The sequence below is a fragment of the Phyllobates terribilis genome, unplaced genomic scaffold (assembly GCF_046119375.1).
Source record: "Phyllobates terribilis strain yellow unplaced genomic scaffold, ASM4611937v1 Scaffold_10__3_contigs__length_209671492, whole genome shotgun sequence".
Taxonomy (NCBI): Eukaryota; Metazoa; Chordata; class Amphibia; order Anura; family Dendrobatidae; genus Phyllobates; species Phyllobates terribilis.
This window is the reverse complement of record NW_027362770.1, coordinates 186,367,896-186,439,984: the sequence shown is the minus strand read 5'-3', so window position 1 is coordinate 186,439,984 and position 72,089 is coordinate 186,367,896. Positions and strand designations below refer to the sequence as shown.

At 48.7% G+C, this 72,089-nt stretch overlaps 1 protein-coding gene across 1 annotated transcript; it reads left to right on the top strand.

The window, feature by feature from the left end:
• The first annotated feature begins 33,455 nt into the window (after nt 1–33,455).
• Nucleotides 33,456–46,918, top strand: LOC141164788 (E3 ubiquitin/ISG15 ligase TRIM25-like). Its single transcript, XM_073650352.1, has 3 exons — nt 33,456–33,508; nt 36,430–36,504; nt 45,101–46,918. Exon 3 carries the CDS (start codon nt 45,107–45,109, stop codon nt 46,763–46,765), a length of 1,659 nt encoding a protein of 552 aa, XP_073506453.1. The 5' UTR covers nt 33,456–33,508; nt 36,430–36,504; nt 45,101–45,106; the 3' UTR covers nt 46,766–46,918.
• The last annotated feature ends 25,171 nt before the right edge of the window (nt 46,919–72,089 follow it).

Below are 72,089 nucleotides of genomic sequence, written 5' to 3'. Positions count from 1 at the left end.
ATCGGCAAAAGGAGACGAAGTGTTCATTCCACGCATTGATTTATGTCCTTCAGACACCGGTCTTCCATTTAGGCTTCGACGTCGACATTTTCCAGTAAAACCAGCATTTGCCATGACAATAAACAAGTCACAAGGTCAAACTCTACACGGTGTTGGCATATATTTACCGGAGCCCGTTTTTGGTCATGGACAACTCTATGTTGCATTTTCAAGAGTTACATTGAGATCCAATGTCAAGGTGCAAGTTTTGGATACCCATTTACAAGGAAAGTTGCTTACAGATAGGCCAAAAGTATTCACCAAAAATGTCGTGTACAAAAATATTTGAGGTTGATATTGTTAACAAATATATTCTAGGGTCGTACTTCTTTTGTCCGATGATTTATTTTAAAATATTGTTAGATATTCATGGAATAGTTTATATATTTTGATCATCTGTTTAATAATTTTGTTCAGTTGTATAACCAATAATAGTTAATAATAAAGTATTATTTTGTGTATTCATTATATTATTCTTAAATCTTCATAGCGACATCAGCAGCATATGCTACTAAAGTGAATGCAGATTTGTGCCTCTCCACGCACTTAGTCCCGGCGTGGAAAGCAGCGAATCTACAGACAGCAGCTAATCACAGCAGTATCTGAGAGCGCGTGCTGTGCCTCACATCCTGCGAGGAGCTGCTGAAAACAGGACAGACAGCGCTGGAGCAGAGAAAGGAAACAAGGGGAGGATTAGGGTTTAGTTTTTGAACTGTGCTGTAGAGATGGGGGAATGAGAAGGTCATACCAAACCAGGATAAGGGGCCATACAAGCTAAGATGAGGAAGGCGTACAATCCAAAATAAGTCAGCCATACAAACCCGGATTAGAGGAATGACGGAGCCATACAAATCACATTGACAGACCGCGCTGTGGATGCGGGATGTGACACGATGGGGGATAACCCCGCCCACAGCCCGTCATTCACTGTGGTGCGCGGAACAGCAGACCCCCTGGTTGCAGCCACAAATAGTCGTGATGTAAATGGAAGCAAGATCCGGCTGCAGGCGGGAAAATTACGTGCTGGCTGTGCGTCGTCATCGATGTTGTCACAAGCAGGATTGACAACATGACGTAATAACAAAATTCATTAGGGGCACCGAGGGGATACATTGTGAAGTTAATTAATAGTAGTGCACAACCCATTTAAACACTGCTTCGCTGCTTAGTCGCGCCCGGTCAGCCGCATACATATTCTAGAATACCCGATGCATTCGAATCTGGCCACCATCTAGTCTATATATATAATCGTCTTATCCCGTCTGTCTACAAAGAAAATGACGGCACTTCCACTACAAGAAATAGGTGTGAACAGGTTCCTACTAAGAGGAGCTACCTCCATGTACAATAAACAAACAAAGTAGCACACTGTAACGCCGAGTATGTAAATATGATGTATGAAATTTGAATAGCATTACTGCTGTAGAAAATTGAAATATTTCAATTTTCTACAGCAGTAATGCTATTCATATTTCATATTTACATATTCAGCGTTACAGTGTGCTACTTTGTTTGTTTATCCCGTCTGTCTATCTGTCTTTCTGTCTGTCCTGGAAATCCCGCGTCACTCATTGGTCCGGCAGCGGCCAATCAGCGCCACGGGATTTCTGAAAAAAGATGGCGGCCGTTAGCGGCTCATCTGCGGGACGGAGCTCAGCGGCGATGCAGCCGGGAGATGAGGCGGCGCAAGGCGCTCATCTCCCGGCCGGTAGTAGCAGAAGGACCTCGACCGCCGGAGCCATCTGCGGGACGGAGATGCAGCCGGGAGTTGACAGGCGCGAGGCGCTCATCTCCCGGCCGGTAGCAGCGGAAGTAGCCGCACAGGCAGCGGCGATGACATCCATGCGGCTAGGGTGTCAAGGGAGGACCGGGGAGCGGCGCTGCGGGTCGGGATACTTCTGCTGCGAGCAGTCGCTCATCTCCCGGCTTCTCGCAGCGGAAGTAGCCGCACAGGCAGCGGCGCTCCCCGGTCCTCATCAATACGATTCCGCTCCCCGGTCCTCACCAATACGATTCGCTGATTGGTCGCGGTCTCCGGCCGCGACCAATCAGCGAGATTGGCGCCAAATTTAAACAACGCTCTGCTGATTGGCGCCAAATTTAAACAACGCTCTGCTGACTGGTCACGCCCGCCAGCTGACCGCGACCAATGAGCAATTTTGGCGCCAAATTTAAACACAGCTCTGCTGATTAGTCGCGGCCGCCAGCCGCGACCAATCAGCAAGATTGGCGCCAAATTTAAATACCGCTCTGCGACATTGGCACCAAATTTAAACAACACTCTGCTGATTGGTCGCGGCAGGCGGCCGTGACCAATCAGCGAGATTGGCGCCAAATGTAAACAACGCTCTGCTGATTGGTCACAGCCGCCGGCCGACCGCGACCAATCAGCGATTTTGGCACCAAATTTAAACACCGCTCTGCTGATTGCCGGCCGCAACCAATCAGCGATTTTGGCGCCAAATTTAAACACCCCTCTGCTGATTGGTTGCGTTTGGTCACGGCCTGCAATCAGCATTATTGGCGCAAAATTTAAACACCGCTTTGCTGATTGGTCGCGACTAATCAGCGATTTTGGCGCCAAATTTAAATACGCTCTCCAGTCCTCACTAACACGGTTGGCTGATTGGTCGCGGACCAAATTTAAACACCGCTTTGCTGATTGGTCGCGGTAGGCCACATACATATTCTAGAATACCCGAAGCGTTAGAATCGGGCCACCATCTAGTCTATATATACACTGTGTTCCAAATTATTATGCAAATAATATTTTCTCAGATTTTCCCAAATTACCTATATGAATTGCAGTCATTGTAATTTTCCAGTCAAATAACTATTAGAGTACAATTGAAAGGTTTTTGTACAAACTGCCTATCATAACAGTATATTTTTAAAAAAATAAAAAACTTAAACTGCACTCAAAATGCATGTTCCAAATTATTATGCACAGCAGAGTTTTCAACCTTTACATTTTAATAAAGAACAAAAAAATGGTCATTTTTGAAATTATAAGCATTAGCAGGTTATTAGAAACTGAAATCAAACAGTTTTCAACTCAAAACTTTATTCTAGGTGATGTTACATTTTCACATAGGACCCCTTGTTCGAAAGGAGCTTCTGAACTCTCTCGTCCATTGAATTTGTCAGGTTTTGGATGGTTTCTGCTTTAATTGTTTTGCATGAGGACAGAATAACCTCCCAGAGCTGTTGTTTAGGTGTGAACTGCCTCCCGTCATCATAGACACTCCTTTTGATGATGCTCCAGAGGTTCTCAATGGGGTTGAGGTCACGGGAGCATGGGTGCCACACCATAGGTTTGTCCCCTTTTATGCCCATAGCAGCCAGAGATGCAGATGTGTTATGTGCAGCATGACATGGGGCATTATCATGCATGAAATGATCTCGATGGTCCAGATGGATGGAGTGGAGGATGGCTGGTTGATGGACACCCCATGCAAATATGGCTATGGTGCTAACGAGGAGGTGGAGTAATGTTTTGGGCTGGAATCATGGGGAGAGAGATTGTCGGCCCTTTTAGGATCCCTGAAGGGGTAAAGATGAACTCTATAATGTATGTTGAGTTTCTCAAACAGCACTTCCTTCCATGGTTCAAGAAGAAGAACCGTGCATTCCGCAGCAAGATCATTTTCCTGCATGATAATGCCCCGTCTCATGCTGCACATAACACATCTGCATCTCTGGCTGCTATGGGCATAAAAGGGGACAAACTTATGGTGTGGGACCCATGCTCCCCTGACCTCAACCCCATTGAGAACCTCTGGAGCATCATCAAAAGGAGTGTATATAATGGCGGGAGGCAGTTCACATCTAAGCAACAGCTCTGGGAGGGTATTCTGTCCTCATGCAAAACCGGTAGCGGCTCATCTGCGGGACGGAGAAGCAGCCGGGAGATGACCGGCGCGAGGCGCTCACCTCCCGGCCGCTAGCAGCAGAAGGACCCCGACCGCCGGCGCCGCTGACCTCCATACGGCTAGGGTGTCAAGGGAGGACCGGGGAGCGGCGCTGCGGGTCGGGATACTTCTGCTGCGAGCAGCCCGCTCATCTCCCGGCTTCTCGCAGCGGAAGTAGCCGCACAGGCAGCGGCGCTGACATCCATGCGGCGAGGGTGTCAAGGGAGGACCGGGGAGCGACGCTGCGGGTCGAGATACTTCTGCTGCGAGCAGCCGCTCCCCTCCCGGCTTCTCGCAGCGGAAGTAGCCGCACAGGCAGCGACGCTCCCCGGTCCTCACCAATACGATTACGCTCCCCGGTCCTCACCAATACGATTCGATGATTGGTCGCGGCCGCGACCAATCAGTGATCTTGGCGCAAAAGTTAAACACCGCTGTGCTGATTGGTCACGGACGCTGCCCGCGACCAATCACCGATTTGGGCGCCACATTTAAATAGCGGCCGCGACCAATCACCGATCTTGCACACACATTTAAACACTGCTGTGCTGATTGGTCGTGGACGCTGCCCGCCAACAATCAGCGATCATGGCGCCACATTTAAACATTGCTGTGCTGATTGGTCGCGGACTCTGCCCGCGACCAATCAGCGATTTTGGACACAAATGTCCGGTCCTTAGTAACACCATGCGGCTACTGTCGGGAGATTCCGCTCCCCGGTCCTCACCAATACGATTCGATGATTGATCCAATCAGTGATCTTAGCACAAAAGTTAAACACAGCTGTGCTGATTGGTTGCGGATGCTGCCCGCGACCAATCACCGATTTGGGCGCCACATTTAAATAGCGGACGCGACCAATCACCGATCTTGGCGCCACATTTAAACACTGCTGTGCTGATTGGTCGCGGACGCTGCCCGCCACCAATCAGCGAGATTGGCGCCAAATTTAAACCCCGCTCTGCTAATTGGTCGCTGCCGCCAGCCGCGACCAATCAGCGAGATTGGCGCCAAATTTAAACAAGCTCTGCTGATTGGTCGCGGCCACCGGACGGGAACAATCAGCGAGATTGGCGCCAAGTTTAAACACCGCTCTGCTGATTGGACCAATCAGCAAGATTGGCGCCAAATTTAAACACCGCTCTGCTGATTGGTCGCGGCCGCTGGCCGCAACTAATCAGCATTATTGGCGCCAAATTTAAACACCGCTCTGCTGATTGGTCGCGACCGCCAGCTGCGACCAATCAGCGACCTTGGCGCCAAATTTAAACACCGTTTTGCTGATTGGTCGCGGTCGCAACTAATCAGCAATTTTAGCACCAAATTTAAACAAGCTCGCCGGTAATCACTAACACAGTTCGCTGATTGGTCGCGGCCGCCACCCGCGACCAATCACTGATATTGCCGCCAAATTTAAACACCGTTTTGCTGCTTGGTCGCGGTTGCCGGCCGCGACCAATCAGCGATTTTGGAGGCAAATTTAAACAACGTTCTGCTGATTGCACCCGGTCGGCCACATACATATTCTAGAATATCCGATGCATTAGAATCGGGCCACCATCTAGTTACCTCATAAAGTGACAGTGGTCAGAATTTTAAAAATTGGCCTGGTCATTAACGTGCAAATCACCCTCGGGGGTAAAGGGGTTAAAGGACCCCACTGCTGACGCAGAGAAAAAAAAAGAAGCTAGACTGCAGTTTGACAAAATGTACGTAAGCCAAAATCCTTTTGTGAAAGTATCTTGAGGACAGATGTGACCAAGATAGAGCTTTTTGGTAAAACACATTGTGGTGAGGCCAGGGACTGGAAATTCATATTCCCAGTATTCCCAGTTATGAAGGTCTCAGCAGGAATGCTAGTCTGTCTGACTTCACAGGACCCCAGGGGAAATGGTGTATTCCCCACAGTCAGGATATGACTTAATTACCATTACGTTACTATGCCGGCTCCAAAAGGCAATTACCAAAAGGATGCAATTGCCCAGGATGGCGTTCACAGGGACATGACAAATGTTTATAAAGAGTAATATTGATTGTCATAGCAGCTGACCAATGTAAGGAATACGCCGTGAGAGAAAGGTATAGTGTGTAACGGGTCTGGGAGGCGGAACCTCTGAGCTACTATACAAGGGGGCGGTCCTTGTAAGGGACCGGGTGGCGACCAGGGAAGACGGGCAGGAAGTCACAGCAGGTGACCGGGACAGTCTCTGAGTGAACGGGCTGGAGGTCAGGGCAAGTGACCGGGGCAGTCTCTGGATGAACGGGCAGATGGTCACGGCAAGTGACCGGGGCAGCCTCTGGATGAACGGGCAGATGGTCACGGCAAGTGACCGGGGCAGTCTCTGAATGAACGGGCAGATGGTCACGGCAAGTGACCGGGGCAGTCTCTGGATGAACGGGCAGATGGTCACGGCAAGTGACCGGGGCAGTCTCTGGGTAAAGGGTTGGTACGACCTGTGGCGGCTGATGATAGACGTGAGCTCCCAGGTGAGCAGGCGAGAGTCTCTGGATGAACGGGTGGTCACAGCATGTGACGGCGGAGCCTCCAGGAAGACCAACAGACAGGCGGCAGATGAGCGCTCCCAGGTGAGCGGGCAGAAGTCTCTGGACAGGCGGGTGGTCACAGCACGTGACGGCAAAGCCTCCAGGTAGGCTAGCAGACAGGCAGCAGATGAGCGCTCCCAGGTGAGCGGGCAGGAGTCACTGGACAGGCAGGTGGTCACAGCACGTGACGGCGGAGCCTCCAGGTAGGCTAGCAGGCAGGTAGCAGATGTGTGCTCCCAGGTGAGCAGGCAAGCTGGTCCATAGACAGACTGACAGGAGTTGGAAGGCAGACCGTCGGACCTCAGGCAAGCAGGCAGGTGGCTGAAGTGCGCTCCCAGGTGAGCGGACAGGCTGGTCCTTAGACAGACTGACAGGAGTAGTAAGGCAGACCGTCGGACCTCAGACTAGCAGGCAGGTAGCAGATAATCAGGCAGGAATAAGACAGCAAGCTGGCAGGAATCTGGCAGGTATCTGGCAGGTAACTGGCAACGGGACCTGAGGGCTGAAGCAGAGTAGTGAACAGTGCAACAACATTGCTCGGGCACCTCCATTTTGGAGGAGGTGCCTTATATATGGTGAAGTCCTCCGGCCATTGGCCGGGGACTCCTTAGGACGGCGCGCGCGGCCCCTTTAAGAGGGAGGGAGAGCGCGCGCGCGTGCCCTAAGCACAGTGGCCGGGAAGGAGCGCGCGCTGCCAGCAGAGCGGGAGGAGGACGCCGGGCACGGAGCAGAGAGGTGAGGGGAACAGCGTCCCTGCCTAGCAGAGGGCGGGACGCCGGCGCTACAGTACCCCCCCCTTTAGGCCCCCCCTTTTTTAGGCCAGACAGAAATTTAGCTAGGATAAGAGGGGCATGGATGTTCTCCCGGGGCTCCCACGTTCTCTCCTCAGGACCAAACCCCTTCCAATCTACTAGAAAAAAGGTCTTTCCTCTTACCCTTTTGGTGGCAAGAATGTTCTCTACCTCAAACTCGTCCTCAGCAGAAACCGGAGCAGGAGGCGTACCTGTAGACTTGGAAAAAGAGTTAAGTACCACAGGTTTGAGGAGAGATACATGGAAGGAGTTAGGGATCCGTAAGTTGGCCGGGAGTTTCAATTTATAGGCCACCGGGTTGATCTGACTGATGACCTCCAGAGGACCGATGAACCGAGGCCCTAACTTGTAAGAAGGTATCTTGAGTCGGACATATTTAGATAAGAGCCAGACTTTATCTCCAGGACGAAATTGTGGAGGATCCAGGCGTTTTTTGTCAGCGTGTCTTTTCATCCGTTCGGACGACTGAAGGAGTGCGGATCGGGTACTCTCCCAAATGGAGGAAAATTTGCTAACGAGAGATTCCGCAGCCGGGTTGTCCACAGAGGTGGAGACAGGAAAAGGAATCCGAGGATGCTGACCGAAGACTACAAAAAACGGGGATTTGGAGGAGGATTCGCTCCCGTGATTGTTATAAGAGAACTCGGCCCATGGTAGGAGATCCACCCAGTCTGAATGATGGGCATTAACGAAGTGCCGGAGGTAACTGGTCAGGTTCTGATTGATCCGCTCCACTTGACCATTGGACTGTGGGTGGTAAGCGGAAGAGAAGTCCAGGTTGACGTCTAGCAGTTTACAAGTGGCTCTCCAGAAACGTGAGGTGAACTGTACCCCACGATCCGACACGATGTGGAGGGGCAGGCCATGAAGACGGAAGATGTGGCGGATAAAGTCTTTAGCCAGCTCGGGTGCAGACGGGAGGGCTGGCAGGGGAATAAAGTGAGCCATCTTGGAAAAGCGATCAGCGACCACCCAAATGACCGTACAACCGGCGGAGATGGGGAGATCAGTTATGAAGTCCATAGCAATATGCTGCCAGGGGGCAGCAGGCACAGGAAGCGGAAGGAGGCTACCGGCTGGCAGGTGTCTCGGGACATTGTTGCGGGCGCAGGACACACAGGCAGAAACAAAGTCTATTACGTCCTTGTGCAGGGTAGGCCACCAGTAGTGCCGGGCAATAAGCTGGAGGGTCTTTTTCTGACCGGCGTGGCCAGCTAGTTTAGACGAATGGCCCCAGTGTAGGATCTTCTTCCGATCAGGTACTGAAACAAACGTCTTACCGGGAGGGAGACGATTTAGACTCACGGGAGCCACCTGCATTACTCTGGCGGGATCGATGATATGTTTAGGTTCTTCCTCGAGATCGGACACCAGAAAGGATCGGGACAAGGCGTCTGCTTTGACGTTTTTGTCAGCCGGGCGAAAATGAAGAACAAAATCAAAGCGAGCAAAAAACAAGGACCACCGGGCTTGGCGCGGGTTAAGTCTCTGGGCATGCTGGAGGTAAGCCAAGTTCTTGTGGTCAGTGTAAATTATTACCGGGTGAAGAGCCCCCTCGAGTAGGTAACGCCACTCCTCCAATGCCAGCTTGATGGCCAATAACTCTCGGTCTCCTATGGAATAGTTGCGCTCAGAAGAGGAGAAGAGTTTGGAGAAGAAGCCACAAGTTACCATTCTCCCGGAAGATGATTTTTGAGTAAGTACCGCTCCGGCTCCAGAGGAGGAGGCGTCAACTTCCAGGAAGAACTGCTTGTTGCCGTCCGGGCGATGCAGCACCGGGGCGGAAGAGAAGGCCTGTTTTAGGGAAAGAAAGGCCTCCTCTGCTTCGGGCGGCCACTCTTTGGGATTAGTACCCTTACGGGTGAGTGCGGAAATTGGGGCAGTCCGGGAAGAGAAGTGTGGTATGAAGAGGCGGTAGTAGTTAGCGAAGCCCAGGAATCGCTGAATGGCCTTCAACCCCTCCGGTCGAGGCCATTTCTCGATGGCAGACAGTTTCTCTGGATCCATTCGTAGGCCGGTCTGAGAAATAATGTAGCCCAAAAATGGAAGCGAGGTCTGCTCAAAGAGGCACTTCTCGTATTTAGCGAAGAGGTGATTCTGCCTGAGCCTGAGCAGGACCTGACGAACGTCCCTCTGGTGAGTCTGGAGATCCGGAGAAAAGACCAAGATGTCGTCCAGGTACACCACTACGCAGGAGTAGAGAAGGTCCCGGAAGATGTCATTGACCAACTCTTGAAAGACGGCAGGAGCGTTACAGAGACCAAAGGGCATTACCAGATATTCATAGTGGCCGTCCCGGGTGTTGAATGCCGTCTTCCATTCATCCCCCTGACGGATACGAACCAGGTTGTACGCCCCACGGAGGTCCAGTTTGGTGAAGATTCTAGCCCCCCTCAGACGATCAAATAACTCCGGAATGAGCGGAAGGGGGTACTTATTCTTCACCGTGATCTGGTTAAGGCCTCTATAGTCTATACAGGGACGGAGAGAGCCGTCCTTCTTTTTGACGAAAAAGAAGCCTGCTCCCGCCGGGGAGGTAGATTTCCGGATGAATCCCCTGGCCAGATTCTCCTCAATATATTCGGACATCGACCGGGTCTCAGCAGCGGATAATGGATAAATACGCCCACGGGGAGGAGTAGTACCAGGTAACAGGTCGATAGGGCAGTCGTATTGTCTATGAGGGGGTAGTGTCTCTGCTTCCTTTTTATTAAAGACATCAGCATAAGACCAATAAGGAATCGGAAGTCCAGGTAGATTAGCTGGGGTAGGAGAAGGACGGACGGGATGGACGGGAACCAGACAGGTCTTATGGCAGTCCTGTCCCCAGCGAAGGACTTCTCCGGTCTGCCAGTCAAGCACGGGTGCATGTCTCTGGAGCCAAGGTAGGCCTAGCAAGAGGGCGTGGGAGAGTCCAGGCAGAACATGAAAGGAGATACTCTCAGAATGCAGCATTCCCACCTGCAGAGTAATGGATTCGGTGATGAGTTGGATGGGGCGTGGTAAGAGACCCCCATCCACGGCAGCAACAGACAAGGGTACAGCCAGAGGTTTGGTGGGGATGCGGTATTTCTCTACCAGGGACTGTGAAATAAGATTCCCGGCTGCTCCAGAGTCAAGTTGGGCTAGTTCGAAATAACGGTTCTCCCCGCAGACGATTGAGACTGACAACAGCAGAGATGGAGAGGATTTATTCTTGTCTAGGTCGACCTCCCTGAGCGAACCTAGACACAGGCGTTTCCCGACCTCTCCGGGCAGGTACGGATCCGGTGCTCCTTACTGCCACAGTAGAAGCAGCTCCCCTCGGCATGGCGTAAGTCCTGACGGGTTTTGACCATCTTGGTCTGGTCGACCTGCATAGGCTCAGGAGAGTGTACCTGGGTAGAGACGGAGGGAGTGACGGGTTTCTGAAAAGTAGGAGCTAGACATGGTAACCTCCTCTCACGGGTGACCTCTTTGGCACGCTCCTGGAACCGTAGGTCAATCCGGGTGGCAAGAGTTATTAGGTCATCAAGAGTGGTAGGGATGTCCCGACCGGCAAGTTCATCTTTAATACGACCGGACAGACCCTCCCAGAAGACGGATACCAGAGCGTCGTTATCCCAGGCCAGCTCCGAGGCAAGGGTACGGAACCGTATGGCATATTGGCCCACGGTGAGACTTCCCTGACGGAGGCGTAGCAGTGATGATGCGGATGAGGTCTTCCGTCCGGGTTCGTCGAAGACTTTCCGGAAAGCCGTGAGAAAAGCAGGCAAGTTGGACACCAGGGGGTCTCCTCTCTCCCATAGAGGATTTAGCCAGGCCAGGGCCTCCCCGGTGAGATGGGACATGATGAATGCAATTTTGGCTCGGTCGGAGTTAAACTGGTGGGACAATAGTTTAAAGTGCAGGGTGCACTGATTTATGAAGCCCCGAGCCTGGGCGGAGTCGCCTCCGAAGCGAGGAGGTGCAGAAAGCCGGGGTCCGGGGTAGGATACCACGGTATTAGTGGGCAGCGGAGCTGCCAGATTGCGAGACATGGCACTGGCGGAGGTTGCTGGTGGAGCAGTCAGAGTGTCCAGGCGAGTATTGACATTCCGCAGGTGACCCAGGATGGACTCCTGTTGGGACCTTTGACGGGACAGTTCATGACACAGGTCCGAGAGCGAGGGAGCTTGGGTGCCACCGGGTTCCAGGGCCCGAGCAAACTGTAACGGGTCTGGGAGGCGGAACCTCTGAGCTACTATACAAGGGGGCGGTCCTTGTAAGGGAGCGGGTGGCGACCAGGGAAGACGGGCAGGAAGTCACAGCAGGTGACCGGGACAGTCTCTGACTGAACGGGCTGGAGGTCACGGCAAGTGACCGGGGCAGTCTCTGAATGAACGGGCAGATGGTCACGGCAAGTGACCGGGGCAGTCTCTGGATGAACGGGCAGATGGTCACGGCAAGTGACCGGGGCAGTCTCTGGGTAAAGGGTTGGTACGACCTGTGGCGGCTGATGATAGACGTGAGCTCCCAGGTGAGCAGGCGAGAGTCTCTGGATGAACGGGTGGTCACAGCATGTGACGGCGGAGCCTCCAGGAAGACCAACAGACAGGCGGCAGATGAGCGCTCCCAGGTGAGCGGGCAGAAGTCTCTGGACAGGCGGGTGGTCACAGCACGTGACGGCAGAGCCTCCAGGTAGGCTAGCAGACAGGCAGCAGATGAGCGCTCCCAGGTGAGCGGGCAGGAGTCACTGGACAGGCAGGTGGTCACAGCACGTGACGGCGGAGCCTCCAGGTAGGCTAGCAGGCAGGTAGCAGATGTGTGCTCCCAGGTGAGCAGGCAAGCTGGTCCATAGACAGACTGACAGGAGTTGGAAGGCAGACCGTCGGACCTCAGGCAAGCAGGCAGGTGGCTGAAGTGCGCTCCCAGGTGAGCGGACAGGCTGGTCCTTAGACAGACTGACAGGAGTAGTAAGGCAGACCGTCGGACCTCAGACTAGCAGGCAGGTAGCAGATAATCAGGCAGGAATAAGACAGCAAGCTGGCAGGAATCTGGCAGGTATCTGGCAGGTAACTGGCAACGGGACCTGAGGGCTGAAGCAGAGTAGTGAACAGTGCAACAACATTGCTCGGGCACCTCCATTTTGGAGGAGGTGCCTTATATATGGTGAAGTCCTCCGGCCATTGGCCGGGGACTCCTTAGGACGGCGCGCGCGGCCCCTTTAAGAGGGAGGGAGAGCGCGCGCGCGCGCCCTAAGCACAGTGGCCGGGAAGGAGCGCGCGCTGCCAGCAGAGCGGGAGGAGGACGCCGGGCACGGAGCAGAGAGGTGAGGGGAACAGCGTCCCTGCCTAGCAGAGGGCAGGGACGCCGGCGCTACATAGTGCTAGGTGTTGAGGGACAACCTCATATATTGCATCATTGATGGGATAGTTATTACATAGACCATAATGATAGCAGCCTGCAATATGATGTGTACTATGTACAAGGTGAGATGTTCTGCTTGTGCTATAGGACACTGTATTGGAAGCTGGCCTGCAGGATGGTCAGCAGGGGGTTGGAGGGCCATGTGTTCCCCCCTTCTTCCTGCTGCTTCCAGGTAATCAGCATTAACACAATGGGTACCTGGGCCTGCAGTCTCACCTCAGAGAGGACAAAGTATTTACATCAGCATTTGTTTCCCTTCAATACATCAACCCCTGGGAGCCTCCGTTCACACCAGGGTGACAAGCCAGGAGAGAATTGAATACAGGTCAGCTAGGATATATACCTTAGTAGTGCAAACGCCTATTACTGACAAGAGTATGGGGGAGCTAATTGAATCATGGCAATGAGGAATAGCTAATTGAATTACCTCTGAAGTCAGGGGAAGCTCCTGTGTTAGATCAATTACCATGTGCACCTTACAATGAGAATATTGCTGGGAAATGGATTAAAAAATGTCTGATAGAAGGGAAGAGGAGATAACAGGTAAATCGCCTATTTTCTGCCCTGCCCAAGTTACGTATAAATGTGTCCCTCTGTGAGAGAGGATGGGTCTTCTGTTGAGGGTCACCTGTCGCTACAGATGGGCAGAAAGACACAAGGAACCGCACTGGACCCATGACAGCACCCTTCCTGCCGTGTCCAGAGACCTTTCATGAAAGTGTGGTATATTCACTTTTATTCCTTTTAATTTTACTGTATCGTATTACTGCTTCCTTACTGTATTTGTCTGACTACTGTATATATATATATCTTGTAACCGCTTGTATATATTGTACCTAGCATTGCTCTTTTGAGCAAATAAATATATAAAATTTATAAGCCCGCTTCACATTATCCTAAACCCGGAACTCACGGAAGTTGTGAGGAAGGATCAGGGGCACGTGGCTCCGATCGGTTTGTGACACACATTGTCAGAAAAATATTAAGAATTTCTCCCTCCCGCTCTTCTTCTCCCTCCTTCCCTATAATATTTGTCAGGAGAGAAGAGCTGACAATCTATCATCTGACTGTATACAAATTAACACACACATGAGAAATGCCTTGTAAGCAAATGCTAGCCCAAAAGGTGCTACCAAACCCAATTAACACAGACTTGTGATAAATTTACATCTAGCTGAGAAGGTTGTATTCCCAGGACGTCAAGGGAATTTAACAGAGGTCTGCAGGCGGGCCGGAGTTGAGACAAAATATGGAATAACTAAAGTTTCATACGTCTGGGGCCCATGTTTTTAGTGACAGGGTCAGCGAAGGAACAATATGCTTATTTTCCCATAGCTGTAAGCCCCTCCGGGGAGCTGTGGCGCGACAGTGCCAAAATCACAGACCGCAGCTATAGCGTGTGTGGTCTCTGGAGAAAGGTAAATTCATAATAGAAAATCTGGTATCAATTTCGGGCTTTTGCGATCAACCAGCAGAAGCCAGCAGAAGCTAGCTATTTTAATAAAAATGTGATGGCTGGAGTCCAGCCCACTTGATGTCATCCCAGGCGGTGTGTGGGCAGGTCCCCCCCCTTCAGCATAAAAGACCCCACTTAGGATAAGTATTTATTGGCGGTAGTATATATTTATTATAAAGCAACGGATCCCGTTCGGTCAAATCTGGAGTGCCTCCCCTCCACCTATATTGAATCGTCTCTGCGATCGTATAGTAAGTTTCTTCTTTAATCCTTATTATTTTGTGTAACTGCATATGTATTGTATTGTCTTTCGGAAAATCTTGTATATTTTTTCCTAATCACTGTCTCCCTTTTGGATTAAATATAAAATTTAATAATCCTGTTTATTTTGCTCTGTAATCGTTCCCTCCCCCGAAGCCATATACGCTACCAGAACGCAGTCGTCCAACCAGGCCTGTATTATATTTAAAACTGGCCGGTGGTGGCAGCGAAAAATAATAATTGGGCTATCGTGAAGCTGGCAGTAACCGTACTGGGGCGTATACACATATTCCAGGCGTTGAAATCCGGAGGTGAGATGCCATATGCTTTCTGCTCGCTTGCTGATAGCTACGTAGTGAGCAATCAGGATCGTGTGCTCGCGAATCCCTGCTCAATCCTGTGAATTCTTGACAGAGTGACGGCAGTGGTGGGATATTGTGTGATCTCTCCGGTATCACCCCTGACATACATCATTCTGTTTACCGAAAATAGGATGAAGCCTAAAAAGAAAAGAACACAGTACTTACAGTCAAATATGGTGGAGGGTCAAAGATGTTTTGGGGTTGTTTTGCTGCCTCTGGCACTGGGTGCCTTGACTGTGCAAGGCATCATGAAATCTGAAGATTACCAAAGGATTTTGGCTCACAATGTAGTGCCCAGTGTCAGAAAGCTGGATTTGTGTTCTAGGTCATGGGTCTTCCAGCTGGGCAAGGACCCTAAACATACTTTAAGAAGCACCCAGAAGTGGATGGAGACAAAGCACTCGAGAGTTCTGAAGTGGCCAGCAATGAGTCTGGAGCTAAATACCGTTTAACACCTGGTGAGAGATCTTAACCCCTTAAGCCCCGGAGCATTTTTCGTTTTTGCATTTTCGTTTTTGCTCCCCTTGTTCCCAGAGCCATAGCGTTTTTATTTTTTGGTCAATATGGCCATGTGAGGGCTTATTTTTTGCGGGACGAGTTGTACTTTTCAACGCCATTACTAGTTTTATCATATCCTGTACGGGAAAACGGGAAAAAAATTCCAAGTGCGGTAAAATTGCAAAAAAAGTGCAATACCACAGTTGTTTTTTATTTATTTTTTTTACCATGTTCACTGAATGCTAAAACTGACCTGCTCTTCTTATTCTACAGGTCATTACGAGTTCATAAACACCAAACATGTATAGGTTCTTTTATATTTAAGTGGTGAAAAAAAATTCCAAAATTTGGTAAAAAAAAAAATAAAAAAATAGCGCCATTTTCTAAGACCCGTAGCGTCTCCATTTTTCGGGATCTGGGGCTGGTTGAGGGCTTATTTTTTGCGTGCCGGGCTGACGTTTTTATTGATACCATTTTGGGGTAGATCCGATGTTTTGATCGCCCGTTATTGCATTTTATTGCAATTTTGCAGCGACCAAAAAACGTAATTCTGGCGTTTAGAATTTTTTTCTCGTTACGCCGTTTACCGATCGGAATAATTCTTTTTTTATATTGATAGATCGGGCGATTCTGAACGCGGCGATACCAAATATGTGTATGTGGGGTTTTTTTTTATATATTTTATTTTGAATGGGGCGAAAGGGGGGTGATTTAAACTTTTATATTTTTTTATTTTTTTTTATATTTTTAAAAACTTTTTTTTTTTACTTTTTGCATGCTTCTATAGTCTCCATAGGAGACTAGAAGCAGCAACTATCCGATCGCCTCTGCTACATACAGGGGACGAGCAGGTCCCCTGCATGCAGCAGAAATGGTCCTGTGCTATGAGCGCCGACCACTAGGTGGCGCTCATAGCGACAGGATCATGACAACCACAGGCGTCTGCTGCAGACCCTGGGTTGTCATGCACGCCCATCGGTGACCCGCGATCACGTGACGGGGTCGCCGGTGGGCGGGGCTTATGACGCGCTACCCGGAAGCGCGCGTTAAATGCTGCTGTCGGAGATTGACAGCAGCATTTAACTGGTTAACAGCCGCGGGTGGATCGCGATTCCACCCGCGGCTGTTGCGGGCACATGTCAGCTGTAAGAATCAGCTGACATGTGCTCGGTTCAGTGAGGGCTCAGCGCCGGAGCCCTCACTGAACCGGCGGTACGCAAATATGCGTACTAATACGTCCCCGGTAAGTAAGGGGTTAAAATTGCTGTTCAGAGAAGGCGCCTTCACATATGAGAGACTTGGGGTTTGCAAAAGAATAGTGGTCACAAATTCCAGTTGAGAGTTGTAAAAAGCTTGTTGATGGCTATAGGAAGCGATTGATTGCAATTATTTATTCCAAAGGGTGCAACCAAATATTAAGTTGAGGGTGCCAACAATTTTGTCCAGCCCATTTTTGGGGTTTTGTATGAAATTATGTCCAATTTGCTTTTTTTCCTCAGTTTTTTTGTGTTGTTCCAATACACACAAAGGAAATAAACGTGTATAACAAAACATGTAGCTGCATTCATTTTCTCAGAGAAATACTTCATTCTCTGGAACAATTTCAAGGGTGCCAACACTTTTGGGCATGACTGTATGTTGATGTGGGTATACATGTGTGTGTTATATATACTCCGGAGTTCTGTCCGCTACCTGTTCTTGGGTCTACTAGGACCTGCTAGTCTGCTACATGTCTAGCGGTTTCCAGGATGCCTCCTAGCCCCTATGGCTTCCATGATATTCAAACTTTCTAGTTACTTTGGAGTTCTGTATGCTACCTGTTCCCGGTCTTCCATAGACCTCTGCTGCATGTCCAGCGGTTTCCATGACGTCTCCTAACCGCCTGTGCAGGGGCGTATATAGAAATTATGGGGCCCCATAGCAGAAGCTCTAATTGGGGCCCCCCACCCCACAAAAAATAAATATTTGTCTGTGTCACAGAAGAGCAAATTTCACAACTTTCCAGCCTTTATATAGTAAATTTCCTCATGCTGAAGTTCTAGATTCCTATTTTATTGCTCCCATAAAGTATGATGCCAATAAAAGTGCCCCCCAAAACGCAGTATGATACCCCCATGGTGCATTCCTCTACATTATCCTCCACATGCACAGTATAATGACCCTATTGTATCCCACTTCAACTCCCAAGGCAAAGTATGGTGACCCTAACACAGTATGATCACCCAACTGTGACTGCCACACAGACCTCCATACAGTATAAAGGCCCGCACACAAACCTTCACACCGTATAATTGCTTTCATACAGTATAATGGCCCCCCACATAGCCCTCAAAATATTATAATGGCCCCACATAGCCTTCCATATGGTATAATATGCCACCCATAATCCTCCATATAGTACAATGCGCCACCCATAATCCTCCATATAGTATAATGAACTTCCCATGGACCTCCATAGAATATAATGCACTCCCCATAGTCCTCCATACAGTATATTACACACCCCATAGGGTAAAATGCAGCTCCCATATAGTATAATGCACCCCACAGTCCTGCAGTATTATTGGCACCACGTACTCACTGATTTTAAAATACCGTATATTTTAAATAAGCTGACCCGAGTATAAGCCGAGGTATCTAATTTTACCACAAAAAAATGGGAAAACTTATTGACTCGAGTATAAGCCTAGGGTGGGAAATGCAGCAGCTACTGGTAAATTTCCCCATCCTGGTATGTATGGCTCCCTCATCACTAATCCTAGTATGTATTGCTCCCTCATCACCAATCCTGGTATGCATGGCCCCCTCATCCCCGATCCTAGTATGCATGGCACCCTCATCCCCCAATCCTGGTATGCATGGCCTCCTCATCCCCCAATACTGTTATGTGTGGCCCCCTCATCCCCCAATCCTGGTATGCATGGCCCAATCACTTTACATATAAAAAATAAACACTTATACTCACCTGCTTTCCTCACCTCTACTCCAGTGCTGCGTCCTGTCTGCCAGCAGCTAATGTCAGAGTCTGAGCAGCGTGCGCTCTCAGACGCCAATGTGAGCTGCCGGCATATTCACTCCTCTCCACGCCGGGACTATGGGCGTGGAGAAGAATGAATACACTTTCTCTTTAGTAGCGGGCAATGTCAGCAGGAGCAGCAGCTCAGCGCTCCTCCGTGCCCGCTACTAAACAGAATGAATATTCTCTCTTCTCCACGCCCATGGGAGTGGAGAAGAGGGAATATTAATTTCTCTTTAGTAGCGGGCACACGTGGTAGCTGCAGCAGCGGCTACTGCGTGTTGCCGCTCCTCTGCCACCGCAACCCCCCCACTATCCACCAATGGTATGTCTATATACTCGAGTATATACTCGAGTATAAGCCGAGGGGGGCTTTACCTGGCTTTGCCTTCCCCTGGATCAACGCTGCGGAATAGCTGCAGTGCACAAGAAATAGGCTGAACTGGATGGACGCTTGTCTTTTTTCGGCCTTATAAACTATGTAACTATGTAACTATACTCGAGAATATAGGGTAAATATAATACCTATCCGCCTCAGTCCCCCGCTGCTTCGGGGCCCCACAGGCGCACGGGCCCCATAGCAGTAGCGTGGCCTGCCGCCATCGGCGGCACACCACTGCGCCAGTGGCTTCCATGATATTCAGACTTTGTAGTTACTTCGGAGTTCTGTCTGCTACCTGTTCCTGGTCTTCCAGGACCTCTGCTGCGTGTCCAGCAGTTTCCAGGAAATCTCCTAGCCGCCTGTGACTTCCAGGCCTGGCGGGTGAGTGGTCCACTGACACCAGAAAATACTTCAGCTGGATGTGCGTCGTTGGACGCACATTCAGCTGAACTGTATTGCGGAGCACAGATCTGTCGGGTCTGTGCACAACAATACACACTGCCGGCCAATCAGAGGCAAGCAGCTGACATCGGCATGCACGTGACTAGGGGTGCATGGCAGTGATGTCATGAGCTCCCGTCGCATGCACGCTGAAGCCAGCTGCCGGCTTCAGAAATGGACGTCCCGCGGGGGTGGGAGAGGAGGGAAGGTGAGTATTTTTTTTTTTTTAAATCAGTGAATACACAGTGGCCATACTACTACATGGATAACTATGAGCTGTGATTTCTACTATATGGAGGACTGTGGGCTGTGCATTATACTATATGGAGGACTATGGGCTGTGATTTGCACTATATGGATGACTATGGGCTGTGCATTATATTATATGAAGGATATGATGGCCATTATACTGTTTGGAGAGCTATTGGGAGCATTTATACAGTGTGGAGAGGTGTGTGGCTATTATACTGTATGTAGGCCCACTATACTGCATGGAGGGCTGTGTGGGAGTCACAGTTGGGGATTATACTGTGTTGAGGTCACCATACATTGCTGGGGTAGTTGAGGAGGAATACAGTGGGTTCTTCACACTGTGTGTGTGGAGGAATTCACTCTGGAGGTATCATACAGTGTTTGTGGGGCACTTTTGTTGTCATCATACTTTATGGGTGCAATGAAAGGGCTAAAAAGTTGTCCGATATGCTCTTATGTGACCCAACCAAAAAATAATTATTATTTTATAAATATATATAATAAGGATGGGGGCGAGGCCCGGTTCAAATCTTGAACTGGGGCCCATCAGACTCTAGTTGTGCCACTGTGTAACAGTATTGTGTGTGCGTGTGTGTGTATATGTAATGCCAGTGATGCATTACTCTGTCATAGGTCACACACATGTGGTGTGCTTGTAAGACAGGAATAAAAGTAAAAGAAAATGTAGTTTGTGATGCCAGGGTGTACTGTATTAACTTCTGTTTCCTGGTGTGATGGTATGTTGTGCACCCAATTGTCCAGAAAACAGAGCGGCCAATAGGCTATTGATAAACTTTACTTCTTGCAACCAAATACAAGTAAATCCAGACAGATGATTCAGCAGAGATTCTATTTCAATGCAGAAAGCACAGTTACCTTCCAGTTTGATAATGCAGATACATAAACGGTGCAGTGATTCCTGAGTCCTAGCTTCTGCTTATCTGTACAGTCCTTATCACACAGCTGATTTCAGCTGCGACTGTGGTCTCTCATAAACCAGAGGTCTGACATTCCATACCTGCTCCTCAGCTTATCACAGGCAAGACCACACACCACACAATGTCTCCTCCTCTTCGATGTACTAAACCATTCTGTACATTATCTCCAAAAGGAAATATGAACATTGTGCAAACATAATGAGGTAGCTGCTGACTCTGCTACATCTTAAAGGGACATACACATACAACTTTGGGTTATTACATATTTATATATGCAACGTCGGACTGGGGTGTCAAGGGCCCACCAATAACCAACTCCAGGGCCCCATCTTTCAGCTTTATACAAATGTGACATTATCCTCAATCACAAATGTATATTCAATCTGTTTTATTAAACATTAATTAAACATTAATTATTGATTATTATACATTTTGCAAATCAAAAAATATATTGAATTCGAAGAAAACTTAATAATATAGAAAATATCCACAGTTAATATGAGATCACCTCTTTCAATATCAATTCACATTGTAATACCTTGAACATCATATTGTTTATGTAATAATCATCAATAAGAGGTTCTTATGTTGAGGTAACTTCTATATTATGTCTGAAGAAATCATATAAAGAGAGGAAAGAAAAAGAGACAGAAAAGAAAATAGATATAGAGACGAGGGAGGGGGGAAGGTCTTCATGCCCATGTAGCTAATTTTGAGCACAATCACATAAATCTGTTGAAACTATTAAAACAGGATATGAAAATCAAGTGAATCCTGAAACAGAATCCATCCGCTCCAAACCCTTCTGAATTTATCTTTGGTTCCATTACATTCTGCAGAAAGTTCTTCCATTCTACATAAATTCACAATTTCATTGTACCAATCCAATATGCTAGGTGGGTTTTTAACTTTCCAAAACCGTGGGATTACCGTCCATGCCGCTGTTAAGCAAAATCAAAGTAGGTCTTTCTTTTGAGTACATACTCAAGAAGGGAGAATTGACGGGAGAGCTATTTGGGGAGACCTTGTTACTCTGTTAGCTGTGATACGTTGGTAATTATCAAATACCTTCTCGCAAAATGGTTTAATTCTAGAACACTCCCACCAGATATGAATCATGGAACCCACTTCACATTCACATCTCCAGCACATTTCTGAAACTGTAGGGAACATTGCATGTCATTTAGAAGGGTAGTGATACCATCGTGTAAGTATTTTATAATTCTTCTCGTGTGCACTCCCAGCATTAGTGAGTTTGTGTGTGAAGAGAACCCCTTTTTCCCATTCAAGAGGGGACAAACTAATGCCCAAGTCCCTCTCCCATGCTCGCTGATATGCCAGCTTCTCCGTTCCCTCCTTTCTATCCAATCCCTCATAGATCACAGAAAGTCGGTCCATTTTCCTGAAGGAACATGTTCTCAAAGAAGGTGTAGGTTGAGAGCGAACTCAATCACAAATTTTATATAACAATGAGCTGGGTAGATTGTTAAATAAATAAGATGCTGCCTTTATCTGTACATAGTGATTTAAGTATATAGTGCCAGGTATTGCTCATATAAGAGGATGGTGTACCACTCCTGCACAGGGGCCTACCGGAGTATTCTGTTGGAATGTCCAATCCTGTATATATGTATATACAGTGGGTATGGAAAGTATTCAGACCCCTTTAAATTTTTCACTCTTTGTTTCATTGCAGCCATTTGGTAAATTCTAAAAAGTTCATTTTTTTCTCATTAAAGTACACTCTGCACCCCATCTTGACTGAAAAAAAACAGAAATGTAGAAATTTTTGCTAATTTATTAAAAAAGAAAAACAGAAATATCACATGGTCATAAGTATTCAGACCCTTTGCTCAGACACTCATATTTAAGTCACATGCTGTCCATTTCCTTGTGCTCCTCCTTGAGATGGTTCTACTCCTTCACTGGAGTCCAGCTGTGTTTAATTAAACTGATAGGACTTGATTTGGAAAGGCACACACCTGTCTATATAAGACCTCACAGCTCACAGTGCATGTCAGACCAAATGAGAATCATGAGCTCAAAGGAACTGCCCAAGGAGCTCAGAGACAGAATTGGGGCAAGGCACAGATCTGGCCAAGATTACAAAACAATTTCTGCATTACTCAAGGTTCCTAGGAGCACAGTGGCCTCCATAATCCTTAAATGGAAGAAGTTTGGGACCACCAGAAGTCTTCCTAGACCTGGTCATCCAGCCAAACTGAGCAATCGTGGGAGAAGAGCCTTGGTGAGAGAGGTAAAGAAGAATCCCAAGATCACGGTGGCTGAGCTCCAGAGATGCAGTAGGGAGATGGGAGAAAGCTCCAAAAAGTCAACTATCACTGCAGCCCTCCACCAGTCGGGCCTTTATGGCAGAGTTGCCCGACGGAAGCCTCTCCTCAGTGCAAGACATATGAAAGCCCGCATAGAGTTTGCTCAAAAACACATGAAGGATTCCCAGACTATGAGAAATAAGATTCTCTGGTCTGATGAGACGAAGATAGAACTTTTTGGTGATAATTCTAAGCGGTATGTGTGCAGAAAACCAGGCACTGCACATCACCTGCCCAATACAATCACATCCTCTCCCTCCTGCAGGGAAGACAATTTCTTTCTGCTCCACGGAAACATTGATTAATCACTACAACTGACAAATGATCCTTAATTTGTGCACAGCACGAGTCCGGCCGGGCCTCACCAGCTGTTCCACTGACTTCACTTCACCCCTCCCGTCGGGGGAGTCACGAACGTCTGTAGGCGAAAGGAGGAGAACTCTCGTCCGCAGCTCTCCAGACACTAGATATATGTATATCTATGTGCGTGGCCTACCCAATCTTCGATCACCTGCCGCGACTGAAACTAATAGTGTTCAGTCTCCTAAGAATCTTTGTCAGAAGTTAAGGAAGATTCAATTCTCTTGTCAATCCGAGGTGACACTGCTTTGAAAGTTATCAATATCAGACCCCTAATGGGACTACACCCCTTATAGTCTCACCTTTGACTATATCCAACCAAGACGTCCGGAGATACTGCAAACAACCACACACCACGTGGAAACCACGCCAAACGGTCAGTATCACTAGTAAAGAACTTGTGCACTCATCGTGGCTTTTTGTGGGGGATGATCAGTCCCAATTCCAGTGGGGGAGGCTGAAAGCAAGTCTCTCTTTGTGGACGTCCAGGGGTGGTGGGGCGTCCCTGGTTAGGGATCCGAGTCATGGCCCCAAGCTGTTGAGGGAGGGCACCAACGTCCCTTCACAGTTGACCAAGTGAGTGTCAAATTATTATGTTGATTGCGCAATCCACAGAAAACCAAACGGAGACAGTGCTCTGTATGGGAGGATTCAGAGAATCTCTAATCCCGTTTATTTCTACTTAGCATTTTATACTGTTTTGAGTTCATTAATGGCCAATCACCTACAGCCATACTACAGGCTTGAACCAATGTTAGTACAATTATTACGGAAATACACATATAGTCATTTTATCATTAGTTCGGTACATGGTGGAAAGTTACAAGGTCGAACATCCCGGCTCAGACTAGCTAGATAACAGGAGCAGAGTGTCTCATAGAATGTTCCTGAGAGAAAAGGTTAGTGTGGGAAAGTTGCGTGTGAATCAGGAAGGAAAGAATGTATGTTATGCAAACAGTATAATAACATGATTTTGAAGTAAGCAGACAAAATGGAGTTGCTATAGCATGAGTATCAATATGTCCTTTACAATTGGATAGCATGAATATTAAAATGTCCTTTACACCAACAGTGAAACATGGTGGTGGCAGCATCATGCTATAGGGGTGTTTTTCAGCTGCAGGGATAGGACGACTGGTTGCAATTGAAGGAAACATGAATGCGGCCAAATACAGAGATATCCTGGATGAAAACCTCTTCCAGAGTGCTCTGGACCTCAGACTTGGCCGAAGGTTCACCTCCCAACAAGACAATGACCCTAAGCACACAGCTAAAATAACAAAGGAGTGGCTTCAGAACAACTCTGTGACCATTTTTGACTGGCCCAGCCAGAACCCTGGCCTAAACCCAATTGAGCATCTCTGGAGAGACCGGAAAATGGCTGTCCACCAACGTTCACCATCTAACCTGACACAACTGGAGAGGATCTGCAAGGAAGAATGGCAGAGGATCCCCAAATCCAGGTGTGAAAAATTTGTTGCATCATTCACCAAGAAGACTCATGGCTGTACTAGCTCAAAAGGGGGCTTCTACTCAACACTGAGCAAAGGGTCTGAATACTTATGACCATGTGATATTTCAGTTTCTCTTCTTTAATAAATTAGCAAAAATTTCTACATTTCTGTTTTTTTTTCAGTCAAGATGGGGTGCAGAGTGGACTTTAATGAGAAAGAAAAGAACTTTTTAGAATTTACCAAATGGCTGCAATGAAACAAAGAATGAAAAATTGAAAGGGGTCTGAATACTTTCCGTACCCACTGTATATAAGTAAGTCATGCTCAGCAGTCGGCACTCACTTAGCACAGTCACAGGTGCAAAAGAAAGTAAGGTTTATTGCATTTCTCTACACTTCAACTAAAAATACAGTACTTTAGTATTTTCTCCAGCATTAGAAAATCAAAACAATTTTCCTTCAGCCCAAAACGTATAATAAAACACACAGTCCTTTTGACAGAGTAGGCACAAGGAAACAGAAAAAGCCAACACACTGTAAAAAAAAAACAAAAATAACCTTATTCTCCACTTACCATTCTCCCTTCTGGCTCCTCCGCTCTTTAACCCCTTCCCAACCAGGCAATTTTTCGTTGTTGCACTTCCGTTTTTTTCCTCCCCTTATTCCAAGAGCCATACATTTTTTTATTTTTCCATCCACATAGACATATGACTGAGGGCTTGTTTTTTGCAGGACGAGTTGTACTTTTGAACGACACCATTAATTTTTGCATGCATTGCACTGGAAAGCAGTAAAAATTCCAAGTGCGTTGAAATTGCAAAAAAAAAGTGCAATTCCACAATTGTTTTCCTTTTGTTTTGTTTTTTTAGTTATCATGTTCACTATACGGTAAAACTGACCTCACAATATGATTCCCCAGGTCAGTAAAGTACGCAGAAACCAAACATGTATAGTTGGTTTTTTATTTAAGTGGTGAAAAAAAATTCGGAACTTAGTAAAAAAAAAATAAATAAATAAATAAAAAAAACTTTGCTTGTGTCACCACTAGAGATGAGCGGTGTTCGACTAGAACTGTTCGCCAATCTCAAATTCGAGCTGTTTTGGGCGGTGTTCGAGTTGTTCGACGAACCGAACGATTTGCAAAAAATTCGGCTGTTCGAGGTTATGTTCGATAATTGTTCGTGCACCAAAAGCGTGTCCTGCATGTCTGGCGCTATTTAGAGCACCAATCATGCAGGGATTGTCTGCCACTCACTGTAATGCCACAGCCATGGTGGTTGTGGCATTACAGTGATTGCCCAAATCGATGGGAACAGTGCCAACAGTGAAACATGAAAAGCCGGCAATTCAGCAGCGGCATACACCTGTACCCGACAATTTAGAACCGAAAGAATAGAGCTTCACACATAGATTAGATAGATATAAACATGTCAGCCACATATATACGAAGTACAGTGAAAGTGCTGCTTACTGTACTTGTCATTTAGCGTAAAGGATTTATCAAAAAAAATAATAGTGTTTTCATGCACCGTCTCTTTAAAAAAGCCGGCCGGCAATTCAGCAGCGGTACCCGACAATTTATAACAGACAGAATAGAGCTTCACACATAGATTAGATAGATAGAAACATGTCAGTCACATATATATGAAGTACAGTGATAGTGTTGGTTACTGTACTTGTCATTTAGTATTAAAATAAAGGATTTATTATTAAAAAAATTGGCGTGGGGTTCCCCTTAATTTTAGGCTCTAGCGGAGGTTAAGCAGACGGCTGGGGCAGATGTTTGAAGCCTGGGAAGGGGGTAATACCCACGGAGCTTCCCAGGCTACTAATATCAGCCCCCAGCTGAATACATAGCCTTTACTAGCTATTAAAATGGGGGACCCCCCCAAAAAAATGACGTGGGGTCCCCCCTAATTTAATAGCTAGCAAAGGCTAGGCAGACAGCTGGGGGCTGATATTAATAGCCCAGGAAGGGAGCCATGAATATTGGCCCCCTCCCAGGCTAGAAACACCAGCCGTCAGCCGCCCCAGAAATGGCGCATTCATAGGATGCGCCAATTCTGGCACTTAGCCTCGCTCTTCCACGCTGCCCTGGTGCGGTGGCAGGGGGTAATAGGGTTGGGGTTGATGTCAGCTTATAATGCCAGCTGACATCAAGCCCAGGTTAGTAATGGAGAGGCGTCTATAAGACACCCCCATTACTAACCCCATAGTCAAAGTTAAAAAAAACACAAACACCCAGAATAAAGTCCTTTAATTGAAATAAAGACACAATCCTTTATTGTTCTAAATTAAACCATACTTACCGTCACGCCCATTCCAGCTGAAGCCAACGATCTCCTGCAATAAAAGAAAAATAATAAAGCAACCTCATCCTTACCTTTCCATGGTTCCCACGACAGCTTCAGCTCTGCTACATCGAGATGACAGGCTGGACCGCAGCAGAACGCTGCCATCCAGCCTCTCATCCCGCAGACACTGAGAAGCGCAGGCTTGCTTGCGCTGCTCAGCGTCTCTCTGTGACGACACCCAGATGAGCCGAGTTCATGTCCAATGAACTCGGCTCACCTCATGCACGTCACTGACAGCGTGGGAAAATTCTCACGCTGAAGCGGTGAGTGCAGGAGAATTCTCCCACGCTGTCAGTGACGTGCATAAGGTGAGCTCATGTCCAATGAACTCAGCTCACCTCCTGCACGTCACTGACAGCGTGGGAGAATTCTCCTGCACTCAGCGCTTCAGCGTGAGAATTCTCCCACGCTGAAGCGCTGAGTGCAGGAGAATTTTCCCACGCTGTCAGTGACGTGCATAAGGTGAGCTCATGTCCAATGAACTCAGCTCACCTCCTGCACGTCACTGACAGCGTGGGAGAATTCTCCTGCACTCAGCGCTTCAGTGTGAGAATTCTCCCACGCTGAAGCGCTGAGTGCAGGAGAATTTTCCCACGCTGTCAGTGACGTGCATAAGGTGAGCTCATGTCCAATGAACTCAGCTCACCTCCTGCACGTCACTGACAGCGTGGGAGAATTCTCCTGCACTCAGCGCTTCAGTGTGAGAATTCTCCCACGCTGAAGCGCTGAGTGCAGGAGAATTTTCCCACGCTGTCAGTGACGTGCATGAGGTGAGCCGAGTTCATTGGACAATAACTCGGCTCATCTGGATGCCCTCACAGAGAGACACTGTGGAGCGCAAGCAAGCCTGCGCTTCTCAGTGTCTGCGGGATGACAGGCTGGATGGCAGCGTTCTGCTGCGGTCCAGCCTGTCATCTCGATGTAGCAGAGCTGAAGCTGTCATGGGAACCATGGAAAGGTAAGGATGATGTTGCTTTATTATTTTTCTTTTATTTCAGGAGATCGTTGGCTTCAGCTGGAATGGGCGTGATGGTAAGTATGGTTTAATTTAGAACAATAAAGAATTGTGTGTTTATTTCAATTAAAGGACTTTTTTCTGGGTGTTGTGTTTTTTTTAAATACTTTACTAGAAATTCATGGTGGTCATGTCTAATATTGGCGTGACCCCATGAATTTCGGGCTTAGGGCCAGCTGATAATGCCAAGCTGGCCCTACCCCTTTATTACCCAGTGAGCCACCGCATCAGGGCCCTGGATGAGTTGGGTACAGCGCCAGAAGATGGCGCTTCTATGAACGCGCCATTTTCCGGGGTGGCTGCGGACTGCAATTTGCAGCGGGGGTGGCCCAGAAAGCTTGGGCCTCCCTGCGCTGCGGATTCCAGCCCCCAGCTGCCTAGTTGTACCTGGCTGGACACAAAAACAGGGCGAAGCCCCACGTCAATTTTCTTTAAATTATTTCATGAAATAATTAAGAAAAAAAGGGCTTCCCTATATTGTTGTGTCCGGCCAGGTACAAATAGGCAGCTGGTGGTTGGGGGCAGCCCGTTCCTGCCTGCTGTACCTGGCTGGACACAAATATAGTGCGAAGCCCCACGTCAATTTTTTTTTAATTATTTCATGAATTTCCTGAAATAATTTAAAAAAATTGAAGTGGGGCTTCGCACTATATTAGTGTCCAGCCAGGTACAGCAGGCAGGAACGGGCTGCCCCCATCCACCAGCTGCCTATTTGTACCTGGCCGGACACAACAATATAGGGAAGCCCTTTTTTTCTTAATTATTTCATGAATTTCATGAAATAATTAAAAAAAATTGAAGTGGGGCTTCGCACTATATTTGTGTCCAGCCAGGTACAGCAGGCAGGAACGGGCTGCCCCCAACCACCAGCTGCCTATTTGTACCTGGCCGGACACAACAATATAGGGAAGCCCTTTTTTTCTTAATTATTTCATGAATTTCATGAAATAATTAAAAAAAAAGTACGTGGGGCTTCGCCCTATTTTTGTGTCCAGTCAGGTACAACTAGGCAGCTGGGGGCTGGAATCTGCAGCGCAGGGAGGCCCAAGCTTTCTGGGCCCCCCCCCCGCTACAAATTGCAGTCCGCAGCCACCCCGGAAAATGGCGCGTTCATAGAAGCGCCATCTTCTGGCGCTGTACCCAACTCATCCAGGGCCCTGGTGCGGTGGCTCACTGGGTAATAAAGGGGTTAGGGCCAGCTTGGTATTATCAGCTGGCCCCAAGCCCAAAATTCATGGGGTCACGCCAGTATTAGACATGACCGCCATGAATTTCTAGTAAAGTATTTAAAAAAAACACAACACCCAGAATAAAGTCCTTTAATTGAAATAAAGACACAATTCTTTATTGTTCTAAATTAAACCATACTTACCATCACACCCATTCCAGCTGAAGCCAACGATCTCCTGCAATAAAAGAAAAATAATAAACCAACCTCATCCTTACCTTTCCATGGTTCCCACGACAGCTTCAGCTCTGCTACATCGAGATGACTGGCTGGACCGCAGCAGAACGCTGCCATCCAGCCTGTCATCCCGCAGACACTGAGAAGCGCAGGCATGCTTGCGCTCCTCACTGTCTCGCTGTGACGGCATCCAGATGAGCCGAGGTCATGTCCAATGAACTCGGCTCACCTCATGCACGTCACTGACAGCGTGGGAAAATTCTCCTGCACTCAGCGCTTCAGCGTGGGAGAATTCTCACGCTGAAGCGCTGAGTGCAGGAGAATTCTCCCACGCTGTCAGTGACGTGCAGGAGGTGAGCTGAGTTCATTGGACATGAGCTCACCTTATGCACGTCACTGACAGCTTGGGAGAATTCTCCTGCACTCACCGCTTCAGCGTGAGAATTTTCCCACGCTGTCAGTGACGTGCATGAGGTGAGCCGAGTTCATTGGACATGAACTCGGCTCATCTGGATGTCGTCACAGAGAGACGCTGAGCAGCGCAAGCAAGCCTGCGCTTCTCAGTGTCTGCGGGATGAGAGGCTGGATGGCAGCGTTCTGCTGCGGTCCAGCCTGTCATCTCGATGTAGCAGAGCTGAAGCTGTCGTGGGAACCATGGAAAGGTAAGGATGAGGTTGCTTTATTATTTTTCTTTTATTGCAGGAGATCGTTGGCTTCAGCTGGAATGGGCGTGATGGTAAGTATGGTTTAATTTAGAACAATAAAGGATTGTGTCTTTATTTCAATTAAAGGACTTTATTCTGGGTGTTTGTGTTTTTTTTAACTTTGACTATGGGGTTAGTAATGGGGGTGTCTTATAGACGCCTCTCCATTACTAACCTGGGCTTGATGTCAGCTGGCATTATAAGCTGACATCAACCCCAACCCTATTACCCCCTGCCACCGCACCAGGGCAGCGTGGAAGAGCGAGGCTAAGTGCCAGAATTGGCGCATCCTATGAATGCGCCATTTCTGGGGCGGCTGACGGCTGGTGTTTCTAGCCTGGGAGGGGGCCAATATTCATGGCTCCCTTCCTGGGCTATTAATATCAGCCCCCAGCTGTCTGCCTAGCCTTTGCTAGCTATTAAATTAGGGGGGACCCCACGTCATTTTTTTTGGGGGGTCCCCCATTTTAATAGCTAGTAAAGGCTATGTATTCAGCTGGGGGCTGATATTAGTAGCCTGGGAAGCTCCGTGGGTATTACCCCCTTCCCAGGCTTCAAACATCTGCCCCAGCCGTCTGCTTAACCTCCGCTAGAGCCTAAAATTAAGGGGAACCCCACGCCAATTTTTTTAATAATAAATCCTTTATTTTAATACTAAATGACAAGTACAGTAACCAACACTATCACTGTACTTCATATATATGTGACTGACATGTTTCTATCTATCTAATCTATGTGTGATGCTCTATCTTTCTGTTCTAAATTGTCGGGTACCGCTGCTGAATTGCCGGCCGGCTTTTTTAAAGAGACAGTGCATGAAAACACTATTATTTTTTTAAATAAATCCTTTACACTAAATGACAAGTACAGTAAGCAACACTATCACTGTACTTATTATATATGTGACTGACATGTTTCTATCTATCTAATCTATGTGTGAAGCTCTATTCTTTCTGTTCTAAATTGTCGGGTACAGATGCTGAATTGCCGGCCGGCTTTTTTAAAGAGACGGTGCATGAAAACACTAATATTTTTTTAAATAAATCCTTTACACTAAATGACAAGTGCAGTAACCAACACTGTCACTGTGCTTCTTATATGTGTGACTGACATGTTTCTATCTATCTAATCTATGTGTGATGCTCTATTCCTTCTTGTCTAAATTGTCGGGTACCGGTGTATGCCGCTGCTGAATTTGCCGGCCGGCTTTTTTAAAGAGAGTGTCTTCTGAGCAGTTTGTCAGCTTTTGGACACCTTTGCAGGTGTTTTCTATGTGTTTCTATGTGTTTTTGTTTGCCTGCCATTGGTTTTAACGGTGTTCGACGGTGTTCTAAGGTGTTCGACGAACAGTTCGACGAACAGTTCCTCGAACATCCCGGTGTTCGACGAACCGAACCGAACCCGAACACTACGGGGGTGGCTCAACACTAGTCACCACATTTCCAGACCCTTAACACTTTTAATTTTTGGGATCTGGGGCCAGGTGAGGGCTTATTTCTTGCGCCCTCATCTGACGTTTTAATACCAATTTGGGGTAGATACAATGATCAGGCTGCGGATAGAGTTGAAAGTTGGGCAGAGGGGGCACCCCCCCTCCCCCCAGACTTATACTTATGGAACCCCAGGGGTCCCCCAGACTCATGGATCCAGTGGGGCCCCCCAGACTCATGGATCCAGGGGGCCCCCCAGACTCATAGATCCAGTGCCCCCCCCCCAGACTCATGGATCCAGTGGGGCCCCCCAGACTCATGGATCCAGTGGGGCCCCCCCAGACTCATGGATCCAGGACCCCCCCCAGACTCATGGATCCAGGGGCCCCCTAGACTCATGGATCCAGTGGGGCCCCCCAGACTCATGGATCCAGGGGGACTCATGGATCCAGGGGCCCCCCCCAGACTCATGGATTTGGGGAACCCACAGACTTATGGAACCCTGGGGCCAGGTGAGGGCTTATTTCTTGCACCCTCATCTGACGTTTTAATACCAATTTGGGGTAGATACAATGATCAGGCTGCGGATAGAGTTGAAAGTTGGGCAGAGGGGGCACCCCCCCTCCCCCCAGACTTATACTTATGGAACCCCAGGGGTCCCCCAGACTCATGGATCCAGTGGGGACCCCCAGACTCATGGATCCAGGGGTCCCCCCAGACTCATGGATCCAGTGCCCCCCCCCAGACTCATGGATCCAGTGGGGCCCCCCAGACTCATGGATCCAGTGGGGCCCCCCCAGACTCATGGATCCAAGACCCCCCCCAGACTCATGGATCCAGGGGCCCCCTAGACTCATGCATCCAGTGGGGCCCCCCAGACTCATGGATCCAGGGGGACTCATGGATCCAGGGGGCCCCCCCAGACTCATAGATCCTAGGGGACCCCCAGACTCATAGATCCAGGGTAACCCCCAGACTCATGGATCCAGGGGGACCCCCAGAATCATGGATTTGGGGAACCCCCAGACTTATGGAACCCTGGGGGTCCCCAGACTCATGGATCCAGGGGGACCCCCAGACTCATGGATTTGGGGAACCCCCAGACTCATGGATCCAGGGTAACCCCCAGACTCATGGATCCAGGGGGCCCCCCCAGACTCATGGATCCAGGGGCCCCCCAGACTCATGGATCCAGGACCCCCCCACCCAGACTCATGGATCCAGGGGCCCCCTAGACTCATGGATCCAGTGGGACCCCCAGACTCATGGATCCAGGGGGACTCATGGATCCAGGGGGCCCCCCCAGACTCATGGATCCTGGGGGACCCCCAGACTCATGGATCCAGGGGGACCCCCAGACTCATGGATCCAGGGGGACCCCCAGACTCATGGATTTGGGGAACCCCCAGACTTATGGAACCCTGGGGGTCCCCAGACTCATGGATCCAGGAGGGCCCCCTAGACTCATAGATCCGGGGGGCCCCCCAGATTCATGGATCCAGGAGAACCCACAGACTCAAGGATCCATGGGGCCCCCAGACTTATGGAACCCCAGGGAGCCCTCAGACTCATGAAGCCCCAGGGGGCCCACAGACTTATGCATCCAGGGGGTGCACCAGACCCATGGATCCAGGAGGGTCCCCCAGACTCCTAGACCCCGTAGCTGCCACTATTAGCGGTAGCCACGGGTGCTGGTAGGTGCATATTACTGATGGGTGTCCAAATCCCAGGAAAATGTCTCATTTTGCCCAGATAACCCCTTGAAGGCCAATATTCTGCTCACAGCAATGTTGATAATTATGGAAAACTGATGTCCACGCAGCAAACACAGTAGAAGCTGGAGCCCACGCCTCTTACATCAGCAGAAATGTCATGTTAGGTAAGAAAACACCACAAATTATGTCAAAATGGCTGAAAAAAAACAAATTACCTCAGTGACACACCTGTTGCTATGGTTCCCAGCACAGAAACCCATTTTTGGCGGGAAGACGTCGGGTACACAGTGAGCAGACACACAGTGACGCTGTCACGTGACACAGACCCGTTTACTACGGCAGCGCTCCAGGTAATGGCAGCGCATGCGCAGCTTGAGCTATAAACTGTGCAGACAGGTGTGTGTGTAGCGCTAACACCCGCTGCTCTCAGCTCCAGTCGGTAAGATCCCGGGTCGGGGCTGATTATGCCCGTGTTTGCGTTGCCTCACGCCGTGGTCCGTTCATTTGTTGTATGGAGCTGGAGCGCCCTCTGATGGTGACAGCTGCACATTACAGCCGTGGTGATGGCTGCAGGTGCTGCGCTGTGGGGTCCTGCGCCCTCTTGTGTATTGGGAGCAGTGCGGAGCCCTCTCTATACTGACTGCGCCCTGTATAGCGCTCTGTGTGATGTTACACAGAAAATAGGGGGAAATTCTAAATAAAAGAGGAATTCTGCCATTCCAGGAGCGTATATACTGGTGCTGCTGCAGCAGGCGACGACAATGTCACGGGCCGGGGTGAACGTGTCGGGATATTATATGTTTTATTGGGGGGGTCCAATCGAGTGCGATCCTATGTGTCACATGCACCCGTAGACTTGCAGATCTGCACTACCCCATAGTATAACATTGGTCCGAAAAACCATCGCCTCTCGCCCGTCTGTGTTATACACCCATGAGAGCAGTGAACCCGTAGGCCAAGTGCACACACTGCAGTTTTTCACTATATGCTGCCTGCTTTGGGTTAGGTGATTAATGACATTAACCGGATTAATTTTCCGCTTTATGACGCCCATCTTCATTTGTTTTCAGAATTATTTCCTCCCCTTTGTCTAAAATGTATAACTACGTGCTGACGTATCTGTATATGAAGGCTTGTCTTATTATCAGGGCTGTGGAGTCGGTGAGCCAAACCTACGACTCCTCAATTTCCGCAGCTCTCCGGCTGACCTCGCACGCGCGGCTCATGTTTAAGTGCTAAATTTACTGCAGCACAGATTCATCTCCGCTAAAAGTCCAGACCCTGAGATCAGGAGTAGGACAGACATTTATAGGACATTTCATAACTTTCCCAAATATTCCCCACAAACTGCATTGAACTATTGTACCCAATTTATTTATTTTAGGAGTTGGAGTCAGTCCATTTTATACCGACTCTGACTCCAAAGCCCTGCTTTTTATTGGTAATGCTTTGGGATATATCAGATGTCCTGATTGTGTGTGTGGTTTTTTTTTTTTTGGAGTTGAAGCCTCATAAGGGACTCGACCTTTCCATTGTTTTCTTGCTTGTTCATCGTTGGTATAATACCACAGCCTTATTGGGCTACATTCCCATAATGAGTATTCGGGGTTGGTTTTTCTTTTGCAGCATTTCTGCACCCATTAGATTAACAAAGTCCATCCACTTTGCTTGAACTGTAAGACGCTGCATTTTTGCCTAACGCCAAACTCATTGTAGGAGCTTCATCCTTTTTAATGAGGGCTTCCACACTTTCTTTGGGTATGTGCCCACGATGTTGATTTGAAGCAGAAATATCCTGAGCGTTTTTTTCCTCACTAGCAGAAAACACATGCAAATTTTACATGCGGTTTTGAGCATCACTCAAATGCATTTGGAAAAGGGCTTGACAATATAAGTTGGTCACACAATATAAATCCATGCAATTGGCATGGATTTATATTATGTGACCAACTTATTGTGACATGCAGAAGTAGTGCTGTTGCTTTAAAAGCATTCAGCAACTATTAGAAGTAACACAAGCACAGGAGACAGGAAGTGTTGTGCTCCAGAAGCATCCAGCAACTAGAGGAGTTAATACAGTCACAGGAGAAGGGGAGTGTTTTAGCAGAGCCCCAGGGGGATTGTGGGGAAGTTGTTTACTGTCTGGCTGGAGCCGAAGAGAAAGGTGGTGTGTGTGTTCTGTATCTCACAGAAGCGCCTCTGCAAGTGAAAAGGATGCAAGTCAGGAGTGAAGCTAAGCACAGGTCAGGTAGAGTTCCTGAACTAGCAGTGCAGAGTATTGTCAGGCAGAAAGAGAAGGACTGTAAGAAATGATGTCACAGGGATCATCTCCCTCAGCAAAACCTCCCCCTACATCTCATTGTGCTGTAAAGATTGCTGTGTTCATTAATGTGCCTTTGCATTAGAACTGTGCTGTCCGGTACTACTGGGAAGACTGTGAACTGCTCTGCTGCTGAGGAAACTGTACTGTTTGTCACTGGAGCCTGTTGCTCATAAGACGTAACTTGCACTGGCTGTGCGGCTTCTTATTAAATGCTACTGTTCTACCGTTTATGAGGACTGTTGTCAAGTGTGTCTGGTCAGCAAGTGAAACAACCTACGTGTCTGTGCCTGAGGGTGAATACCCCGGTGTGCCTGAGAGAAGCTGCAGCACATGGTCTATGGTCGCCCTGAGTAATGGTTCCCATAGGATTCCAAAGAATTCATGTAACCTGTCTCGCCCCTATCTGAACCTAGTGGCGTGCGGGTATCATTATGAAGAGAGTTCTACTTTCAAATGGTGTATTGGTGTATCTATACAAAAAAAAACCCCCAAAAAAAAATTTTTAAGTAAAAAGGGGGGGGGGGGGGACCCTTATACTCGCCTCTCCGGTGGCCCCCGGTCTCCTCCCTCTTCGGCGACCTGCGGTAACGTTATTTAATCAGCTGATGGTCACGCGACATTTTTACTGAACCTCTGTGCTGTAAAAATAACGAAAGGGCTCATTGTCCTTCATCTCGCTGTCTGGTCATCCGCTAGTCTATTAGCCACCCAACCACTGAAATGGTGCTGCCAGTGACTGATCATTTAGATGCCATTGTGGCTAGCTTCAGGTAACTTGCTCCGGAATTAAATCTTGTGATTACAGCAGTATGGACACCGAATTAAGCAGATGCTGAGTGTTCACACAAAGGGCGGAAACCTTGTAGAGACGGTGACCAGGTTGAACACTTACTGTCTAATGTCGCATACGGTAAGGAGAGGTTTGCAGCATTTGTCTTCATCTATAATCTGAAGACACTGCACAGAGTTAATGAAAAATGTTTTGTTTTCCTTAGGCATCCTCTATCCTAATTTTTATTTTTATTTTTTTTTTTCAGCTGCAAAAGGTCAACTCCTGTCCAGAGAGACAAGCTATATTGGAAAAAAGCGAGGGATCAGCGTCCTCTTGTTTGGTATGTCTGCTTCTTTCTTATTCTAGATTCCATCGACCTGTACTTTACTTGCATATTCCCTATTTACAGACATAGAATTTGCCCCCCCCCCCCCACCCAAAAAATAAAATAAAATAAATAAAAATTGAGAAACTGTATGAAAAATGTTTTACTTGGATACAAACGTCACCCATCCATTGTTCTCTTGATAGATGTAATTTTTAAAGGGGTTCTCAAAGAATATAACATCATGGCCTCACATAATTGAAATGGCAGCCTGGCCTAGTCACGTGTCAGGACTGGTTGTAGTTTGAGAAAACATGGCTCCTGAGTTGTCAACTGCTGGAGGAGCGGTAATGGAAGCACACCTTCCTCCTGAGTGGAGAAGGGCTGTGACATCAGAAGAAATAAATCTTCTCCTCGGCTGACTGAACACACAGGATTTTTTTTTTTTTTTTTTTTTTCTAACCTCAGTCCTCTGTGAGTCAGCCGAGGTGAAGATTTATTTCTTCTGATGTCGCAGCCCTTATCAGAGATATGTGCTTACAATAGCGCTCCTTTAGTTGAGACACAGGACATGCTACAAGCTAAAGAAACACAGCTCACATGACCTGATACATGACTACCATTTTGAACTCTGTATTGAGTGATACAGCCATTTTTATTACTTTATTGAAGAACCCCCTTCAATAATGAAGATGCGGATGAGCTCTCAATTCTCCAGATGTTAATTACGTCTGTAGGAAAGTAAAGCCAGCGCTGATTGCATTGTCCCGTGATTCCTATAGCCAATGTTACGCAAACACCAGGGGGGTGCCAAAGTTGCGTATAAGTGTTTATTAGTTTAGTAAGGGAGTCAGAAGGGGTGGTTAGAGTAGTAGAAGCCCCTTTTAAGCTGCATGTAATCCCGCTCACACCAGTGATTAATAGTGTTGAGCGAGTATGTTCTGTCCGAGTATGCTCGGGCCGAGCTCCGAGTATTTATTGCTGCTCGGTGATATGGTTGAATCGCTCCCGTGTGCATGATTTGCGACTGTTTGACAGGTTTATTACATGTGAGGATTGTCTATTTCTTACACATTCCTCACATGTAATAAAGCTGTCAAACAGTTGCAAATCATGCACACGGGAGCGATTTAACCACATCACCGAGCAGCTATAAATACTCGGCGCTCGGCCCGAGCATACTCGCTCAACACTAGTGATTAACCATTGTTTGTACACTGTTTAGTGAGAGAGCTACTAATCAGGGTTGGACTAGGATGCATGAGGCCAGTTGTCCTGTAGTGATGATCTTCTGCTAATAAAACACATTCCTGTAATCAGATTCTCTTCCACTACATGATTTTGTTCTCAGATTATATAGCAAAAAACTAGTGACAGATTCCCTTTTCAGTGGCTGCTTGCCATTCACTTCAAGAAGATGGACATGTTAGTTGACTGTAATCTTGTGCTACCTACACAGAAGTGCACTTCTATTTTTCTGGCGGTCTGGAACATGTGCAAGCAGAGATGATTGGTTGCTATTTTACTTCCCGTGTTTTCTCTTTCCCCATGACGGCACCACGGAGAGAGGGGATCTGCCCTTCAAGGACAGGAAACCTACAGATAAAAAGGGCGGCCCTTCTCTCCCGCATCAGTTGGTTTCCTGTCCTTGACGGGGACCTACAGATGAGGAGAAGAAAAAAGAAAGAAAAGATGGACTTACCAGGCCCGGCCAGACCGGTTCAGGCAGCGGGGGTTCCCTGCCTCGGCTGGTGCGGTGTCCTGTAGCGCCACCGCTGGGGTCAGTGGGCCTCTAGGGTGGCAGGGAGACGCGACGCAGGGATTGGACTGCTTCGGTCTCCAGTGGCGTCGGAGTACAGGTTGGTAAGTATGGCGGGGCTTCCGGGGCTCAGGTTAGTGAGTAGGCCTGAGCTCTGGGGCCCAGGTCCGATGCTTGCCTGGGCTTCCGGGGGAGCGCGCGCGCCGGACGCCTTCCGCACAGGACGCGCTCCCCTCTGATGCGGCTGGGGCGCGCTCCGGAAGTGACGCGGGTCCCTCTGGGAGCAGCGTTTGAACGCGCGCACGGGAAGCCGAGGGATGGCGCGCACCCAGGGAGGCAGGCGCCCCCCACGCTGAAGGTGCACAGCGGTGGCCTAGCCAGGGGGGGGCGCACCTCATTGCTTAGAGGTGGCAGGCCAATGGGGGGGCGGACCCCTATAGAGGTTAAATTGCCAGGGAAGCACAGGGGAAGTGCTTCCTGGCAGGCTCTGGCACTCTTCAGCGATGAGCGAGCAGGAGCTACAGGAGGTGCAGCCCCTGCACCCCCACTCACCATCACCTCAGAGACGTGGGAAGCGTAAAACAGGACCCTCCAGTGACCCTTCACGCCAACACTGCCAAGGTGACGGCGGGAGCGGACGGTCTGGCAGGTCTTCACAACGTGGCAAGGACTCCAGCGTGGTGTCAACCTCGAAGAAAGACCCAGCTACTGGGACAGGTTCCTGTTCAAATCCGGTATTCCCTCTTACAACGGGTCGGTAAGTGATCTTGGTGAAAGCTCACTTGTAACCGGGACCCCCCTCTCTTTTCTCCTCAGGGAAGGAAGAGTACAGGCAAGTCCAAGCACAGGACCTGCGCACTTTGCGCAGAGGATCTGCCCACTACGTGGTAAAAAAGACTGTGCAACTAATGCATCGAACAGACAATCTGTGAGGAAACCCCTAAATTCGCTTCAGAGCTCGGATCCCTGATTAAGTCTCAAGTTGAGGATAACTTTAAGTCCCTGCAGACGGGGGGGGTAGAAGAAACAAGGGAAAACCAGACACCTATCCCTGGTGTCAGAATCTAGTAGTTCAGACGAGGAGGGGGTAGTCTCCGATTAATCCTGCTCATCGTCTTCGTCATCTTCGGGGGATGGGGGTCGTAGCTGTTTCCCTATAGATGGAACTGATAGCTTGATTAAAGCGGTTAGGTCCACTATGGGGTTCGTAGATCCTCGCCTAAAAAAACAGTCCAGGATATAATGTTTAGTGGCCTGGAGCAGAAGAAAAGGAGATCCTTCCCTCTTAATGATAAAGTACACTCTCTGATTAAGAGGGAATGCAAGAAACCAGAAAGGAAAGGATTGTTATCGCCCAAAAGGAAATACCCCTTCGAGGACCCAGTATGCTCCTTCTGGGGGAAGGCGCCTAAAATAGATGTAGCGATAGCCAAGGCCTCTAAAAAATTCTCCCTGCTGTTCGAGGACATGGGGGTGCTGAGAGACCCAATGGACAAAAAAGCCGACTCCTTCCTGAAAAGAGCTTGGGAGGCGGCAGGAGGGGGGGCTAAAACCCGCAGTGGCAGCCACATGCACCGCCAGATCTTTAATGATCTGGCTGGATCAGCTAGAAACGCAATTAAAAAGTAAAACATCAAGGGATAACATAATAGGCTCCATCACAATAATGAAGGGCGCAGCAGCTTTTCTAGCTGACGCCTCAGCCGACTCCGTTAGACTGGCAGCCAGTGCTGGGAGTTTTTCTAACGCAGCTAGACGGGCCCTCTGGCTCAAATGCTGGCCGGGCAACTTTCCCCCCCCCCAAACAGTCTAGGCTGTGTTCCATCCCTTGTGAGGGGGAGTTCCTATTAGGATCTACCCTGGACGATATCCTGGACAAAGCCGGGGATAATAAAAAACGCTTCCCGGTCCTCTCCGGTACTTCATTTAGGAAATCCTTTCGGAGCAGGAAATTCATGCGGAAAACCCTACCCCCCCCCCCCCCCCAAAGATCAGAACAGGTGGGAGGACGGGAGACAAAAAAAGGCCAAGGGTTTTATGTTTAACAGGCCCCCCAGTGACAATAGGAAACCCGCCCAATGAAAGGCAGGCCCAGGTGGGGGGGGGGAGACTTCTCCATTTCCTCCCGGCCTGGGAAAAAATATCAGACAGTCGTTGGATTTTAGGCCTGATAAAATCAGAACTAAAACTCCAGTTCCTCTCCATTCCCCGTCCAAATTTCCTTATACCCCCCCCCCCCCCGTGAGGTCTTCAGGGGCAGAACAACTGGCTCTAGAACAGGAGGTTCTAGGTTTAGTAGGCAAAGCAGTCCTTCAGGAAGTCCCAGCTCAGGAGGAAGGCGAAGGATTCTACTCCCCCCTCTGTTCCTCAGGAAAAAAAAAACGGACGGAACATTCAGGACTATTGTGAACCTAAAAAAGTTGAACAGATTTCTAAAGGTACAATCGTTCAAGATGGAATCAAAAACATCAGTGAAATTGTTGTTCCCGGGCTGTTTTATGGCCGTCCTGGATCTGAAGGACGCCTATTATCATGTCCCCATACACAGAGACTACCGAAAATTCATGAGAGTTGCGATACCGCTGAAGGGCATAATCAAACACTACCAATATGCGGCTCTCCCCTTCGGGTTAGCGATAGCCCCAAGGGTCTTTACAAAGATAGTGGCAGAGGTTATGGCCCATCTGAGGGAGCAGAACATCCTAATAATCCCGTACCTGGACAATCTGCTTATAATAGGCAACTCGTTCGACCATTGCAAGGACCATCTAGCAAGAGTCATGGGTTCCTTGACAAATTTAGGCTGGCTTCTGAATCTAGAAAAATCCAGGTTGGAGCCAGATCGAGTGCAGGAGTACTTGGACATCCTATTAGATTCAAGGAATCAGGAATGCCGTCTCCCGGCAGGGAAAATCCAGAGCATGATGGCCCGAGTATCCCACGTAAAAGACCATCCCTACATGACACTGCGGGGTGCAATGTCCCTCCTAGGTTCCATGACTGCCTGCATCCCAGGGATCCGCTGGGCTCAGCTGCACACCAGGGTCTTACAATGGGAAATCTTGGGGGTGGAAAGGTCACCAAGAGGGCACTTAGAAGGTCGGCTGACCTTATCAAATACCTTGCTTTCCCTGACATGGTGGACAGAGGGGGTCAATTTAGCCAGGGGCGTTCCATGGACAATATCAGTGTAATAGATCCTAACGACAGATGCAAGCCCCAAGGGGTGGGGGGCTCATCTAAACGACCAGGTAGCTCAGGGAGTCTGGTCGAAGGATTCGGAAGGGGTATCTTCCAACATGAGGGAACTCCTGGCGGTAAAATATGCCCTCTTAGAATTCTTAAACGCTCTACGGGGGCATCATGTAAGAGTTTTTTCGGACAACAAGGTAGTGGTGGCATACTTAAATCAACAGGGGGGGGACCCGGTCACATTCTCTTCTACAAGTGTCAAGTTCTATCCTCCAGGTAGCAGAGCACAATCTAGAGTCCCTATCGGCACTCCACATAAAAGGGACAGAGAATATCACGGCAGACTTCCTGAGCAGGACCCAGCTGAAACAGGGCGAGTGGGAGCTGAATCAACTAGTGTTCAACCAAATCGCGAGGGCTTGGGGGAAACCCCTCCATAGACCTATACGCTAACTGGCGGAACAAAAAAATGGACATGTTCTGTTCAATCGACCCCCCCCCCCCCCCCAAGGGGAACCCAGTAGCACTAGATGCCTTCTCAATCCCATGGGACCACCAGCTAGCGTATGCCTTTCCTCCGATTGCTCTCATTCCGGCGGTTCTGAGGAAAATCAGGGAAGACCAGGCACACATAATTCTGATTGCCCCCTTCTGGCCGAAGAGGCCTTGGTTTTCCTGGCTGAGGATAATGTCCACCACCGACCCCCTGGGTCCTTCCGGAAGTTCCGGATCTCCTGTCTCAGGGACCGGTCCTTCACCCTCAGGTAGCAAACCTGCACCTGACAGCCTGGATTTTGAGAGGTTGCTCTTAAGGGATAGAGGGTTTTCCTCCAATTTAATCTCCACCCTACTGCAGAGTAGGAAACCCGTAACCACCAGGCTCTACGGTAAAACCTGGAAAAAATTCCTCTCATTCACGGGTTCGAAAGGGGGAGGCCCCCATTACTGCCATCTTGGAGTTCCTTCAAAAAGGGTTGGAGCGGGAGTTGGCCACAAGCACTCTAAAGGTTCAGGTGGTGGCTCTGGGAGCCCTATATAACTGCGACCTGGCCAGGGATAGGTGGATCTCCAGATTCATCAGGGCATCTCATAGGTCCAGGCCCATCCCCTTCCTAAATGCTCCTCCTTGGGACTTAAATTTAGTTCTGTCAGCCCTGACCAAACATCCCTTTGAGCCTCTAGCGGATGCATCTCTTAGAATCCTATCTCTCAAGACGTCCCTTCTAGTAGCCCTCACATCGGCACGTAGGGTTAGCGACATACAAGCCTTATCAGCGGAGCCCCCCTTTACGCAAATTCTAGAGGACAGGGTGACACTTAGGACTGACCCAGCATACCTTCCTAAGGTGGGATCACTTTTCCACAGGTCGCAGGAGGTCACCCTCCCTTCCTTTTGCTCAAACCCAAAAAACAAGGGGGAAGAAGCCCCTCACACCTTAGATGTCAGGAGGTGCATCATCCAGTACTTAGAGGCCACACGGGAGTGTAGGAAGGATAGGGCTCTTTTTGTGTGCTTCCAGGGATCTCTGAAGGGATGGAAGGCCTCCAAGAGCACCCTGTTAAGGTGGATAAGGGACGCCATCTCCCTGGCTTACTCCTCAAGCGGGGAGTCCACGCCAGAAGATTTAAAGGCTCACTCGACTAGGGCAGTAGCAGCCTCCTGGGCGGAGAAAGCTGGGGCTTCAATCGAGCAGATATGTAGAGCTGCAACGTGGTCTTCCCCTTCTAAATTCTTTAAGCACTATCGGCTGGATCTAACCTCTTCCTCGGACCTTACCTTTGGCAGAAGGGTTCTGGAAGCGGTGGTCCCTCCCTAATCAGCACTTCTCTGCAAATCTCTCCGTGGTGCCGTCATGGGGAAAGAGAAAGACATAGTTACTTACCGGTAACGGGATTTCTCGGAACCCATAACGGCACCCGTACATTCCCTCCCTTCACACATGGGTGTGCACATTTATTTATTACCTATGCTTAGTCACAGGGTGTGTCTGGCAAGCCCCTTTTAAGATGTTAAAGTTTGTGTTACTAACCTGGCGGTCCTCTCTGTGCTCTGTAAACAACTGATGTGGAAGAGAAAGGCCGCCCTTTTTATCTGTAGGTTTCCTGTCCTTGAAGGGCGGATCCCCTCTCTCCGTGGTGCCGTCATGGGTTCCGAGAAATCCCGTTACCGGTAAGTAACTACGTCTTTTGTGGCGTCCTGCTGCGCACTGGTGCCACAGATCCTAGAGGGGTGCATGGACGGATTCCTCCACAAGAGGCCCTCATAGCATACACACACCTCCACCTTCCACCTCAGACCACCAGAGGGAGCCCGGATAGGGATATAAATAGGGAAGGTGGAGCTAGGCAGTCAGTCTACTGTGGCCAGAGAGGTTGTCAGGTCAGTACAGACTCAGTGAGCCTAGGGCGTGCCGACGCCATAAGAGCGGTGAAGAGTAGCGAGGCCTACTGCCAGTGTGAAGCCTAGTGAGGGCCCCGAGCGCCGCCGAAGGCAAGTGGAGTAAGCGAGCTACATAGGGGACAGAGGAGCTTAGCCAGCTCACCCCAAGGCCATACACCGGGTCCGCGTCTGCAGGGATCTCTACGACCAGCAGAAACTACCGGAACCCCTGGTGAACTACATGTCCCAGGAACACCAAAAGCTGACTGATATACCAGGGTCAGGAGTCACTGAGGCCCAAGAGACCAGGGAGTGTGAACTCCAACGGAAGGCCCTACCACCAGGTCAGCCAGTGCAAGACAGAGACCAAGTTAGGCCTAGCTCCAGGCAGGTCATAAACTTATCAGGAAAAGGCAAGAAACAGGAGGCCCCACACCCCCCTCACTGGGGAGAGTCCTGAAATGCATCCTTCACCCTACAGTGCCCTGGATCGTGCCTGAAACCCCACCAGTAAAGGTACTGAAGTGAACCATTGTGAGTGTGCCTATTCTTCTTCCAACCCGGCTGGGTCCCCTCTGTCCTGCATCCCTTCTCCTACGCTGCCCTGAGGCCCCGCTCCACCTGTGGGGAGCCGCACCAACTAAGCTGCCGGACCACCTGCCTCAGAGGACTGTAGCAGCACTGGTGATCCTCACCAGACACCACGGGTGGCGTCACGAACTTTCCCCTTTCCCATACACCTTTTTCCCCAATTCCTTGCCTTTTAAGAGTGGCCCCGGGAGCCGGCCACCATGGCATCCCCAAAACCAACAACAAGGCCCGAGTTGCCCCCATCCCCTGGGCGCGTCATTTCATGGAGATATTGGAGTACGGATGGACATGTTGGGTTGTACAAGTTTTAATGTATGGGTGGATTTTTCTTCTTTTTTTGAAAAGGGTGAGGGACTTGCTTAAGTCCTATGTCTAATGAAATCTTGTGAGTAAGCCATACCTTTTCAACTCTGTTGCAGAACCAGTTTCTCTTTGATTAGTTGAAGTTTCTCATAGCACGCTGTAATGTAGTGCCACCTACTATAAGTTGCATTTCTAAAAGTCAAGATCGACCCTTCAAAGCGCCATGCTACACGACTCCAGATAAAAAGCCAAACCAGAAACTCCATTTGTAAACGTGTTAGCCCTCTCATTACGGTCTTCTTTAGAGGCTTAGTGCAGACACACACTTGTGACAAGCATATATCCCACCTACTCTGTACCTTACAAGATTTCATTTCTTCCTTTAGCTGTCAATGATGGCGTCTGCTGCCCTAAGGAAGGTGCTGGACTGTCCCATCTGTCTGACCCTGTATACAGATCCCGTAACCCTGAGATGTGGACACAACTTCTGCCAATTCTGTATTGAAGAGGTCCTGAAGACACAGGACGAGTCCGGAGTTTACTCCTGTATTGAATGTAAAGAAGAGTTTCTGAAGCGGCCGACGCTGATAAAGAACCAGACTCTGTGTAATATCGTGAAGAATTTCCTGCCTACTCAGTCAGATCAGGAGATCACCGGGATCCGCTGCACTTACTGTGTGGACTCTCCTGTACCCGCTGTTAGATCCTGTCTACACTGTGAGGCTTCTCTGTGTGATAATCACCTGAGGGTCCACAGCCAAGGAGCAGGACATGTCCTCACTGATCCCAGCACTTCCTTGGGGATTAGGAGATGTTCTGTCCATAATAAGATCCTGGAATATTACTGCAGTAATGACTCTACTTGTATCTGTGTGTCCTGCCATCTGATTGGAGAACATAAGGGACATAAGTTATATTCTCTAAATGAGGCCTCCGATGAAAGAAAGAAGAAATTAAAAAATGTTCTGCAGCAACTGATCCCAAGGAGTAATAAGACTGAAGGAAGAATCCAGTGCCTGGAGGAGCGCAGGGGAAACTCTCAAGAAAAAGCAGCTGAAGAGATTTTGAGAGTCACTACCCTGTTTATGGATATCCGGGGACGGGTGGACGACCTGGAGAAGAAGATCCTAGGTGAGCTCTCCAGGCTGGAAGAGCATGAGTTACTGTCACTCTCTGATCTGATCCAGAAGCTGGAAATGCAGAAGGACGAGCTGTCCAGGAAGATGAGGCACATTGAGGAGCTGTGTAACATGACTGATCCACTGACTGTCTTACAGGAACCAAACATAGAGGACTTGTTTCATCTTAAGGAGGAAGGAGGTGATGAGGGCAAAAAGAGGCGTAATGAAAGCGATCGGGTTGCGGAGCTGTTATCGCGTGTATCACACGCATTATCTGATATAATAAGGGGTGTAAATGTGACCTTCTATGTGCAGGACCCTGCAGACATATTACTGAACGTTGACACGGCTGATAATAATCTCCTTATATCAGACGACCTGAAAACTGCAACCTGCACAAATATAAATCAGAATCGTCCAGAAACGGCAGCGAGGTTTCGATATTGTAATCAGGTGATGAGTAGCGGTAGGTTTTGGTCAGGGCGACATTACTGGGATGTGGAGATGAAGGCGTCCATGGAGTGGAGTGTGGGGATGTGTTATTCCAGTATAGACAGGAAGGGACCACAGTCAGAGATTGGTGAAAATGACCAATCCTGGTGTTTATATGGAGGGCGGTTGTGTAATACGCAGTATTCTGTGATACATGAGCGTGAAGTGACCCTCTTACCTCACCGGATCACCAGTGATATAATCAGGATATGTCTGGATTTTGAGGCCGGGCAGCTGTCCTTCTATGAGCTGTGTGACCCCATCAGACACTTGTACACCTTCTATGCCACCTTCACCAAGCCCCTTCATGCTGCAATAGGTGTATTAAATGGTTCTGTAAAGTTTTTAGGGGGGAGCGGCAGCTGTGCCCAACTATCACTTAGAAACGGAGGTCACGGGCAGATTCAATTGGTGGGACAGTCAGCAAGTAGGAAGTAGTTATTGGGAAGAGGCTACAGGTAGCACCACCTTCCTGCAGAGTTGTGATTGCTTATCTGCCAAAAATCCCAAAGCCCAAAATTGTGACCCTTTTTAAACTGTCCCCAAAATTATGCCTTTTGGTGGGGATGACCTAAGACTTTGCGTTTCATTCAACAGAGATCCAGTGAAATCAGGTCTGTTGCTAAATGTCCGTTCTTGGCTGCACGGTGAGGCAGTGTTTCTTCCTATTGACTTGTGATGTACCCTAAATAAAAATTTGGGTTTTTATAGCCGCCTCCTCTGCCACACAAGATTACTTGGGTACAATCGGACATTACAGTTGATGATTAACTGCATGTTTTTACCGCAATCTGTCGTAGTTTTGTGTTGTGGTAATTGGCCACATGTCTCCCCTGTGAAGGCCACATGGACTATTACCCCATCACAAACACGTGAACCCCAGTAAAACCATGAATATCTCATAGGAAGTTGCAAAACATCACCTCTATTTTTTGTCTAAACATATTTGCCGCCAGGTTTGATTGAAAATGTTGCACTCTTAGTATAAAAAACAATCTATTGCTGGCTGCAGAAAGCTTTTTCCCACTACTTGGACAACCCCTTCTCATTCCTCATGTTTGGCCCTGTTTAAAATAACTCCAGCGGTGTCAGTACTACCATTCCCAGGACTCGCATGAATTTGTTGTGCCACCTGATCCCTCGCCCAGTCAGTGCCGACTTCACTTTCCCCACCTTCGGATGTAGCGTACATCAGCAGTAAGCCAGGGTTGTGGCTGCTGACGTCTTCTTGAAGTTTGATTTGTCTGAAGGTGGGGAAAGTGAAGCCGGCGCTGATTGTGTGTGCAGGCCCAGAAATGCAAGTGCTGACACAAGGGGTGATTATAGGTGTTTTTATTTTAACGGAGCCAAACATGAGGAATGAGAAGGGGGTTGTCCAAGAAGTGGACAACCCCCTTTAACTGAGAATCCGTTAGTGAGCTCATTCTGATGGTGGACTTTTATAATTCTTAGCTTTCTTCCTTTTTTACATCCTCTCAACAGATTTGACCGCTGGAAAGTTGAGCTGAACTTTCTGGACAGAAACCTGCTCTGGAGAAGGAAGATGAGTTTAATGGCCAAATGAGTCGGCTGTGGTGTGGCCTAAAACTGCATCGGAAATGAATAGCTCCTGTTTGGAGTTTATTTTTTTTAAAAAAACAACCACTTTGATTTTGTAGGGAAATGGCTATTTCACTTACAAAACAATGTGGCTGACTTCATTTTTTTTGGCTGCACCACACCCCTGACCTGGCTGCTTTTTTTTTGGTCTTTGCCCAAGGCCAGTTTCATACTTCGATCTGGGTCTCTTGACCTGAGAACCTCCTTATACATGATTGAGACGGTATGCTTAGGTCAGTAGACCTGGTGGCCAAGCTGGGTCCTCCAATCCAAGCCTGGTCCATGTTCCACAAAGTTACTAAACCAACGTAAGAACAAACTTGCTGACAGATTTTTAGCACTTATTGGTGGAACAGTCTATAGAAGGCAAAGGGCAACATTTTTTTTTGTTTAGCCAAAAAAAGTGCATTTAGTTAAGAAAAGTAAATGTTCCTGAAGAAAAGTTTTTAATGTAACCCTATCAAGGCATAAAAGTAAGCTATTTTGGAGGGCTTTTCCCATCTTCACCTTGTTCAGCTGAGACTGAATTATCTCCGCACAATGGCGGCTGAGCTCCAGAACCAGCAGAAAGCAGCTGAGATATACTGAATAGTTATGGAAACGGCAAAAACAGTGGGGGTAGAGCTGGTCGATGTTGTCCCACTCTCGGCCAGTGAGGACCAAGATGGGAATAACCCTTTAATTGTTTTGTTGCATATGAAATGCTGTCACATGCAGAGGTTTTGCAGTATCCATGCTAGATCTGTTATTGGCTAGTGTTCACACTACCAGTCATATGTCTGCAGTTTTATTTATTTTTTTTAAAACCGTATATAATGGGATTTATTAACACTTGATTTGTATGAAATAAAAAAAAAAAAAATGTTTGTTAAAAAATCATGTCTGGATTTATTTTTAATGGTGCGTCATCGGTCACGTTAGATCTATACATTTTAAGTAGTGTTGTGGTTGAAGGCACCAAAGCCGGCTCATTTACGCCAATAGCTTTAGCCACAACCCTCCCATTTTTTGCGCAGTGGGTGTCAGAAATGCAATAGACAGGGTGGAGAATAGTGATACCAGCTCCCATACACAAGACTGAAATCAGTCAACACTGTATTAAATAAAAAAACAAACTCCGGTTTTGCTGTTGCAGAACTACAAGAGTGGGCTTACTCCTCACTTGTCACGTAGCTTTTGTGCCACTATTTTTTTTTACAGGCCTCATAACAAGTGTTCAGCATTTTGCCTCTCCATGATTTTACACTTTCCATTTTCTTGCTTTATTACAACCGAGTGTCCTGTGGTTATGAAGGTAGTGGGGTATTGGCATGCCAGTGGAAGGAGGCTTATTCACCATGCAATACTCTAGGAAATTTAATATGTAAATTGCTTTTTCAGAGAGGAAGAGGACTAGAACTCTATAGTGCCACCTGATGGAAGCAGCAATCCTAAAAGTCACTATTGACCCTTTCGAGTCGTGCAATATGCCTTAGTATAAAAGCCAAATCAGAATCTCAATATGCAGACACAATGTTTTGGGGTATTGCCCCTTGTCAGTGCAAAGTATGAGAACTGATTTGGCTGGGTGAGATGCTCTGGCCTGAGGTCTAAGGGGTAACTTTTCTCCTTGTGGAGAGTGGCATGCCAGAGCTGGTATGTCAATGTACTTAGCCTTATTCGCCGTGGTATGTCACTCTCCACAAGGAGAAATGTTCCCTCTTAGACCTCAGTCCAGAGCCTCTCACCTAGCCAAATCAGTTCTCATACTTTGCACTGATGAGGGGCAATACCCCAAAACAGTCTGCAAATTGAAATTCTGATTTTGGCTTTTAGCCAGTCATACTGCAAGGCTAGTTGAAGGGTGGATAGTGACTTGTGGGACTGCTACTTCCAACAGGTGGCACTATAGAGTTCAAGGCCTCTTCCTCTCTGCAGAGGCAATCTGCATACTACCCAGATAATGCACGAACATGAGGGTTAGCACTAGGTTTGATAAATCCTATCTGAAGGGGAAAACTTCTCATGCCCTTCAAAGTAGCTTAAGCTGTTAACACCAACTGTACATAAGATTAACCTGACTCACTGTAGTGGATGTAATGTGCCCCAATCAGATGTATAAAAGGGCCAAGTAGTCACTAGATGCCAAGTGCCCATCTCAAGCTCCCTGCATTGAATAGTTCTAGCAGCTGCTTACTGTTATTGGCTCACCTGGCAACATGGGCCAAGGTATTGGTGCAGGACAACTGGATGTACATGAAACAGTAGAGCTCAATATGCAGGACTGCAGATGAATCGGCGGAGCTAGAGTTACTCGATGCAACAGAGACCAATGTGAGGACAGCACTCAGGAACAGCAGAGCTGAGTCAATTGGGCATCTTGTTGCTGTAGTGCAGGTAGGAAGAAGAGTTGGAGGGCAGGTATCTGAATTCAATAGAGTTAAAGGTGCAGGCTGCGTCAGGGAATAGCAGAGACGAGTAGGCTGGCAGTTGTCTTAATGGAGCAGAGTTGGAGATGCAGAAGCGCCATAAACAGCAGAGCGATGTAAGCTGGCAGGTACCTTTTTAATGAAGGAAGGTTGAGGATACCAAGAATGTCAAAGAGTGCGGTGATGGAAGCTAGGTTCTGGATAGCACTCAGCACAGCCATGTGAGAAGTGTGGACTGATCCTGGAAAACACTTGGTAGCAGCGTGCACTACTACCTGAATAATAAGCCAGGTCGCTATTGTAACCTGGCATGGGCTAGCACACCCAGCCATAGGGAAAGGTAGAAATGGGGCCAGCAAAGGTAACTCTCATTTTACTGTCTGTATTGTCAGGCCATTTGACCAGAGCTTGTACCTTTTTTGATATTCTACTCAGTGCCCCTATTAGTTGAGCAGTTGAAAAATGTGGGAAAGTATGGCCGGGATAGAGCATCTGCTGGGCCGACTGAAAGATTACCGAGAGAGGGGATATCAAGTGTAGCCAGATCTCAAGCTCAGATCATTTTTAGTTTAGGGTTGGAGAAAGGTGTGTGTGTGTGTGTGTGTGTGTGTGTGTGTGTGTGTGTGGCACCTTTTTCAAGCTACCTAGCTTTGTGACTTCTTAACACCTAACTAAATATATACTAATGATCATTCTGTGCACATGAGTGCAGTAGGCCTGTCTAAACGGACTATTAAACAACTGCTGATCGGCTTTGTATGGCCGATCGACGACCATTTAAAGGCTGCGATTGACCTTTTAAATAATCCCTAGATACATTCTAATATCTAGGTGACATCTTCTCTAATTGGAGTTATCATCCCTTTCTCCATCTGCTCTTGACATTAATGATTCTTCACAGCCAGAGCTCATCTCTGTGACTTCCATGTTCTCTGGTCTTCAGCAGCACATTCTAACACTGCCGTTAACAACAATAATGTCATTATAATGTCCCCTGAATAAAACCCCCACCCATGTTGTACCCTAAATAAGCCCTACGAAGTCCTTCAATAAATAATTGCTCCGCACTGTGCTGCCTCTACAAAAAAAATGATCCCCACACTGTCCCTTATGGTTCATGGCTTCCACACTATCTATCTACTATATAATCGTCTTATCCCGTCTGTCTGTCCTGGAAATCCCGCGTCGCTCATTGGTCCGGCAGCGGCCAATCAGCGCCGTGGGATTTCTGAAAAAAGATGGCGGCCGTTAGCGGCTCATCTGCGGGACGGAGCTCAGCGGCGATGCAGCCGGGAGATGTGCGCCGCGAGGCGCTCATCTCCCAGCCGGTAACAGCAGAAGGACCACGACCGCCGGACCCATCTGCAGGACGGAGATGCAGCCGGGAGATGACCGGCGCGACGCGCTCATCTCCCGGCCGGTAGCAGCGGAAGGACCGCCGGCGTCGCTGACCTCCATGCGGAAGGGAGGACCGGGGAGCGGCGCTGCGGGTCGGGAGACTTCTGCTGCGAGCACCCGCTCATGTCCCGGGTTCTCGCAGCGGAAGTACCCGCACAGGCAGCGCCGCTCCCCGGTCCTCACCAAGACGATTCGATGATTGGTCGCGGTCTTTGGACCCGACCAATCACTGATCTTACTGCAAAAGTTAAACACTACTGTGCTGATTGGTCGCGGACCCTGCCCGCGACCAATCACCGATTTTGTCGCTACATTTGGTCGCAGACGCTATTTAATCAGCACAGCGGTGTTTAAATGTGGAGCCAAGATCGGTGACTGGTCGCGGCCGATATTTAAATTTGGCGCCCAAATCGGTGATTGGTCGCGGGCAGCGCCAGCGACCAATCAGCGATTTTTAACACAAATGTCCGGACCTTTTGTAACACCATGCGGATACTGTGGGGACATCAGCGGCTAGGGTGTCAAGGGAGGACCGGGGAGCGGCGCTGCGGGTCGGGATACTTCTGCTGCGAGCAGTCGCTCAGCTCCCGGCTTCTCGCAGCGGAAGTAGCCGCACAGGCAGCGGCGCTCCCCGGTCCTCACTAATACGATTCCGCTCCCCGGTCCTCACCAATACGATTCGCTGATTGGTCGCGCTCTCCGCACACGACCAATCAGTGATCTTGGCGCTAAAGTTAAACACCGCTCTGCTGATTGGTCGCGGGTAGTGGCCGTGACCAATCATCGATTTGGGCGCCACATTTAAATAGCGGCCGCGACCAATCACCGATCTTGCCGCCACATTTAAACACTGCTGTGCTGATTGGTCGCGTCCGCGACCAATCAGCAATATTGGCGCCAAATTGCTGGCCGCGACTAATCAGCATTATTGCCGCCAAATTTAAACACCGCTCTGCTGAATGGTCGCGGCTGTGACTAATCAGCATTATTGGCGCAAAATTTAAACCCCGCTCTGCTGATTGCGCCCGGTCTGCCGCATGCATATTCTAGAATACCCGATGCGTTAGAATCGGGCCACCATCTAGTCTATATATATATATAATCGTCTTATCCTGTCTGTTTGTCTGTCTGTCTGTCCAGGAAATCCCGCGTCGCTCATTGGTCCGGCAGCAGCCAATCAGCGCCGCGGGATTTCTGAAAAAAGATGGCGGCCGTTAGGGGCTCATCTGCGGGACGGAGCTCAGCAGCGATGCAGCCGGGAGATGAGCACCATGAGGCGCTCATCTCCCGGCCGGCAACAGCAGAAGGAACCCGACCGCCGGACCCATCTGCGGTACGGAGATGCAACCGGGAGATGACCGGCGCGAGGCGCTCATGTCCCGGCCGGAAGCAGCGGATGGACCGCCGGCGCCGCTGACCTCCATGCGGAAGGGAGGACCGGGGAGCGGCGCTGCGGGTCGGGATACTTCTCCTGCGAGCGCCCACTCAAGTCCCGGGTTCTCGCAGCGTAAGTACCCGCACAGGCAGCGCCGCTCCCCGGTCCTCACCAAGACGATTCGATGATTGGTCGCGGTCTTCGGACCCGACCAATCACTGATCTTAGCGCAAAAGTTAAATACCGCAGTGCTGATTGGTCGCGGTCGGCGACCAATCACCGATTTGGGCGCCACATTTAAATATCGGCCGCGACCAATCAGCACAGCCGTGTTTAAATCTGGAGCCAAGATCGGTGATTGATCGCGGCCGATATTTAAATTTGGCGCCCAAATCGGTGATTGGTCGCGGGCAGCATCCGCGACCAATCAGCACAGTAGTGGTTAACTTTAGCCGCAAGATCAGTGACTGGTCGCGGGCCAAGACCGCGACCAATCACCGATTTGTGCGGCACTTTTAAATAGCGGCCGCGACTAATTGGATGTCAGCGCCGCTCCCCGGTCCTCCCTTCACACACTAGCCGCATGGATGTCAGCGGCGCTGCCTGTGCGGATACTTCCGCTGCGAGAACCTGGGACATGAGCGGGCGCTCGCAGCAGAAGTATCCCGACCCGCAGCGCCGCTCCCCGGTCCTCCCTTCACACCCTAGCCGCTGATGTCCCCACAGTATCCGCATGGTGCTACAAAGGTCCGGACATTTGTGTTAAAAATCGCTGATTGGGCGCTGGCGGTGCCCGCGACCAATCACCGATCTTGGCTCCACATTTAAACACCGTTGTACTGATTGGTAGCGCCCAGCGTCGGCGACCAATTAGCACAGCGGTGTTTAAATGTGGAGCCAATATCGGTGATTGGTCGCGGCCGAGATTTAAATTTGGCGCCCAAATCGGTGATTGGTCGCGACCAGCGCCAGCGACCAATCAGCGTTTTTTAACACAAATGTCCGGACCTTTGTAACACCATGCGGATACTGTGGGGACATCAGCGGCTAGGGTGTGAAGGGAGGACCGGGGAGCGGCGCTGCGCGTCGGGATACTTCTGCTGCGAGCAGTTGCTCATGTCCCGGGTTCTCGCAGCGGAAGTAGCCACACAGGCAGCGGCGCTCCCCGCTCCTCACCAATACGATTCGCTGATTGGTCGCATGCGGAGAGCGCGACCAATCAGTGATCTTGGCGCTAAAGTTAAACACCGCTCTGCTGATTGGTCGCGGCCGCTACCCGCGACCAATCACCGATTTGGGCGCCACATTTAAATAGCGGCCGCGACCAATCAGCAGTATTGTCGCCAAATTTAAACACCTCTTTGCTGATTGGTCGCGACTAATCAGCGATTTTGGTGGCAAATTTAAACACGCTCTCCATTCCTCACTAACATGGTTCGCTGATTGGTCGCGGTCGCCGGCCTCGACCAATCAGCAGAGCGATGAAGAGCGGGGTTTAAATTTGGCCCCAAAGTCGCTGATTAGTCGCGTCTGACGGCCGCGACCAATCAACAGAGCGTTGTTTAAATTTTGCGCCAAAATCGCTGATTGGTCGCGGCCGTCAGACGCGACTAATCAGCGACTTTGGGGCCAAATTTAAACCTCGCTCTGCATCGCTCTGCTGATTGGTCGCGGCCGCCGACAGCGACCAATCAGCAGTATTGTCGCCAAATTTAAACACCGCTCTGCTGATTGGTTGCGGACGCCAGCCGCGACCAATCAGCGATTTTGGCACCAAATTTAAACCTCGCTCTGCATCGCTCTGCTGATTGGTCGCGGTCGCCGGCCGCGACTAATCAGCAGTATTGTCGCCAAATTTAAACACCTCTTTGCTGATTAGTCGCGGCCGGCGACCAATCAGCAGAGCGATGCAGAGCGGGGTTTAAATTTTGCGCCAAAATCGCTGATTGGTCGCGGCCGGCGGCCTCGACCAATCAGCAGTATTGGCGCCAAATTTAAACACTGCTCTGCTGATTGGTCGTGACTAATCAGCGATTTTGGTGCCAAATTTAAACACGCTCTCCAGTCCTCGCTAACACGGTTCGCTGATTGGTCGCGCCCGCGACCAATCACCAATATTGCCGCCAAATTTAAACACCGCTTTGCTGATTGCTCGCGGTTGCCGAACGCGAGCAATCAGCGATTTTGGCGCAAAATTTAAACACCGCTCTGCTAATTGCGCGGGGTCGGCCGCATACCTATTTTAGAATACCCGATGCATTAGAATCGGGCCACCATCTAGTATGTGTGTGTGTGTGTGTGTGTATATATATATATATATATATATATATATATATATATATCGTCTTATCCCGTCTGTCTGTCTGTCCAGGAAATCCCGCGTCGCTCATTGGTCCGGCAGCGGCCAATCAGCGACGCGGCATTTCTGAAAAAAGATGGCAGCCGTTAGCGGCTCATCTGCGGGACGGAGCTCAGCGGCGATGCAGCCGGGAGATGAGCGGCGCGAGGCGCTCATCTCCCGACCGCCGGCGACGCTGACTTCCTTGCGGCTAGGGTGTCAAGGGAGGACCGGGGAGCGGCGCTGCGGGTCGGGATACTTCTGCTGCGAGCAGTCGCTCATCTCCCAGCTTCTCACAGCGGAAGTAGCCGCACAGCCAGCGGCGCTCCCCGGTCCTCACCAATATGATTCGCTGATTGGTCGCGGTCTTCGGACCCGACCAATCACTGATATTACTGCAAAAGTTAAACACTACTGTGCTGATTGGTCGTGGCCGCTGCCCGCGACCAATCACCGATCTTGGCGCCACATTTAAACACTGCTGTGCTGAATGGTCGCGTCTGGCGTCCGGGACCAATCAGCGAGATTGGCGCCAAATTCATTATATTATAGATAATAACCACCACACCATCCTCTTCATATACTATGACTGCCATACTGTCCCCTTATAAACTACAACCTCCACACTGCCCTTCGACATGAATTAAACCCACCGCACCTTCCTTACTTATGAACTATGATCTCCACACTAAAGAAAACCAAAAAATGGGGTCTACACACCTTTAGTATTAATGCATAGGTGCACAGATACGCTCTTTTTTGTAGTTCATATTTGGGTGGGTGATCCCCCTCACATGGCTCAGCACCTTTATCTACCTGTCTTTCCTACATAACATTTTAATTGCGAGCTATGCCTGGTATCCTTTTCACTCCCCATTCACATGTGGCTGGTTTGGCACATGGAGCGGTAAAACATTTAGTGGTAAGGCACCATCCATATTAAAAGGTTTACCTTCATGTGGTTGGATGGCTATGGCGCTTTTCTCTCCATACTGAGCCCCTATACTGGCTACTCATGCTGCTCCTTCTTCATACTGAGCCCCCTATGCTCTACCTATCTCAATATAGAGCACTCAATGCTACCCCTTCTGCTTTGGCCTTCAGAATAACATCAAGGCATCAATTCTTCTTGGTACACTTGCACATAATTTTTAAGGAGCTTGGTTGCGAGGTTGTACCAAATATCTTGGAAAACTAACCACAGATCTTCTGTGGATGTAGGCTTGCACAAGTCATTTATTTTTTTTCTCTGCATGTACTCCCACACAGATTCGATGATGTTGAGATTAAGACTCTGTGGGACCACATCATCACTTCCAGGACTCCTTGTTCTTTATGCTGAAGATAGTAATTAATGACACAGGCTACACGTATTACTGGACATTTCTATATTCAGTCCAGCTGGCCTCCATAGGTGGATGAGGTCCTTATTGTATAAGTTAATGATTCTTGCAGGCACATACCATATATTCTAGGTGTTTTCAGCGCTAAGATGGATATCTATTAATTCTTATTCTCCCCTGTTCCAGTTCTTCATTATCCAGATGTCATCAGGTCATTCTTTTTGTTGAATTGGATTCCTTTTTCATTGTTGTAGGACCTGATCTCTCATAGACTTTTCTTTAAATACTAGATGGTGGCCCGATTCTAACGCATCGGGTATTTGAGAATATGTATGCGGCCGACGGGGCGCAATCAGCAGAGCGTTGTTTAAATTTGGCGCCAAGCTCGCTGATTGGTCGCGTCTGGCGTTCGCGACCAATCAGCACAGCAGTTTTTAAATGTGGCGGCAAGATCGTGATTGGTCGCGGGCTTCTATTTAAATGTGGCGCCCAAATCGGTGATTGGTCGCGGGCAGCGGCCGCGACCAATCAGCAGAGCGGTGTTTAACTTTAGTGCCAAGATCACTGATTGGTCGCGTGCGGAGAGAGCGACCAATCAGCGAATCGTATTGCTGAGGACCGGGGAGCGCCGCTGCCTGTGCGGCTACTTCCGCTGCGAGAAGCCGGGAGATCAGCGACTGCTCGCAGCAGAAGTATCCCGACCCGCAGCGCCGCTCCTTGGTCCTCCCTTCACACCCTAGCCGCTGATGTCCCCACAGTATCCGCATGGTGTTACAAAGGTCCAGACATTTGTGTTAAAAATCGCTGATTGGTCGCTGGCGCTGCCCGCGACCAATCACCGATTTGGGCGCCAAATTTAAATATCGGCCTCGACCAATCAGCGATTTTTAACACAAATGTCCGGACCTTTGTAACACCATGCGGATACTGTGGGGACATCAGCGGCTAGGGTGTGAAGGGAGGACCGGGGAGCAGCGCTGACATCCAATTGGTCGCGGCCGCTATTTAAATGTGCCGCACAAATCGGTGATTGGTCGCGGACTTGGCCCCCGACCAATCACTGATCTTACCGCAAAAGTTAAACACTACTGTGCTGATTGGTCGTGGACGCTGCCCGCGACCAATCACCGATTTGGGCTCCTAATTTAAATATCGGTCGCGACCAATCACCGATCTTGGCTCCACATTTAAACACCGCTGTGCTGATTGGTCGCGGACGCTATTTAAATGTGGTGCCAAAATCGGTGATTGTTCGCACCCAGCGTCGGCGACCAATCAGCACAGCGGTGTTTAAATGTTGACCCAAGATCGGTGATTAGTCACGGACGATATTTAAATTTGGCGCCCAAATCGGTGATTGGTCGCGGACGCTGCCCATCAGCACAGTAGTGTTTAACTTTTGCGGTAAGATCAGTGATTGGTCAGGTCCGAAGCCGCGACCAATCATCGAATCGTCTTGGTGAGGACCGGGGAGCGGCGCTGCCTGTGCGGGTACTTCCGCAGCGAGAACCCGGGACATGAGCGGGCGCTCGCAGCAGAAGTATCCCGACCCGCAGCGCCGCTCCCCGGTCCTCCCTTCCGCATGGAGGTCAGCGACGCCGGCGGTCGGGGTCCTTCCGCTACTACTGGCTGGGAGATGAGCGCCTCGCGCCGGTCATTTCCCGGCTGCATCTCCGTCCCTCAGATGGGTCCGGCGGTCGAGGTCCTTCTGCTGGTACCGGCCGGGAGATGATCGCCTCGCGGCGCTCATCTCCCGGCTGCATCGCCGCTGAGCTCCGTCCCGCAGAAGAGTCGCTAACGGCCGCCATCTTTTTTTCAGAAATCCCGCGGCGCTCATTGGCCGCTGCCAGACCAATGAGCGACGCGGGATTTCCAAGACGGACGGACGGGATAAGACAATTATATAGTAGACTAGATGGTGGCCCGATTCTAATGCATCGGGTATTCTAGAATAGGTATGCGGCCGCCCGGGCGCAGTCAGCAGAGCTGTGTTTAAATTTTGCGCCAAAATCGCTGATTGGTCGAGGCCGGCAACCGTGACCAATCGGCAAAGCGGTGTTAAAATTTGGCGCCTATATCGCAGATTGGTCGTGGCCGGCGGCCGCGACTAATCAGCAGAGCGGTATTTCAATTTGGCGCCAATTATGGTGATTGGTCACGGCCGGGACCAATTAGCACAGCGGTGTTTAAATTTGGCACTAATAATGCTGATTATTCGAGACCGGTAACCGCGACCAATCAGCAGAGCGGTGTTTGAATTTTGCCCCAAAATCGCTGATTGGTCGCGGTCGCCGCCCGCGACCAATCAGCAAGCCGTGTTAGTGAGGACTGGAGAGCGTGTTTAAATTTGGCACCAAAATCGTTGATTAGTCGCGACCGCGACCAATCAGCAGAGCGTTGTTTAAATTTGCTGCCAATTTCACTGATTGGTCGCGGCTGGCGGCCGCGACCAATCAGCAGAGCGGGGTTTAATGTTGGCGCTAATCTCTCGAATTGGTCGCGGATGGTGTCCGCGACCAATCAGCAGAGCGTTGTTTAAATTTTGTGCCAAGCTCGCTGATTGGTCGCGGCTGGTGTCCGCAACCAATTAGCACAGCAGTGTTTAAATGTGGCGCCCAAATCGGTGATTGGTCGCGGGCAGCGGTGTTTAACTTTAGCGCCAAGATCACTGATTGGTCGCGCTCTCCGCACGCGACCAATCCGCGAATCGTATTGGTGAGGAGCAGGGAGCGGAATCGTATTAGTGAGGACCGGGGAGCGCCGCTGCCTGTGCGGATACTTCCGTTGCGAGAACCCGGGACATGAGCGGGCTCTCGGAGCAGAAGTATCCCGACCCGCAGCGCCGCTCCCCGGTCCTCCCTTCACACCCTAGCCGCTGATGTCCCCACAGTCTCCGCATGGTGTTACAAAGGTCCGGACATTTGTGTTAAAAATCGGTGATTGGTCGCTGGCGCTGCCCGCGACCAATCACCGATTTGGGCGCCAAATTTAAATATCGGCCGCGACCAAGAAGATGCAAGGAGCCTGATCACTTCATCTTCCGTGACTGGTTCGAAGTGAGAATGTGAGCAAGATACAATGTGGTGGGGGAGTGCATGCATAACGTTTGGGGATTGGGAGAAAATTTCATGTCGGATATGGTCAATTTTTTCTTTGAAATAATTGGCCAGATCGTCAGTGCTGAGGTTGGTGATCGGGGCCTGTGCTGTTTGATTGAGGAGAGAATGAAACGTTTCAAAGAGTCGTTTAGGATTATTGGAAAGTGAGATGATGAGGTTGTTAAAGTAGGTTTGTTTGGAGAGGTGAAGGGCAGAGTTATGTTTTCAGCATAAATTTATAATTGCGGAAATCTTCTGACAGATTAGATTTTCTCCACAGCCTTCCAGCGCACCTGGAGCACCGCTGGAGAAGACGTGTTTGAGGCGTGTGCCAGGGTTGTCGCCATCTATGCCGAGTTGTTCTTTGTGTAGGAGGTGCGGCTTCATCCAGGGCGCATAGCATTATTTCGTTATAATGCTTCAATGCAGAGTCAGGACATGAGAGGGAGGAGATTGGGGCCAATGATTGCAACTTTTTCATAAATTTCTGGGTGTTAATGGCACGTATATTTCTATAAGTGTGGAAAGTGGGGGTGTCTTGAGTAGCCTCACAGTTCTTGACAGAGTATGAAAGAAGATTATGGTCAGAGAGTTGTAGGGGAGAGTTAGTAAAGTCATGTACTGAGCAAAGCCGGGAGAAGATCAGGTCCAATGTGTTCCCGTCCTCATGTGTAGGAGAATTAGCAAGCTGTGAAAGGCCGAAGGAGGAGGTTAGTGATAAAAGGTGAGCGGCAGATGGGAAAAGAGGATCACCAATTGGGATGTTAAAATCTCCCATGATTATCGTGGGGATGTCGCAGGATAGAAAATTTGGAAGCCAGGCAGCAAAGTGATCCAGGAACTGACGGGAGGGACCTAGAGGGCGATAGACAACCGCCACTCGCAGGGAGAAGGGCCGGTAGAGTCTGACTGTGTGGGCCTCAAGAGAAGGGACGATAAGGGAGGATACTGGGGGGATAACCTGAAAAGTACATTTTGTTGAAAGATGCACACTAACACCTCCACATGGTCTGTTCTCAGGTCTCGGAGTATAAGAGAAGTGTAGGCCACCATAGGAGAGAGCTGCAGCGGCGGTGGTGTCCGACTGCTGGATCCAGGTTTCAGTGAGAGCCAGAAGGTTGAGGGAATTAGAGAGGAAAAAGTCATGGATGTAAGAGAGTTTATTACATGCTGAGTGCGCATTCCAAAGGGCACAGTTGAATGAGACAGAAGATATGCAGGGAATATTAATGAGATTAGCAGGGTTTCTGAATGTAACAGGGAAAGAGTTAGTGTTATTATTTCTGGAGGGTCTTGGATTAGGAGAAATATCACCTGCGACTAAGAGAAGGAAGATACAGAGAGTGAGCAGATGGTTGAGTGATTTGTGAGAGCGTTTCCTGTGTTGTATGGTGGAAATGAATGGATCTGCGTGGTATAACATTGTGAAGAGAGCATGACAACTGTACATAGGAGAAGAGAGGAGTGAGTGGTTAATATGGATGAAGTGTGCAGAATTTGTGGGAGAACGGTGAATGTGGATGATTGTAGCAGCCAGAACGTAAATGGCACAAATACTAATGGTGAATACTGTTTGCAAAACAGATGACCTGGAAGCAAGTTTGTTTAATGGTCTTGCATGTCTTACCTGTCTCCTGCCCTGTCCAACTGCCATATCTAACACTTTGATAAACTATGGCACTTCGATAAAGTATGCATAAATGCTATATGCATAAATGCTGCCCCTTGACTATGTCTCAATTTATAGGGACGTATCTGCTTAGATCTACACAGATTTAACTCGTTAGCAACCAATCAACTAGCTTAAGACAACAGGAGACAATAAAACTGCAGAAAAAAAAACAGACTGGAAACTCAACATGGATCATAAACTGTTAAATTAAGTGTGATGACCTTAAAGTATCATGGGATAAACAACGTAGATGGATGATTGATCTAGATAGAGATATATATATATATATATGTGTGTGTAACGCATCGGGTATTCTAGAATATGTATGCGGCCGACCGGGCGCAATCAGCAGAGCGGTGTTTAAATTGGGCGCCAAAATCGCTGATTGGTCGCGGCCGGCAACCGCGACCAATCAGCAAAGCAGGGTTTCAATTTGGAGCCAATAATGCTGATAGGTCGCGACCGCGACCAATCAGCGGAGCGGGGTTTCAATTTGCCACCCATATCGCTGATTGTTCGCCGGTGAGCGGTGCCTGTGCGTGTACTTCCACTGCGAGCAGCTGGGAGATGAGCGGCTGCTCGCAGCAGAAGCATCCCAACCGGCGGCGCCGCTCCTCGGTCCTCCGTTCACACTTGCCGTCGGGAGATCAGAGCGTTGTTTAAATTGTTCGTGGCCGCCAGCCGACCGCGACCAATCAGCAGAGCGTTGTTTAATTTGGCGCCAATCTCGATGACTGGTCGCGGCTGGCATCCGCGCCCAATCAGCACAGCAGTGTTTAAATGTGGCGCCAAGATCGGTGATTGGTCGCGGCTGCTATTTAAATGTGGCGCCCAAATCGGTGATTGGTCGCGGGCAGCGGCCGCGACCAATCAGCAGAGCGGTGTTTAACTTTAGCGCCAAGATCAGTGATTGGTCGCGCTCTCCGCCCGCGACCAATCAGCGAATCGTATTGGTGAGGACCGGGGAGCGGAATCGTATTAGTGAGGACCGAGGAGCGCCACTGCCTGTGCGGCTACTTCTGCTGCGAGAAGCCGGGAGATGAGCGACTGCTCGCAGTAGAATTATCCCGACCCGCAGCGCCGCTCCCCGGTCCTCCCTTGACACCCTAGCCGCTGATGTCCCCATAGTATCCGCATGGTGTTACAAAGGTTCCCGACATTTGTGTTAAAAATCGCTGATTGGTCGCGGGCAGCGCCAGCGACCAATCACCAATTTGGGCGCCAAAGTTAAATATCGGCCGCGACCAATCACCGATCTTGGCTCAACATTGTATTGGTGAGGACCGGGGAGCGGAATCGTATTGGTGAGGACCGGGGAGCGCCGCTGCCTGTGCAGCTACTAACGCTGCGAGCTGCTGGGAGATGAGCGACTGCTCGCAGCAGAATTATCCCGACCCACAGCGGCGCTCCCCGGTCCTCCCTTCCGCATAGAGGTCAGCGCCGCTGCCTGTACGGCTACTTCCGCTGCGAGCAGCTGGGATATGAGCGCCCGCTCACAGAAGTATCCCGACCTGCAGCGCTGCTCCCCGGTCCTCCCTTCCGCATGCAGGTCAGCGGTCGAGGTCCTTCTGCTGCTACCGGCCGCCAGATGAGCGCCTCGCGCCTTTCATCTGCGGGATGGAGATGCAGCCGGGAGATGAGCCGTTAACGGCCGCCATCTTTTTTCAGAAATCCCACGGCGCTGATTGGCCGCTGCCGGACCAATGAGCGACGCGGGATTTCCAGGACAGACAGACGGGATAAGACAGTTATATATATAGATACACACCAGTGATTAGCTGCAGAGCATTGCAAGTAACATGGAGGTGTGAGATATATATACCTGTAAGAAGAGAAGAAAGCTGAATATTAGAATTGCCATATCTAACTGCCGAGACACTTTGATAAACTATGGCACTTCGATAAAGTATGCATAAATGCCCCCGCAAACGACTTAAAGTCCTTACGGGACACTCTTGGGAATTCCCTCATGGTGGGTGCTGTGGTTAGTCTGTCTGGAGCTTCTAGCTGCTTCTACCATGTGCTGCCTCTCCTTAGCGTGTGCGGATGGCCTCCCTCTTATCTTCTATGGTGGCCTCATCTCCAAGCAATGCCATCTCATCCTCATACCACACAACCAACTGACTTTTTTGGGTATTTACCTCCAGCTCTCATCTTTCCTCCCCTTGCTGTGGAAATCCTTCCTCGGTGCCATCTTGTAGGCAAGCTCCTTCCAAAGCCTCAATTAATTGCTCCTTGGACAGTCCTTTGTATCCGACTCCTAATTCACGGGCCTTTGTTTGTAGGCTTAACACAGTCCAGTTCCTGTATCCTGAGATTCTGGTTCCAGATGTTGATGGGCCGCTGTCCTCCATTCCTTCTGCTCTGATCCCAAGGCTGCCAACCAGTTTGTGACGGGGTGTGTGACAGAGCAGGAAGGGACACCAGGCCGATGATCAATCCAATGAGATTTATTGAGGCAGGGAACATAGAACATCAAATATCAATATTGTTCCTCAGAGTCCAAAATGAGTCCACACCAAAAAGGGGAACAACTCCGGGGGCGCCATCCGGCAATCCGACGCAAGGGAAAAGGCAGAAATAATCCTGGGATGAGTTTGATGGATCCATGGTCTTTCTTGCTGTACTTTAGCTAAGCCCATTCCCATCTTTGCCATTGACTCAGCGCCACTTGCACAGAAAGCTCTGACTCAGATTGTACATAATGTAAAACTGAGGGGTGGGGTCGGTTCATTGTGAGATAATTCCTTGCTATGTCCTTGACGGTCTTCCCACCCTAATTGTTTTGGCTCTACCCTGGTTGGTGAAACATAATCCGTTGGTGGACTGGCAATCCTGCAAGATAATTGAGTGGGGAGATTACTGCCATGAGAACTGTTTAAATATTTCCCTTTCTACAGTCTCTACAGAGACCTTAGCTGCATTTTTGTCTGGTTTTGAGGATGTTATTTCTGAGAAGGATTGTGAGGATTTTCCTCCTCATCGTGCATATAACTGTCCTATTAATCTGACCCCCGGAGCTAAACTACCGAAGTCCAGGCTGTGTAATCTTTCTGGCCCTGAGAGACAAGCCATGAAGGATTTCATTGCGGAAAGTCTGGAGAAGGGACATATCAGACCCTCATCTTCGCCCGTGGCGGCAGGGTTCTTCTTTGTGAAGAAAAAAAGATGGCGGTCTACGTCCCTGTTTAGATTTCCAGGAATTAAATCAAATTACCATCTGGGATCCATACCCTCTTCCTCTGATTCCAGATTTGATCAGCTAGGTTGTGGAAGCTAAGGTATTCTCCAAGTTGGATTTAAGGGGAGCCTACAATCTGGTTAGAATCAGAGATGGGGATGAATGAAAAACAGCATTCAATACCCCTGAAGGGCATTTTGAGAGTTTGGTTATGCCTTTCGGTCTGACTAATGCATCTGCGGTGTTCCAGCATTTCATTAATGATATTTCCTTCATTTTGTGGGTAGGTTTGTGGTGGTCTATCTGGATGATATTTTGGTTTACTCACCTGATTTTGAGACACATCGGGGGTATGTTAAATAGGTGCTTCAGATATTACGGGATAACAAACTATATACCAAGCTAGAGAACTGTGTTTTTGCCATCCAGGAGGTGCAATTTTTGGGATACCTGTTGTAATCTTCAGGTTTTTGGATAGATCCGGAGAAGATCCATGCTGTCCATGATTGGGACCATCCTGAGAACCTGAAGGGTCTGCAACATTTTCTGGGCTTTGCTAATTTTTACTTGAAATTTATCCAAAATAATTCAGTAATTGTGAAACTTCTCACTGACAAGACAAGGAAGGGGTCTGATTTTTCCAAATGGTCGGATGCCGCCCTGCAGGCTTTTTCCTCCCAAAAGAGCTGTTTTGCCACTGCACCTATACTCAGTCAACCCGATGTTTCCCAATCCTTTAATGTGGAAGTTGATGCGTCAGAGGTTGGGGTTGGGGCCGTGTTGTCTCAGGGTCCGTCCCCTGGTTAATGGTGTCAATGCGCTTTCTTCTCTAAGAAATTATCTTCGGCTGAGCGAAATTATGACGTGGGTAATAGGGAGCTTTTGGCGATTAAATTGGCGTTCGAAGAATGGCGACACTGGTTGGAGGGGGCTGTCCATCCTATTACTGTTATCACTGACAAGAACCTGTCATATCTTCAATTGGCTTAACGTCTCAACACTAGGCAAGCTAGATGGTCCCTGTTTTTTAATAGGTTCAGTTTTGTTGTCACTTTCCGTCCAAGGGACAAAAATGTCAAGGCTGATGCTTTGTCCCGGAGCTTCCCTGGTAGTGGTGACCATGAGAACCCTACCCCGATTTTACAGTAGGGGTAGACATTTCGGCATTGTACCCTGAACTGGAGGGTGAGGTGTTAAAGGATCAAGGGGACGCCCCTGCCTCCTGCCCTTTAGAAAGGTTATTTGTACCATCTAATCTGCGCCGCAAATTAATTAAGGAACATCACAACTCTGTGCTCGCTGGTCATCCAGGTGGTAAGGCAACTGCAGACCTCCTTTCTCGTCGTTTTTGGTGGGTGGGGTTGCATTGGGATGTGGTTAAACACGTATCTGCTTGTAGTATTTGCGTGCATTCTAAAGTATCGCATACCTGTCCATCTGGTACTCTTCTTCTGCTACCCATTCCTAGCAGGCCATGGACACACTTTTCCATGGATTTTAGTACAGACCGACCGGTATCTACAGGCTAAACGGTGGTTTTGATGGTTGTAGATAGGTTCAGTAAAATGGTTACGTTGTCGCATTACCGGCACTTCTGAAGGTCAAGACTCTTGCTCAGGTGTTTATAAATGAGATCGTGAAGCTTCACGGGGTTCCCTCCGATGTGGTGTCAGATCGAGGGACCCAGTTTGTTTCCAAGTTCTGGAAAGCATTCTGTTCTCGACTACGGGTGCAAATGTCCCTTTCCTCTGCCTTCCACCCTCAGTCGAATGGACAGACCGAGCGCATTAATCAGAATTTGGAGACTTACTTCAGGTGTTTTGTCTCCGAAAACCAGGAGGATTGGGCATCCTACTTACTGCTGGTAGAATTTGCTACTAATTATCATCAAGAATCTACCGCAGGTCACCTTTTTTTGGTTCATACGGTTACCATCCACAGTTTGGTACTTTTAGTGGGGGAGGGGCTTCGGGTGTTCCTGATGAGGAAAGTTTTGCTTCGTCGGCCTCCTCGGTGTGGCGGGGATGGGGGTTTCTGAGTAATTTGAAGATCATAGGGGACAGGTTTGGCTGACAGGAATTGCTTGCCAGGTCCGGGTCTGGATGTGAATGACTTTGTGTGGTTGTCTACCAGGAATATCAAATTGAAGGTTCCTTCTTGGAAGCTGGGACCTAGATTTATTGCTCCCTATAAAACCCATAAACCCAGCAGCGTTTCATCTTGAGCTATCTCAGGCCCTTAAGATACAAAATGTTTTTCACAGGTCTCTGCTCAAGAAATATGTGGAACCTCTTGAGTCCTCACCCCTACCGCCACCCCCAATAATGGCTGATAGTAATTTGGAGTTTCAGATTTCGAGGATTGTAGATTCTCATCTCCAAAGTCGTTCACTACAATACTTTGTGCACTGGAAGGGTTATGGTCCAGAGGAAAGAATGTGGGTTTCAGCATCAGAGGTGAATGCCCCAGGCTGGTTCGTTCATTCCACACCTCTTACCTGAGAAACCTGGTCCTGAGTGTCCGGAGGCCACTCATAGAAGGGGGGGTACTGTCATGGGTGTGTCAGATGTAACAGACAGTAGCTCTGGATCTGGCTGCAGAAGGTCACTGCGTTTGGCATTGCAGATGCCTTCTTAATCTTTCTGACTTTTGGACCCAGCGGCAGCCTCCCACCTGCTCTGATTGACACACCCTGGTCTGGGTGTTTATAAACTCTGTCTGCTTTTAGGGAGTCGCCGGTGATATTCTCCTTTTTCCTTGAGAAGGCTTGGAGCAATAGCAGTCAGCTAGCTTCTTCTCTGGTGCCCTCGGAGGACGTTTGGTGTTATCTCTCTGGTGTCTGCTCAAGCTAAGTTTTCCCCCCTTTGTTTGTCTCCCTTGTTGTCTTTAGTTTATAGTGGGGACTGACCAGTGTTCACCCCCCCTCCCTATCTAGGGCCTAGCTCTAGGGATATACAGGGATTAGGTTTCTTGTTCAGCGATACGTGCAGAACCTATATAGGGACGGTAGGACTGGTAGGGTGATAATAGATCTGCCTAGGGGTCTCCACTCCCCCTTTCCCTAGCATTTAGGCTACCCTCCCCTCATCCCTTTGTGTTGCACTTAGTCTTTCCCACACTGTGCTTGACACACGAGCATTTTTTCTTAAAATCTGCAAAAATCGGTAAAATTCGGTAAAAGTGTGGGAAATTATTGCGTTGCCACTAAAGTATTTTTAGCACTTTGGCTAGGATAGTGGTGGTGTATGATGAGCAGTGGGGGATTTTAGCTAGTTAGCTAGGCGGTTGCTTCTAAGTCAGATAGTTTAGATAGCTAGTGTCCGGTGTGGCTGTGAAATCGACCTTCCAGCAGATTTTTTCTTTATTGTGCCATTAGTGAGGTCCAGACAAAGACAGCAGGGCATATTTCATAGAAGTCTGTTGTACACTGCTTCTATTGTGCTCCATGCATGAGTACACCTTTAAAAATCTATTTTTTTTCAGTTGCTAACGTGATACAGCAAGCCATATCTCAGATTGTCATTTTGTGGCGGTGAAATTCAGCTATATGCAGAGTAAAAAAAATCTATTTTTTTTCTGTGACAAACGTGATACAGCAGGCTACATCTGAGTTTGAAATTTCTTGGAGCATACAGTGGGTCCGGAAAGTATTCAGACCCCTTTACATTTTTCACTCTTTGTTTCATTGCAGCCATCTGGTAAATTCTAAAAAGTTCATTTTTTTCTCATTAAAGTACACTCTGCACCCCATCGTGACTGAAAAAAAAACAAATGTAGAAATTTTTGCAAATTTATTAAAGAAAAACTGAAATATCACAAGGTCATAAGCGTTCAGACCCTTTGCTCAGACACATATTTAAGTCACATGCTGTCCATTTTCTTGTGATCATCCTTGAGATGGTTCTACTCCTTCACTGGAGTCCAGCTGTGTTTAATTAAACTGATAGGACTTCATTTGGAAAGGCACACACCTGTCTATATAAGACGTCACAGCTCACAGTGCATGTCAGACCAAATGAGAATCATGCGCTCAAAGGAACTGCCCAACAGAATTGTGGCAAGGCACAGATCTGGCCAAGGTTACAAGCACAGTGGCCTCCATAATCCTTAAATGGAAGACGATTGGGACCACCAGAAGTCTTCCTAGACCTGGCCGTCCAACCAAACTGAGCAATCATGGGAGAAGAGCCTTGGTGAGAGGGGTAAAGAAGAAGCCCAAGATCATTGTGGATAAGCTCCAGAGATGCAGTAGGGAGATGGGAGAAAGTTCCACAAAGTCAACTATCACTGTAGCCCTCCACCAGTCAGGCCTTTATGGCACAGTGGCCCGATGGAAGCCTCTCCTCAGTGCAAGACATACGAAAGCCCGCATAGAGTTTGCTCAAAAACACATGAAGGACTCCCAGACTATGAGAAATAAGATTCTCTGGTCTGATAAGACGAAGACAGAACTTTTTAGTGATAATTCTAAGCGGTATGTGTGGAGAAAACCAGGCACTGCTCATCACCTGCCCAATACAATCCCAACAGTGAAACATGGTGGTGGCAGCATCATGCTATGGGGGTGTTTTTCAGCTGCAGGGACAGGACGACTGGTTGCAATTAAAGGAAACATGAATGCAGCCAAATACAGAGATATCCTAGATGAAAACCTCTTCCAGAGTGCTCTGGACCTCAGACTAGGCCTAAGGTTCACCTTCCAACAAGACAATGACCCTAAGCACACAGCTAAAATAGCAAAGTAGTAGCTTCAGAACAACTCTGTGACCATTCTTGACTGGCCCAGCCAGAACCCTGACCTAAACCCAATTGAGCATCTCTGGAGAGACCTGAAAATGGCTGTCCACCAACGTTCACCATCCAACCTGACAGAACCAAAGGATCTGCAAGGAAGAATGGCAGAAGATCCCCAAATCCAGGTGTGAAAAACTTGTTGCATCATTCCCAAGAAGACTCATGGCTATATTAGCTCAAAAGGGTGCATCTACTCAATACTGAGCAAAGGGTCTGAATACTTATGACCATGTGATATTTCAGTTTTTCTTTTTTAATAAATTTGCAAAAATTTCTCCATTTCTGTGTTTTTTCCAGTCAAGATGGGGTGCAGAGTGGACTTTAATGAGAAAAAAATGAACTCTTTAGAATTTACCAAATGTCTGCAATGAAACAGAGTAAAAAATTTAAAGGGGTGTGAATACTTTCCGTACCCACTGTATATTCTAATGTATACACGCCTCATCCACAGTAAAAAACTCTCTTCGGTTACTAACGTGATACAGCAGGCTAGATGTCAGTTTGAAACTTCTTGGAACATATCTTCTATGTTATATCGACCTCATCCACACTAAAAAAAATACTTTCTTCTGTGACTAACGTGATACAATAGGGGAGATCTCAGTTTGAAATTGTTTGGAGCATATGTTCTATGTTATATAGGCCTCATCCACACTAAAAAAAATACTTCTGTTACTAACGTGATACAGAAAGCCATATTTCATCTTGTCATTTGGTGCCGCTGAAATTCAGCTGTGTGCAGAGTAAAAAATTTTTGTTGCTAAAAGCGTGCTCCTACCACACTATCTGAGCAACATGAGTGGGGAAAAAGAGAGGTCGTGGTGGAAGGAGGAATAGGCTTGGTATTCAATGTATACGTCGGGTAGGTGTTAATGTTAGTGAAAGCACTAGTAAACCAACACGGTCATGTCCTATTCAAAGACAACTGACAACTTCTGTTACTGGACAGGCCACTCCACTCTTTCTTTGGCAGCTGCACAGCGGTACGTCTTGTTGATGAGGGCCAGAAAGAGTATGTGCTCCAGTGGATGGCAAGCGCTGCTTCAAGTGGTCTCTCCTCCTCTTCCTCCGCCTCAACATCACACACAGTACAGTCCACAGAGGTGACACCCCAACTACCCTTGCTTCCCCCCACGTCACAACTGTCCAACCGCCCAACTGACTGTAGGGAACCACAGATAGGTGAGTCTGCAGAACTGTTCACACATTCTGTGCCATGGGCATCAGAAGTGTACTCCAAAGATTCACAGAGTCAAGAGGAGGAAAGCAATCTGCACCGATGCCCCAAATTTTTTTTAGGTTGGATTCGGGGCAGGAGAAAGTAGGGTCCGAGCAGCTTCCTGACCCTCGTCACCAGACGTTAACCTTTGGAGGAGGTGGGGGGGTGATCCTGATGAGACTCAGATACCCGAGGCTCACGCGGACTGTCCTGTGCTGTTAGGGCAAGAAGAGGAGGAGAGTGACTCTCAGGGCGAGGAATGGGAGAACAGAGAGGATGATGAGGTTGTAAATCCCTTTTGGTGTGAACCCAGAGGCACGCAGATGAGTAGCTCATCTCAGGAGGTGGAGGAGGAGAAAGACTAGGAGGTTACATTTTGCCCTACGGCGCAGACATGGAGTGATGCAACCACGATGAGCACTGCATCCTTAGCCACAACTGTGACATAGTAACATAGTTTGTAAGGCCGAATAAAGACTTGCGTCCATCAAGTTCGACCTGTTAGTTCTGTAATTGCTAAAGTTGATCCAGAGGAGGGCAAAAACCCCAAATGATTTAGCCAATCTTCACCTGAGGAAAAATTCCCTCCCGACTCTGAAACCAGCAGTCAGAATAAATCCCTGTATCAACCTACTATTTTATTCTATTTTTAAGTATACGCTGAAATCTGCCTGGTATCTAGAAATGCTTCCAGTCCCCCTTTGAACTGGTTTAGTGAATCCGACATTACCGTCTCCTCACTCAGTGAATTCCATATTCTCACTGCTCTTACCGTAAAGAACCCCTTCCTATGCTGGTGCTGAAACCTTTTCTCTTCCAGTCTTAGTGAGTGCCCTCTTGTTACCGTAATATCCCTCCTTTTGAACAAATCCCGGGCAAGGTCTCTATACTGTCCCCTAACATATTTGTACACATTTATTATGTCCCCCCTCAACCTTCTCTTTTCCAGGCTGAATAGTCCTAGTTTTGCCAACCTCTCTGGGTATTGCAGTCCCTCCATTCCCTTTATTAATTTTGTTGCCCTCCTTTGTACCTTTTCAAGCTCATTTATATCCTTTCTATATATTGGGGCCCATAACTGAGCACAGTATTCCAAGTGTGGTCTGACCAGTGCTTTGTACAGTGGAAGAACAATGTTCTCATCCTTTGCAGCTATACCTCTTCTGATACATCCCATTACCCTGTTTGCCCTTACAGCAGCGGCCTGACTTTGGGCACTCCAATTTAGTTTGCTATCAATCAAGATGCCCAAGTCCTTCTCCATCTCTGAATTCCCCAATGATTTCCCATTCAGTGAGTACTGGTGACTTCCATTTTTCCTTCCCATATATATGACC

What these genes read in the sequence shown, in the direction of transcription:
- LOC141164788 (XM_073650352.1), top strand. Translation starts at nt 45,107, where the DNA reads ATGATGGCGTCTGCTGCCCTAAGGAAGGTGCTGGACTGTCCCATCTGT.